At 55.4% G+C, this 69237-nt stretch overlaps 2 protein-coding genes across 3 annotated transcripts; one reads left to right on the top strand and one right to left on the bottom strand.

Annotated features, from left to right (window-relative positions):
- Positions 1-18977: 18977 nt before the first annotated feature.
- Positions 18978-49139, bottom strand: WNT4 (Wnt family member 4). Of its 2 annotated transcripts, none has more exons than XM_036445809.2 (5): positions 48861-49139; positions 34455-34690; positions 22945-23076; positions 22718-22860; positions 18978-21881 (listed from the first exon to the last, which is right to left on the bottom strand). In XM_036445809.2, the coding sequence occupies exons 1-5, from the start codon at positions 48935-48937 to the stop codon at positions 21414-21416; spliced, it is 1056 nt and encodes a 351-aa protein (XP_036301702.1). In that variant the 5' UTR covers positions 48938-49139; the 3' UTR covers positions 18978-21413. The 2 variants fall into 2 exon arrangements, with proteins under 2 accessions (XP_036301702.1, XP_036301703.1); XM_036445810.2 differs by having other exon boundaries at positions 22945-23034; positions 48861-49112.
- Positions 49140-49147: 8 nt separating this feature from the next.
- Positions 49148-52021, top strand: LOC123652753 (translation initiation factor IF-2-like). The gene is made up of 2 exons (XM_045585043.1): positions 49148-50201; positions 50705-52021. Exon 1 carries the CDS (start codon positions 49148-49150, stop codon positions 50060-50062), a length of 915 nt encoding a protein of 304 aa, XP_045440999.1. The 3' UTR covers positions 50063-50201; positions 50705-52021.
- Positions 52022-69237: the final 17216 nt, after the last annotated feature.

Here is a 69237-nt window from a genome sequence, read left to right as displayed (position 1 = left end):
TCAACCACTGAACCACACCAGCCAGGCTCCCCATGTAGTATTTAGATGAGCTCTGCTTGAGGATTAGTGCACCCCTTAGTGATTCGTAACCTTGGCTGTGTGAATATCACCTTTGGAGCTCATTTTAAAGAGAGGTAAATACTGCCTGGGGCCATTTCAATCAATCACTGGAGACAGAGCCTGGTTTTTCAAATTATTATTTTATTTAAACACATTTTATTGATTTTTTTTTTTTTTACAGAGAGGAAGGAGAGGGATAGAGAGCCAGAAACATCGATGAGAGAGAAACATCAATCAGCTGCCTCCTGCACACCCCCTACTGGGGATGTGCCTGCAACCAACGTACATGTCCTTGATCATAATCGAACCTGGGACCTTTCAGTCCACAGGCTGACACTCTATCCACTGAGCCAAACTGGTTTCGGCCTCAAATTATTTTTTTGAGTGGCATCACTTCTTTAAAGCTCACCAGATTATTGTAATACTAGTGGCCCAGTGCATGAAATTCCATCATTGGTGGTGGTGGGGTGTTCCTTAGCCGGCTTGCGCCTTTTCCAATCTGCGACCCCTCGGGAGATGTCCAACTGCCGGTTTAGGCCTGATCCTCCTAACTGCTAACCTGCGGGCCTGCCTGCTTGCTCCCAACTGCCCTCCTCTCCTGGCCTGATCGCCCCTAACCACCTCTGCCTCGGCCCCACCACCATGGCTTTGTCCTGAAGGACGTCCAGAAGGCCTCCTGATCTATTAGCACATTACCCTTTTATTAGTACAGATAGAGGCCTGGTGCACGGTGGGGGCTGGCTGTCTGCCCTGAAGGGGGTCCTGTATCAGGGTGGGGGGTTCCCTTGGTGGGTGAGGCCAGCCTGGGCGAGAGGCCTGGGGTGGTTTGCAGGCCAGCACATCCCATTGGGATGGGTCTTCGCTGGGGGCGGGGTGGGCCTGGGCAAGGGGCTCAGGGCTTTTTGCAGGCTGGCCATGCCCCCATTGGGTGAGGGTCCCTGATGGGGTGCGTGGCAGGCCTGGGCAAGGAGCTCACGGCCTTTTGGGGGCGGTTTGCAGGCTGGCCAAGCCCCTGGTTTGTCCGGAAGGACATCCAGAAGGTCTCCTGGTCTAATTAGCATGTTACCCTTTCATTAGTAAAGATTATTAGTATAGATGCCAGCCAGATGTGAGAATCATGACATTAGATGATCTCTTAAGGTTTCATTTACACCTGACATGAGTTTTAGAGTAAGTTCAGGCTACATGTCTTTACAGCTTTATTTTTCTTTTAGGAAAGAGGTTTTCCAAACTTGTGGTCCCAAACTAACACTCAGTTCTTAACTCCTTATTTAGAAAGGTTTACTAAGTTCATATCATAATAATCTTACTGGTAGACTGGCACAGAGAAATTTTGAACAGATTCCTAAGAAATTAAGAGCGTGGTAAGTATTTAAGTTGTAGAGATCAACTAAGGTTTTCTAAGTCAAAGTTGGAATGTAGAGGAAGGCTGTATTTCCCTGATAACTTCAAGACAAATGTGCTCTACAAGTTTCACTGGATGGAGGTGGATATCTTTTTCACAGTAGCCAGCCTTCTCAGAAACAGGAACTGGGGAGGGGTACTTGTGTGGGTTTGTAAATATTTGTTTCTGAGTCTAAGCCTTGAAGTTCTTTTTAAAAAAATCTATTTTATTGATTATTTTTATTTTTTATTTTTTATTTTTTATTTATTTTTACAGATAGTAAGGGAGAGGGATAGAACTAGAAACATCAATGAGAGAGAAACATCGATCAGCTGCCTCCTGCACACTTTCTACTGGGTATGTGCCCGCAACCAAGGTACATGTTCTTGACCATAATCATACCTGGGACCCTTCTGTCCACAGGCCAACACTCTATCCACTGAGCCAAACCAGTTAGGGCAAGAAGTTCTTAACTCTGATCATGTGCTATTGGGATGAAGATGGGAAAGCTTGTGCCAGTACCAACATATCTCTTTCTTGTTTCCTTTAAACAATGTATTGAGCTACTTTAACTCTGGCTCCTCTGTTTTCTCGTTCCCAATGAGCTTGCTTGTTGGCTTCTTGGATTATTGAGATGAGCTCCACCTAGTGGTGAATTTGCTAAAATCCTGGTGGTTGAACTGAGGGTACCTAATTTCTGGACACCACTTCTAATGTGGTCTTGATAAATGTCTGAAGGGAGAAGAGAAGGAGATGATGAGGAAAGGAAATAAGGTTGAGTAAATGTACTGGTGGATTAGGGAGACTTAGGATTCTTTAGGAGAGGTGAAGAGTTAGTCTGAGAATTCATAGTCAATTAAAAAAAAATTCAAGGTGATGCCTGTTGTAGGGAAATAATTGGCCTTGAATTTCTTTTCTGGCCTTACTAGCTGTGTGACTTGGGACAAACAGTGACTGTCCCTGATCATCTTTTGCTTCATCTGTAAATTAGGAATAAAAATATCTACACCTTAGGGTTGAGTGTGAGGATTAAATGAGGTAATATATGTGACTATGTTCTGTAAACACAAAGTGCTATGCAAATATTAACAGCTACCAGATTTGCGTTGCAATGGAAAGAATTTAGATTATGTATGTGGAATTATCCTATATAATAAAAGTCTAATATGCTAAGTGTCCGGTCATCTGGTGGGCCGTTCAACCAATCAAAGTGTAATATGCTAAGGCTGCTCAACTGCTCGCTGCGATGAGCACTGACCACCAGAGGGCAGACAATTGACTGGTCAACCAATCACTATGACGTGCACTGTGCACTACCAGTGGGTAGACGCTCTAACTGGTACATTAGCTTGCTGCTGGGGTCCTGACTATTAGGAATGAGCGGGCTGGATATGCCCTGGAGCCCTCTTGCAGTCCCACCCTGGCTGCCCAATCTCCTGCATCCATTCCCAGCCCAGATCGTGCATCTGTGGGGTCCCTCAACCTGACCTGTACTCTCTCACAATTGGGGACTTCTTGGGGGATGTCGGAGAGTCGGTTTCAGCATGATGGTGGCATTATCCATCGCTATGACATACACTGACCACCTGCCCCCTGGTGGTCAGTGTATGTCATAGCGATGGATAATGGTCAGTGTTCCGTGTACGTTATAGGGGGAGTGCTTGCTGTTCAGCCACAACTGGGCTCATAGCTGGCCAGCACAGCGGCAGTGGCGGGAGCCTCTCCTTGCCTCCATGGCAGCACTAAGGATGTCCGACTGACGGCTTTGACCCGCTCTTGGACTACAGAGGGTGCAGGCCAGGCTGAGGGGTCCCCTACCGCCCGAGGGCACCAGGTCTCTAGTTTATTTGTGTATCATTTTCACATGCTACTGGGTGTATATTGGGGATTTTGTATTTTAGTAATTACAGGAGTACAGATTTAGTATAAAACTAGGATGTTTGAGCTCAAGCTCCATTACAGCTTTTTTCCTATTCTTACCTGAGGATATGTTTATTGATTTTGGAAAGATAGCGAGAAAGGGATGATGAAAGAGAGAGAGAGAGGAACATTGATATATTATACATTGATGTGAGAGAAACATTTGTCAGTTACTTCCTGACTAGGGCTTGAACTTGCAGCTTCGGTATGTGCCTTGACTAGGATTCAAACAAACTTTTTTTTTTTTTTTTAATATATATTTTATTCATTTTTTACAGAGAGGAAGAGAGAGGGATAGAGAGTTAGAAACATCGATGAGAGAGAATCATCGATCAGCTGTCTCTTGCACACCTCCCACTGAGGATGTGCCCGCAACCAAGGTACTTGCCCATGACCGGAATCGAACCGGGGACCTTTCAGTCTGCAAACCGACGCTCTATCCATTGAGCCAAACCGGTTTCGGCCAAAACAACCTTTTAAAAGTACAGGATGATGCTCCAACCACCTGAGCAATCCAGCTAGGGCTAGAGCTTTCTTTAAGAAGAAGCTAAGATCTAGAAATGGAGTTTTCTCCTAGCTTTTTACTTTTGTGGAAGTGTTTCATGTACACATTAAATTGTATCTAAAGAGCTCTAGATACTTTACCTCTGAAATGGCTTTGCTTTTAGGACCCCTCGAAGGCAGGAGACCAGTACCTCTGCAGATCAGGTTAGTTGTGCAGTTTCCCCAGTGTCCCACAGTTACCAGGACTGGTTGTCTTAGGTTGGCCAAACCTCTGAGGCTAGCCTGAGGATCTTGCTGGTCCAAGCTAGTTTACGAACATCAAGGGATAAGAAATGTTCAGATGTTATTATATTAAAAACTACAAATCTCTCCAAAGCTTTTGTTTTTGTAAAGTCAATTTAACAGATATTTATTTAGTACCGAGAGGCCCTCTATTAGATAGCATGGTGGATGAAGATGGTTCTAGTAAGAAGGAGAGTAAGGGAGGGTAACTTCATATACCAGGAAAGGAAGAGAAAGCACAGTTGTGTGTGTATTTTGTTGGGGGATGGTGGAGTGAGGGGTGGAAAGAAATCGGGAAAGGCTTCTTGAAAAAGGTGACATTTTGAATCTGCTTAAAAGATGGGTCTGACTTGGAAATGAGGAGCTATATGGGGTGAAGTTGGGGGAGGGGGCAGGTGGATGAGTATAGATTTCTAGAAGGAAGGAATGTGAACAAAGATGGGAGACACCTGGCATGTTTGGGAAGTAGTCACCTGCTTAGGGATAGGGGTAGTAGGTAGAAAGCTAGCTATCAAGGGCCCCCCAAAACCAACGAGTGAATTAAAGAGGGAACATTAATCATACTGGTAGAGTTTGTTGAGAAAGCTGGACCTTACTGATGACCAGGGCCGGGGCGCGATGGGAGTGCCGCTTCTGAGATCTTCACCAGTCCACGACGGCTTTAGAATAGCACCGTTGTTTCCACATATCTACTACAGCCTCAACAGGAAGAAGACCCTGTTATTAGGGAGGAGCTCATTAGCTAGACTCAAATAAAGGAAGATGATTGGGATTCTGGAGCTACATCTTCACAAAGCTCAGGAGTCCTCACACTGTTTTGAATTTAGGTAGTAAACTCAAACTTCAAATCATGTTTGTATTAGTGATTTCACTCACCTTCAATACAGCCCTGTAAGGGAGGCAGGATAGATGGCAAGACTGAGGTTAAACAATTTGGCATTATGATGGAAAGTGCATGCTTATGCCCTCCCTGCTGGCTTGGCTCAGTGGTTGAGCATCAGCCTATGAATCAGAAGGTCACAGTTCAATTCCTGGTCAGGGCAATCCCCAGTGGGTTGTGTAGGAGGCAACCAATCAATGATTCTCATCATTGATGTTTCTATCTCTCCCTCTCCCTCTCCCTTTCCCTTTCTGAAGTCAATAAAAATGTATTTTTTTTAAAAAGGAAAGAAACTGCATGCATAGGCTTTGGATTTGAGTTTGGGTCCTATCACTTGATCTTTGACTTAGCACAGGCTTGGCAAGTAGTCCCAGGCCATAGGGCCCTGTTGGCTCTGGGTCACAGGCTGCTGTACGAGTGCGGGTCCGCGGCCCCGTTGCCAGGAACCCGGAGAAGACTTTCAGGGAGCTTGAGATGTATCATGGCCTCCTGTGTCTCATTTATGACTCTGATAGGGATGGTATTTGGAGCCCCAGATGCCAGCACTCTGCTCCTTTGTAAAGCGCATAGCACACACTGCGGCTGTAACTTTCGCAATTTGAGGTGTGACAGCAAAAAACTAGCATGAATTTCTTTTTCCTTCACAATTTCACAGATAGTTTTTTTTTGTTTTGTTTTTTTTTACTGTGGATCTGAGAAACCTCAATATACACTTTTCTTCTTTCACCTTTTCACTTAAAGAAGCACTCTGTGGCTTCTCTTCGGCATCTCTGAATTGCCAGCAAAACTACACTTGCACTTGGGAACGATTAGTGAGTAAAATAAGGGTGACTTGAACATAAGCATTCAGCACCTCGGCAGTCGGTCTGATAACTGAGACAGCAGCTAAGTGACAAACTGGCAGGTAGCATATGCAGCACGGACATGCTTAACAAAGGGTGATTTATGTTCAGGTTGGGATAGAATGGGACAATGTGAGATTTTATCACTAAGAACGACATGCACTTTAAGACTTACGAATTGTTTATTTCTGGAATTTTCCACTTAATATTTTTTGAACCGCAATTGACCATGGTAACAGAGACTGCAGAAAGCAAAACCACAGATACGGAGGAGGAGGGATTTATCTGTGGTTTGTATAAAATTCCCCTGCTTTCAATGCCTCTTGATTCTAAAACCAGCCTTTCCTTAGCCCATAAGGGATCTTGAAACCTGGTAAATATAGTGAGACTAAACGGAGTCCTGTTTATTTATTTGTTTATTTTACATTATGGTGTTTGATGTTATCTCCTCATTACTCTCAGGGTGGTAAAAGCTCTGATTTTACCACCATTACTGGAAAAAGCTCTGGTTGAGAGTTGGATACCCAAGGTTCTAATTGGGGCACCAGAATTTCCTTGGAAAAGTAGCTATATCTCTTTGGGCCTCAGTTTTCCCATGTGTAGATAAAGCAGTTTTCTATTCTTTTTGGTTTGTGTCTTTTCAGCAGTAGACTTCTGTTTTCCCCAAATAAAATCTTACATGGAACCTTATTACAGAAACTGAAAGACGAAATGACTGCTGCGATTGAAACAAGCCCAGCAGTTTTGCTCCCCCAACTGCTTCCTTGTCCCAAACATGGGGGCACACTTTGTGCTGCCCTATGGGAGCTGTAAGGCTTTGCCGAGAGATTCGAACACCACTGGTGTAGGACAGCTCTACAACTCGAGGAATTTTTTTTTACTACTGACAGGTAATTAATAAAAACATATAAAACCTATGTATTAAATATACAAGTAGACTATTGAGTCTTCAAGAAGAATCAGGTTTTCATTGATGTATTTGAGGTGTCCTAAAGTTTGATTCAACTTATAGTGTTTTGTATAGTGCAGTGTCCAGTAAAGACTGATACGGTTTTTGCTTTTAGGATAAATATAGTTTAACAGTAAATATTAACTTGTAATGCTCCAAAGGAGCCACTAGATGGCAGAGAAACAGCAAGAAAAGTGGTTGGTTGTGGGACTTAGCAAGGTTTCTTGAGTTTCTGCCTTTCTCATTGCCCCTGACAAGAGTGCAAACTCTCAAATTGAGGGGAAAGAGCCCACTACCCACAGTGTCTTGTCACCCATATCTGTAGCCGGTACTTCCAATTCTGAGAACCATTACTACCTTCTAGAGCCAATGATCTTGCTTGCCATTTTTCAAATAACTGAATGTCTTAAAAAATGGTTTGTGTGTGTGTGTGTGTGTTTTATTTATTGATATGAGAGAGAGGGAGAGATGGATTTGTTATTCCACCTATCTAGACATTCATTGATTGATTCATTTTTTAATTTTGTACTTTGTTCATATTTCACTAGTTTTTCTTTCTTTTTTTTTTTTTTTTACTAAATATGTCCCCTTTCCCCCCATATGATCCCTCCTAGCCTGTCCCCCCACCCCCCTACCTTCCATCCTAGGCCTTCACCACCCTATTATCTGTGTCCATGGGTTGTGCATATATGCATACAGGTTCTTTGGTTGATCACTTCCCACCCACTCATCCTCTTCTGCCTTCTCTCTGAGATTCCACAGTCTATTCTATGCTTCTGTGCCTCTGGATCTATTTTGTTCATCAGTTAATTTTGTTCATTAGATTTCACATGAGTGAGGTCATGTGATACCTGTATTTCTCTTACTGGCTTATTTTGCTTAGCATAATACTTTCCAGCTCCTTCCATGCTGTCTCAGGGGGTAAGAGATACTTCTTTTTTACTGCTGCATAGCATTCCATGGTATAAATGTACCGCAGTTTTTTAATCCACTCACTACTAATGGGCACTTGGGCTGTTTCCAGATCTTAGCTATTGTAAATTGTGCTGCTGTGAACATACTGATTGGTACTTTGGGAATATATTCCTAGAAGTGGGATCACTGGGTCAAGTGTCAGTTCCATATTTAACTAAAAAATATATATCTTTATTGATTTCAGAGAGGAAGGGAGAGAGAGAGAAACACCAATGATGAGGGAAAATCATTGATTGGCTGACTCCTGCATGTTCCCTAATGAGGATCAAACCTGCAACCCAGGCATGTGCCCTTGACTGGAATCGAATCTGGGACCTTTCAGTCTGCAGGCTGACACTCCATCCACTGAGCCAAACCAGCCGGGGCCATATTTAATTTTTTAAAGAAACTCTATACTGTTTTCCATAATGGCTGCACCAGTCTGCATTCCCACAATCAGTGTACTAGGGTTCCCTTTTCTCCACATCCTCGCCAGCGCTTGTCATTTGTTGATGGCAGCCATTCTGGCAGGTGTGAGGTGATACCTCATTGTTATTTTAATTTGCATTTCTCCGTGACTTTGAGCATTTTTTCATACGTCTCAGCCTTCTGTATGTCCACTTTGGAGAAGTATCTAGGTCCATTGCCCATTTTTAAAATTGGATTGCTTGTCTTTCTTTTGTTTAGTTGTATTTTGTTTATCAGATTATTTTGTTCCTTACATATTTTGGATTTTAATCCTTTATCAGATGTATCATTGCCAGGTATGTTCTCACATACAGTGGGCTCCCTTTTCATTTTGTTGCTGGTTTCTTTTGCTGTGCAGAAGCCTTTTATTTTTATGTAGTCCTGCTTGTTTATTTTCTCCTTAGTTTCCTTTGCCCCAGGAGCTGTATCTGTAAATGTATTGCTACAAGACATGTCTGAGATTTTGCTGCCTATGATTTCTTCTAGGATTTTTTATGGTTTCATGACTTACATTTAAGTCTTTTATCCATTTTGAATTTATTCTTGTGTGTGGTGTAAATTGGTGGTCTAGTTTGGTTTTTTTGCATGCATCTGTCCAATTTCCCCAAAATCACTTATTAAAGAAAATGTCTTGACTCCATTGTATGTTCTTTCCTTCCTTGTCAAATAATAGAGCGTAATGGCTGTGTTGAGTCCTGGGATTTTTCTTCTGTTCTGTTGATCTATATGCCTGTTCTTATGCCAGTACCAGGCTATTTTGATTACAGTGGCTTTGTAGTATAGCTTGATATCTGGTATTGTGATACCTCTAACTTTGTTCTTTCTCAAGATTGCTGTGGCTATTTTTTTGTTTTTTGTTTTTTGTTTTGGTTACATATAAATTTTTGGAGTATTTGTTCAAGATCTGTGAAATATGCTGTTGGTATTTTAATAGGGATTGCTTTTAATCTGAAGATTGCCTTGGATAGTATGGATATTTTAATAATGTTAATTCTACGAATCCATGAACACGGTATATTCTTCCACTTGTTTATATCTCCTTTATCTTTTGTCAATGTCCTGTAGTTTTCTGAATACCAGTCTTTTACCCCCTTGGTTAGTTTATTCCTAAGTATCTTAATTTTTTTGTTGCAGTGGTAAATGGGATTGTTTGTCCAGTTTCTCTTTCTAATAATTCATTATTAGTGTATAAAAAGGCCATAGAGCCCTGGCAGGTTTGGCTCAGTGCATAGAATGTTGGCCTGCAGACCTAGAGGATCCCGGGTTTGATTTAGGTTAAGGGCATGTACTTTGGTTGCAGGTTCCTCCCCGTCCCAGGCCCGGGGCTGCATGCAGGAAGCAACCAATCGATGTGTTTCTCTCACATCGATATTTCTGTCTTTCCCTTTTTCTTCCACTCTCTCTAAGAATCAAAGGAAAAATATCCTCAAGTAAGGATTAAAAAACAAAAAGCCATAGATTTTTGGATGTTGATTTTGTATCCTGCTACATTGCCAAGTTCATTTATTAAAGCAAGTGTGTTTTTTTTTTTTTTAATATATTTTTATTGATTTGCTACAAAGAGGAAGGGAGAGAGATAGAGAGCTAGAAATGTCAATGAGAGAGAAACATCGACCAACTGCCTCCTGCACACTCCTACCGGGGATGTGCCCACAACCAATGTACATGCCCTTGACCGGAATCGAACCCAGGACCTTTCAGTCCTCAGACTGACGCTCCACAACTGAGCCAAACCGGTTTTGGCGCAAGTGGTTTTTTTTAGTGGAGTCTTTAATGTTTTCTATGTACAATATCATGTCATCTGCAAATAATGAGAGTTTTAATTCTTCCTTTTCAATTTGGATGCCTTTTATTGCTTCTTGTCTGATTGCTGTGACTAGGACTTCCAGTACTACCTATAATAATAATAGCATAATATGCTAATTAGACAGGACAGCCGAACGACCTTCTGGACATCATTCTGGATGTCCTTCTGGACAAAGCTCCTGTAGCGGGGGCTGAGGCAGAGGCAGTTAAGGGTAATCAGGTAGTCAGGTGAGCAATGAGGCAGGCAGGCAGAATGGTTAGGGGTGATTAGACAGGCAGGCAGAGTAGTTAGGGGTGATCAGACAGGCAAGGCAGTGTGGTTAGGGGCAATCAGGCAGGCAGGCGAGCAGTTAGGGGTAATCAGGCAGGCAGGTAGAGTGGTTAGGGGTAGTGAGGCAGGCAGGCGAGTTGTTAGGGGTGATCAGGCAGACAGGCAGGCAAGTGGTTAGGAGCCAGCGGTCCCAGATTTCGAGAGGGATGTCTGACTGCCGGTTTAGGCTCAATCCCACAGGGGGCCTGGATTGCAAGAGGGTGCAAGCACGAATTTTGTGCACCAGGTCTCTAGTATTGAATAGAGTGGTGAAAGTGGACATCCCTGTCTTATTCCTGTTCTTAAGGGAAATGGTTTTAGTTTTTGCTCATTGAGTATAATGTTTGATGTAGGATTGCCATGTATGACCTTTATAATGTTGAGATATGCTCCCTCTATTCCCACTTTGCTGAGAGTTTTTATAAAAAATGGGTGTTGGGGCCGAAACTGGTTTGGCTCAGTGGATAGAGCGATGGCCTCCGGACTGAAGGGTCCCAGGTTCGATTCTGGTCAAGGGCATGTGCTTTGGTTGCGGGCACATTCCCGGTGGGGAGTGTGCAGGAGGTGGCTGATGGATGATTTTCTCTCATTGATGTTTCTAACTCTCTATCCCTCTCTCTTCCTCTCTGTAAAAAAAAAAAAAAAAAAAAAAAAAAAAAAAAAAAAAAAATGGGTGCTGGGGCCTGGCAGGCATGATTCAGTGATTAAGCATCCACTTATGAACCAAGAGGTCATGGTTTGATTCCTTGTGTGTGCACATGATTGGGTTGCAGGCTTGATCCCCAATGTGGAGGCAGCTGATCACTGATTCTCTCTCATCATTGATATCTCTCTCTCTCTCTCTCTCTCCCACCCTCTCTGAAATAAATAAAAACTGTATATATTTTAAAAGAGAGATGGTAGAGTTTGTTAGAATTACTGTGGAAGTTGCAGGCTTTGGAGTAAAACATCTAGGTTTCAGACCATTCCTGCCATCGAGTATCTGTGACTTTGGACAAGTTCGTTAACTTCCCTCAGCTCCAGTTTAATTCCTAAAATGATAGTTCCCATGTTAGAGGGTTGGTGAGAATTAGAGAGGCGTGCCCAGAGGGGAGGGCATGTGCCCGAGTGAGTGCTCCACATCTGGTTGCTTGCAGTCTCTCCTGTATGCTGCCTGGGGATGGACCCCTGGCCGCCTCTGCTCTGGGGAGCCAGCGCAGGAATCCCAGGCCTGGTCTTGGGAAGCTCACCCCAGGGCCTATAGGATCTGACGCATTTGTACTTTCCCAGGAGAAGGGGGAGGATGTCTTTAAACTTCTTGCTGGCTGCTGGGCCCTGGGACAAAGGGGAGACGAGCCCCAGGGCTGAGACAATCATGTCTTTATTATCTCAGATGTCTCAGGCCTGTCCCCCGCCTGGAGATATATGGCCGGGAAGACTAGCTCCATGGCCTCGGCGGGATTCCAGGTCCTAGGAATGTCTGGCTGTTTTATAGCAAACAGAATCACGCACAACAGCCCAGCATCCAGGCATCTCCACCCCAGCAAGCTCTTTCTCTCTGCCAACTTGTAAAACAGTGGGACCTACAGCAGTGTGACACAGGCCCCATGCCTCTTGGGGTCTCAGCAGCTGGCATAGGGCAGCAATCCTGGGCAATGGCGAAGCCATCCAAGGCTCTGGGCACAGGGCCAGCAGCGCAGACCTGGCCACACCCAGGGACCATCTTTCAGACCAGGCTTTGCCTGGCTCAGTTCTCCAAGCCATGGGCTGCCCAGATTCTAGTCTGTTTCTCTCCCTTTGGCCCCTTGGGAACCACCGAGAAGGCTTGTTTACAGATGCACTTGGCACGGGGTGGGGAGACCAGCAGCGATGAGTCCTTGAGTTCCAACTTCCAGCTGCTCCCAGGTGCTGGGGAGCCTTCCGCTCTGGGCCCTGAAGAAATGAGGCCACACTGTTGTCTTTGGCTGAGCCTCCAGGAACTTGAGGATGAGACCGGGAGACAGTGGGTCAGATGGCTGTCCAGGGCATCATTTATAACAAAGCCGTGTGGGCTGGCCCTCCAGGGGCCCTGCACAGGGACCAGGGGTTGCAGACCAGGCTGAGGCTTTTCTCTGGGGCCCTAAGGGGGAACGGGGCCCTGCAATCCAGGATACTAGTGGGTGGAAGTCATTTTATCTCTTCCCCTGACTCCTTCATTCTGAAGGAGTTCAGAATGCCAGCCTGGTGCTGTAGCCTTTTAGAGCTTCCAGGGACGTGAGCCCATCCTGTGCTGCCCTCATCAGCCTGGCCGTCCACCTGGCCTCCAGTGCCAGCAGATGACTGCACTGCCTCCCTTTCTCGAGTGCATGCCTCAGTTCATTTGGCATTTGTTCACTGCTTCCTGACTCCCTCCCCTCATAAAGCAGGAGGTCCAGATCGCACCCTGAAAGAGCCCTCGGTTCGAGGGGGCGGGTGGAATGTGTAAAAAATAGTGTGTATGGCACAAGGGCTGTGAGAGGGCACCCGCCCATTTTTCTCTGAAGTGTCCTCTGCTCAGCTGAAGTCCCGGGAGCCCACACTGGAACGAATGGCTCAGTGAGTCTCAGGATCAGACTCAGGCGGCAGGCACATTCTCCAATGTGAACAGCAGTAGTAACAATAGCTGGTGGCTGAGCAGCGGCTGGGTGACAGGCAGTGTGCGAAGTGCTTTACCTTCTCTATCTTCGCAGTAGTTCTCTTTATAATTGAGGAAACTGGTTAAAGACTTACCGAAGGCACATAGCTAGGACTCAGTGGAGCTGGAGTTATTTGACTGCAGAGTGTTTAACTACTAGGCTTCTCTTGTTGAGGGGGGAGAATATTAGAATAGCCAGTTGACAAATGGTGTATGTAATTTGAAATGCATATTTTAATCACAAGATTTATTTTGAAATGTCAGAACTAACAGCAAGAGCTTTTGTCTCTCAGAGGCAGGGGCCATAGGTTAAAGGCTGAGAACTTCATTTAAAACAACAACAACACTTTATTGATTTTTTTTACAGAGAGGAAGAGAGAGGGATAGAGAGAAACATTGATGAGAGAGAAACATCGATCAGCTGCCTCCTGCACACTCCCCTGCTGGGGATGTGCCCGCAACCAAGGTACATGTCCTTGACTGGAATTGAACCAGGGACCTTTCAGTCTGCAGGCCGACGCTCTAGCCCCTAAGCTAGGGGTGTCGAACTCAATCAGAGAAGGGGCCAAAATCTAAAATCCAGCCTAAATCGCGGGCCGAATGGTTTACTGAACAGTCATAAACTGTCATTGTGATGGAAACGCAGCGGAGTGCAGTGATGACAGCGCGGTGCGGGCCACATTGCAAGGCCTGGCGGGACGGATTTGGCCTGCGGGCCTTGTGTTTGACACATGTGCTAAGCCAAACCGGTTAGGACGAGAACTTCATTTTTACTAATGAGCTGATGCCTCTGCTGGGTGAGCTGGACTGAGCTTTGAACCTTGAGGGCAAGTCTCTTTCTCACCATGTTGGGGTCTTCCTGTCAAACTGAAGCTTGCTGGCTTCTGGGCTGCCTGGCAACCAGGAATCATGCCATTTTTGAAAGTACCCTAGGTGCTGAGAGGAGACATTTGGGGTAGAGTGTATGCAGTGCCATCACCAAACATATGGCAGTGGCAACTAGCCAGGTGGGAAGGGGAGCGTGCGTGTCCTAGGCCAGAAGTGAGTGGCATGGCACAGGGGATTATTTATGGTCACCTATCTACATTATGGCTCAGTTCCTGCAGTAGCCTTTGAGATGATACAGATGGGGAAGCTGAGTCTCATAGGGGTTAACTTATCTGAGGTCACCCAGCGAGTGAGAGGCACAGAAGAGGTTCAATCCCAGATCTGTGCGATTTCAGCCCTCAGACTTCTTCCACCACACCGTGCCTGTTCTTTTGAGGAATGAGTCTCAAGTCCCCTCTCCTCATTCCTTTCTGATTTGAATGATTGAACTGCCCTCTCTCAGCCTCTTTCCCGACTGAAACAGTCTGAATTCATAGCAGCAGCCCTGCATCCTCTGGGTCAGTTCTCTGGATCCACTCCAGTTCTGTGATGAATCAGAGGGGCAGCAACTCGCCCTGTCCTGGCTCTGATAACCATCAGCCATTCCTGAAGCTTCACAGGTGGCTCCAGCCGCTGTCCAAGCAGGGGATGAGGAGGAGGCCCAGGCTGCAGGAGGTGCTGGGGAGGGAGAAGAAGGGGTGGGAAGATCCCAGGAGAAGAGAGACCCAGCACATTCAAGTGTCATCTCAACCTGATGGGACCAGAGGATCTCCACTTCTCCCACACACGCTTTCCCTCCCACTTAAAGGAAGAGCCAGGGTGCTGGCTGAGAACAACCATCAATATCCCTTACAGCCCTTCCCAGTCCACGAAGCACTTCCTGGTTCAGGGTTTCCCTCGGTCCTCCAACAGCCATAATGTCATGGGTGGGAGGCTTTCAAATTAGGACCGGATCTGGTCCTGGCTCTACCATTATCAGCATCTCTTTAACAGCTGAGCTTTAAGTTGACTGAGTTGCTTCAGATTTCACAGGCTGGCGGTCGTGGAGCCAGAATGTGCCCCTGTCTAAAGGAGGTAGGGAGATGCAGTGTCTGCAGGGTTCGGGTTAGGCACTGGTTAAAGGCCTGCCTAGGAATCTGCTTGTTTCTGTGTACTTAGGGTCTGTTTGTTTTTCTTCAGTTTCCTAGTAAAAGACTTTTTCGAAAAATACCTCCTTTTTTGGCTGCACTGAAGGGGAACAAGACTCACCTACTCATCTATACCTTGGTCCAGGCTAGATATTCTAGGGCCAGGTGTGGAGCAGCCCAACGAGGGTTCAGACTGGATTGTCAGCTCCTTCCTGCTTTGGGCAGGGACCTGACAGCCTGTCTGGCGGGCTTGGAAGTGGACTTGAAGTCTCCAGCCAGCAGGGGGTGGTGGGCAGAGCTGCCGTTTCCAGCTGTGGCGTTGTCAGCTCTAGCAGTGTGATTCCAGCCTTTCTCACCCTCTCCCCTACAGAAAGCTGCCTACAGTGTATAGGTCCCCAGCAGAGCAACAGAGTGGAGCTTAGCTCAGCCAGAGACAGTCAGTGATGTTTTGTGGGGAAAGGGTGGGCTCAAGGCACCGAGGCCTGTTGGCCCAGGAAGTACTGGGTCTAGGCCAGCATGGGGTGAGTGAAATGGAGAGAGGTGTGTGCGACTGGCGGAGGGGCCTAGTGACACACACACACACACACACACACACACACACACACACACACACACACTGGCCACCATAGGCAAGTCTCTGCCGTGAGCCTTGGTCTCCTTATCTGTAAAGTGAGGATAAACCGTACACCTGCCTCTCAGTTGGCTTATCCAACAGCATATATTCATGCCCCATTATTTGCTTGTGTCTCTGACATGGGATAAAGCTGGTGGTGGTATTCAGTGTGGGCCTGGCCCTCTGGTGATAGGTGCTCAGTAAACGGTAGCTATGCTGCATATCAACGATCAGCGCAGTTTCCCCGAGGGGCCTGGTCCTTTCAGGGAGGCCATATCCCTCTCCCCAGTAGAAGCTCCCAGGAGGCTGCAGTTTCTGATGCTGCAGCAAAGTCCAGGCACCTAAGTAGGTGAGGGTAGAGGGTTAACCTCAGAGGAGATGCTCCCTCGTCAAAAGCTGAGGAAAGTGGAATTAGGCTGGCATGAAGAAGTCGGGATGCAGGAGTAGGGCCTTGCCTGCTCTCCCAGTGGTTGCTGGGTTGTGTGAAGGAGTTACTGGTCCAGGACCAGTCTGTGCCAAAGTTGGTTCTGATCCCCTCCTGTCCTCTTGGCACCATCTCCCCATTTAGCTATCTCTGGGCCTCTGTTTCTTCTCCTGGACCCCTTTGCCTTCTCGGTTGTGGGGTCCCCACCTGGGGGGACAGGTAGTTGCTGATGGGAGTAGAGTCTGGCCCTGCTCCAGGGTTGTACATAGCCTGTTCCCTTGCTGGACCGTGAACCCGTGGAGGGCAGGGTCCAGGTCCGAATTGCCTCTGGGCTCCCGTGTCCAACATGGAGCCTGTAATCCTTGGGTTCTAACCAGAGGGCTCAGGCCCTTCTGGCCTCAATTACTGGGCTGGTCAAGGCAACACAAGCCTGAGTTGGCCCTTCTCCCTCACAGGTGGCATGGGTGGGGGTAGGGGTGGGTACTGAATTAGAGTATATGGCTCCTTGTGTCCAGCTTCCTCTTCCTGGCTGGCCCAAGGCTTGGGAACAGTGGCTGCCTTTCTGGGGCAGTCAGGGCGCCTGGCCAGAGTATGCCTGTCGGGCATGGTCAGCTCTTCAGCAAGCCTCGGTCCTCCTCTTAACCCAGAGAAGGCCCCGGGTTATTGGTGTTGTTCTTGGCGGACCACCGGGCCCCTCAGCAAACAGGCAGGCGAGTGTGCACCCGGCCTGGGCCTGTTTGTGTTGGCCTCGCCAGGCGGGGGATTAGCTCAGCTGGGCTGCTAATTGCCTCCGAAGTGCCGGCCGGGATGCTGACAAGGGCTGGGCCTCTAGGCCCCTCCTTCCCAGCAGGCACTATGCCAGGCTAGGGGGCCTGGCCCAGGAGGGCCCCTTTTCTCCCCTGTCAGCGCCTGCTTGGCCTAGACCCTTGAGATGCGGGCAGGGGGTCACTAGGGCTGGCGGCTCAGGAAGGAGTGGGGGGAGATGCTTATGAAGTCATCGCCTGGGCCAGGCCACACTCCCCCCCCAACCCCCCACATCCCTTAGACATCCCCTCATACCCCCCTTCTTGAGTCAGACGCCTTCTCCTGAAGCTCAGCACTTTCTCCTCTTACTAGGAAGCTGCTGGGCTCTTCTGCCCAGATGCCCTCCGGCTCCTCAGTGCCTTCCTCCCTTCTCATGCCTTTCTCTCCCTCTGTGCCTGTGTCTGTGCTCCCACCCTCTGCTGCTTCCTCACTCCATTTCTCAGCCTGTCTTACTTAGCTCCTCTCAGTTGCCTAGACCCTATACTTCCTTTTATACCTTGCTGCGATCTCTGGCCCTTCCTTGGCCCAAGATCTGCCTTGAACCTGGTCTTGGGTCTTCCTAGACTTCCCTTGGACCATTGGCTGCCAAGAAGGGGCTGAGAAGGAGGTCTGCTTTATCACCTAGGCCCCAGACCTCAGCCCCCAGACCCCAGCTGTCAAAGATGGATCTGCATGTAGTCTCTGAGCTGACCCACCCCACCTGGCAGTTCTGAAAGCCATCGTCTTTCCAGGCGGAGCCTGGCCCCACTGCATATGCTTCCTACAGCTCTGGCTCCCACTCCACTTCTGACTGGGCCCTCCTTGTCCCCTGATCCCTGTCCTAGCCCTGCTTCTTGCCCATTGGACCTCGGTCCAGCTTCTCTTCTTGGTGCCAGGGGCAGCTTTGCCATTGCCTTGCTTTCTGCTGCCTGGGTATCCCACCCTGGGATTCTCTGTCCCTGTTTCCAGCCTAGGATCTCTGCCCCGAGATATCTGTCTGCTTTTGATTTCTAGGATGAGGCCAAAGGAGGACCACAGCCTTGAGGTACCTGCCTTCAACTCTTACCCAATTCCCCATTGTCTCTGCCTTCCTCGTTCTGGCCCCTCCATCTTAGAGCTATTTTAACCGCCTCCTGCACTCCTGGAAAGAGGATAATAGTAATATGTCCAATAATAGTTGCCATTTGTTAAGCTTTATAAGTGTTATTTTATTTAACATCCCCAGTGAATAGGTTCTGTTATTATTTAGCCCCATTTGGAACTGGGGCAAAGGGGTAGCACTATATTATTAATGAAGAAAGTGAGTCCCAGTGAGAGACATGAGTTGTCCAAGGTTCCATATAGTGAAGGGATGGCAGCCCCTGTCCGTCTGATTGCAAGGCTTGGCTCCTTTTCACAGTTCTAAACAGTGGTTGGATGGACACCTTCATTTCCTCGCTCTGCCATCGTGGACTCAATTACCAGTCTCTCCTGCGTGCGCTCCCCCCCCTCCCGCCCAACCTGGACCCTGATTTGAGGAAAGAGTGTTCTTTTCTATCCATCTGTCGTCTAGATCCCATCCCTTCCCTCCGACATTATTCCCCAGCTTCCTGAAAGTACTTTGCATCAGCCCTCTACTATCTCACCAAACCGTTGGAAAGCCGATCAGTTCCTAGCCGGGGGTGAATTGGCTGCAGTGGGGTGGTGTGTGGGGCGACAGGCCTGCCCACCCTGGTGAGGATGGGGATTTCACTGGAGTGAGGTGTCCCCATCAGCCGTGACTTGAGTTATAGGGCATTTTCTATCCAGACGCCTCATTTTGGCTCGGCTCCAATCATGGCGTTTACTTCGAGCCACAGGCTTTGAACTTCTGTGTCCTTGACAGGAACTAAGTTCTTGTCCATTGGTCCCCTGTCTCCATTGGCACCCACTTCACTAGAACCTTCTCTGGCATTGTGTTAGTCCTTCTCCTCATCACGCTCAAGAAGCTGACCCTGGCTCAGAGAGATGCAGATATGGCTTCTGTGTTAAAAGCGACGTGCAGAGAGCCTGCCGGTGGGTGCCACCAACCCAGTTATTCAGGTGGAAAGAGGGCAAACCGGTGCCCATTTCTAGAGATTGCTACCCTTTGCTTTTCCCTTTCCTTTCCCAAGTCTCTCTTCTCCCTCTTCTACAAAAAAGTCACTACCACAATTGCAAGATAAAGAAATAATCGTTTTATCGTGCATCAGACTATTTCATGGGGATGTCACAACGGCAAGGAGCCTCGTATAAAAATCGGAGGATGGGACGGGGCAGCCGAGGGGCAGCAGCATCCAGAGCCAGGGCCTCTCCAGCCCGAGGCCGAGGAGGACATCCCCTTTGCCTGTGGCAAGATTAGTGGAGAAGGTTTTGGGCAGGACTTGGACCCTCTGGCCAGCTTCCAGAGTGGGTGGGCTGTCAGGCCTGTGCTGGCTCTTCCTCCCTCGGGGACAGTTTGGAGAAGGGTGTGTCCGAGGAAGCTCCATTTGCCTGTGGCTGAGGCTCCCTTTGGTGTCTGCGGGGCTGGTGGTGGTGGTGGTAGGCCTGGGAAGAGGTTACACCCTTCAGAACCCCAGCTTTGAGGAGCCCCTGGCAGGCAGGAAGGTGAAGCCAGTGAATAGGCACAGACCCTCTCCCTCCTTCCTGGGGGCAGTGCCTATCACCAGCATTCAGCCTGGACTTACTGTTCCCCTGGCACTGGAGAGAGGACTTGGGGGTGGGGGAGAGTGGCTCAGCCCTATGTGTGGAAGGGGAGGGGTCCCTGTGGCTCCCTTTGTCTGGGTCTGCCTCTGCCAGTGAGGGATGGTATTTTCCCTGGCGCTGAGCATCTGGCTGCCCAGAGCCCGCCCGAGGAGCAGCGAGCCCCGCTGGGCAGCTGTGGGCACAACACAGTCGGCTCAGCTTTCATCCACATCAGAGCCTGCCCGCCCCAAGATTATCCCCACATTCGAATGTGGCTCCAGCATCTCACTTGGTTTTGGCCTCCTCAGATGGACACTGAGCAGAGAGCTTGGCTGGAGGCCAGGAGTGTTGACTTCTTCGCGAGGGAGCCGACACCAGGAGGCACAAACCACAGGCCTGGAGAGCTTCTATAGGCCAGAGCCTGCATTCTGGATCTGGGACTTTGATTTAAGCGTTGAACCTTGGAGCCAAGAGCTTGGGTCTGAGGACCTCCAAAGGGGATCCCAGAGCTCAAGACCTCAGACCAGAAGCCTAGAGGGAAGCGGGGGAAGCCTGGAGCGTGGGCTGGCAGCGAGTCCCTTTGGTGGTTGGGAGCCCACCCCAGAGGCAGGTGGGTCAGGCCAGGTCTTGCTGTGTGCTTGTCTTGCTCACAGAAGTTTGGACTGGTCTCCTGATGGTGTGGCTGCTGGTGCTGTCCGGGGTCCCCAGGGGCAGGGTGCCTTCCCGCTGTCTGCCTTGTCCCTCAGAGCTCTGCCCTCAGGAACTGTGGGGGCTCTCGCTCAGCCCGTGGTCTGTGCCTTCAACTGCCTCACGGCCCCCTCTTCCTCCAGCAGAGCCCCCTTCCCAAGGCTCAGACCCAGGAAGACCTGCTGGTTCTGGGCCTTCAGGAGCCCTGAGGAGCCTTGGCTGGAGGGTTCTCGTGGCTCTGCCTCTGCATCTTGCTCGCTCTGGGACCCTCTGGGCATTGCCCCCTCTGCTACAAAGTGAGCATCCCTGTCTTCTCCATCATCCAGTGAGATGGCCCAGGATAGGGCCTAGCACGTAGTATTTACTCAGTAAATTTGGGTGCGTGAGTTGGTTGGGAGTGGGCTTTCTTACACGGCCCTTTCCTCTGTGTGTGTGAGCCATTTCCGTTCTTAGTCTCACAGAAGCAGCTCTGTGAGGAGGAGGCTCCCATGGGGCGTCACTGCAGAGGCCCCGCTGGGATCGCCGGTCCAGGCCGGCCGGCTGCACTCCTGCCTGGAAGGGACCAGGGAGGGGGGTTTCCCTCTCTGAGTGGGAGGCCAGGCAGGCTGGGCTCTGGGGTGGGACTGCCCTCACCTCACCTGCTCCTCCTGCCTGGAAGGTCCTACAGAGGTTGAACCTCCAGCTGCTCATGGAGGGCTGAAATGAACCCTCTGCTCCCGGCCTGGTATCTGCCCATTCCCTTTCCAGTGGCCTTGAGAGGACAAGGCCACCAGGATGATGCTGCCAGGGGTCCGCGTGCATGTGTGGGGGCGCAACTTCCAGCAAAATGGCACTGAATCCCCCCACCACAGGGCCACCCCTTTCCTTAGATGGCAGGGTTAGGAGGCACGTGGCTGCAACGCTCCTGCTACCCACTTGGAGTCTACAAGTAGAAAAACGGACGCAGATAACAGCCGAGCGGCCGGCAGCAGCCACGCGCGGACAGCCGGAAGTGCGAGCAAGGCCCCTTTGGTCAGTGGCAGCCACGGAGGCCCGGGCTTCAGGGAGACCCCGGTGGGTGCCCTTGGGGTCGCCTGCCTGGTTTCGGTAATAAATAACATGAGGACCCAAAAACCAAACCAAAACAAAAAATAGAACCAGTATCTTTTGGGGCGGGTGGTGGGGGACTGTTTAAATTACGGGCCTTCCCCGGGCCGCGCGGCGGTGCTGGGCGCGGGCGGGCGGGCGGGCGGGCGGCAGTCACCGGCACGTGTGCAGCTCCACCAGCCGCTGGCACTGCCGGCACTTGACGAAGCAGCACCAGTGGAACTTGCAGCTGCAGCGCTCGGCCAGCTCCACCTGTGCCGTGTGGAAGCCGCGGCCGCAGCACAGCAGCTCACAGCCGTCGATGGCCTTGGAGGTCTTGTTGCAGGTGCGGCCCCGCGTGCCCAGCACCCCGCTGCGCACGTCCTGCTCGCAGAAGTCCGGGCTGGGCTCCAGGTACACCAGGTCCTCGTCGGTGTGCGGCTTGAACTGCGCGTTGCGCGGCACCAGCGCCCGGGAGGAGCCCACGCGGCGCGGCTCCACCTCCGTGGCGCCGTCGAACTTCTCCTTCAGCGCGTGGCCCACCTGGCGGAAGGGCGGCACGGCGCGCCAGCAGGTCTTCACCTCGCAGGAGCCCGACACCCCGTGGCACTTGCATTCCACCCGCATGTGCGTCAGGATGGCCTGCGGGGGGCCAGCAGGGGAGAGAGCAGAGACAGATGTCAGGGGAGGCTGAGGAGGGGTCGGAGGAGGCAAGGCTGCAGAAGCGGAGAAAGACGCATTGCCGGGCTCCCTCTGTATTAAGCACCTACTGTGTGTGTGTGTGTGTGTGTGGTGGGCTGGTAAGCTGTGCTGGGGACAGTTAAATAATATACTGGCCCTGCTCTTGGGGCACTTACAGTTTCAGGGGAGAGACATTTTATTTTATTTTTTAAAATATGTTTTCATTGATTTTTAGGGAGAGAGCCCCCTACTGGGGATTGAGCCTCCTGCATGCCCCCTACTGGGGGTTGAGCCTGAAACCTGGGCATGTGCCCTGACCGTGCCCTGACTGGGAATCTTTATGGGTTGATGCTCACACCGGCCAGGCAAGGGAGAGACATTTTAAAGGCCAGTGTCATATGAAACAGCAAGTGGCAGGTGGCATGATGGGGAAGAACACACTTGCATTGAATCTGCACAGGAACCTTGAGTAGGTATTGGGAAGGCAAGGGTATCTGAGAGAAGCAATGACCTTTGCTATGACACAGGATTCAAATCCTAGCGTGCTATGTGTTAGGGGTGTGCGTGTGGCAGAGGGATGGGACACACTCCTGTGCACATCAATACATGGTGGGATGTGTGTGCTGTGCAGGGGGCCACTCTCTGCTCCTGCTCCTCTGCCTTCCCGGGAAGGCCTGGGCTGGTGAGAGCCTGAACAGATGTTTTCTGGGTGGCATGTGGGTGGGAGAGTGCTTCAGGGACCTTCCTGAGTTCGCCCCTGCCCCAGGGTGATGGGGGGCAGAAGAAGTGCCAGCTACCTTCCTGCCGGCCTCGTTGTTGTGGAGGTTCATGAGGGCCCGGCTGGACGAGGCCCCCTTGCTCCTCTCCCGCACGTCCACGAACGACTGTGAGAAGGCCACGCCGTAGGCGATGTTGTCTGAGCATCCCGACCACTGGAAGCCTGGGGCGTGGGGCAGATGGGGCCACGTGAGTGCCGGCCGGGCCCCTGCTCTCCCACTCACGCCTCCCCACCTCCCGCACTCACCCTGGGGGCTGACCCCGTGCACTGTCCGGTCACAGCCGCACTTTTCCAGCTCCCCGCTGCTGCACGCCCGCGTCACCGCGAAGGCCACACCTGCCGAAGAGATGGCGTACACGAAGGCCGCCTCCCGAGTCCCTGTGGGCGGCAGAGGGAGGGCAGGCTGGGTCCCGGGGCTCCTCCCCACACCCTCCTTTTCAGAGGGGGAGGGTATTTGGGACCTGAACGCCGGAGGCCCTGGAGAGATCCACCTTCCTTGGGCCAGGAGGGACACTGCTGGCCATCATTCTCACCCCGCGGATGCTGAGGACACTGGCGGCATCCAGCATCCTGACCGGTGCTGAGTATGTCGGCCTCACAGCGCCTGTGAGGTCAGCACTGCCACCGTCGCCATCCCGCAGAGAGATCAGTCAACTTGTCCCTGGTCACACGGTACCCGGCTGAGCAGGCAGACAGACCAGCGTCATCGCTGTTAGCGTCTGTGGGGTTACTGCCCTCACAACCCCTGCAGAAGGCTAGCAGTGTTCACATCGTCATCTTCGACAGAGGCTCAGAGAGGAGAACTGACTTACCCAGGCGACAGGGCTGTGACATGGCAGGCTCCCTCTAAGACCAGAGTTCTCCCAGTGCCTATTGCCCAGCTCTGAGGCGTCCCCTGTCGCAGGGTACTGCCCGAGCCCTTCCTGCTCAGGCTGCGCTCGTCCCTGACTTCCTCTTGCTTCCTTATCTCTAAGGGTAAATTGTAACCACAGTGGCCGCTACTCCACCTGGGGCCCAGCCCATGAGGACAGGCCCTCCTCCCACTGACCCTTTATCTGTGCCCATTTCACAGAGGGCACAGTGTAGGTTTGGGAGGGGAGAGATTTGGTCCTAGCACCAAATCTAGGGGGGAAGTGACAGGAGCAGGACTCAGACGCAGTCCGTCTGCCTCCGGGCCCGTCTTTCCCTTCCGCCCAGAATTTCTCAGAGTTCTATTTTGGTGCCTGCCCTCGCCCCCTGCCTGAATGGGTGTTTTTATCCTCCTAGGAACTGTGCCTCGGGGTGTAGCTTCTGTGGAGCCTCTTTCTGGGGTGTGGGTGGTGGGAGGGAGTGTGCCTGTGTGTGTAGTACAAGTGTGGTGCGTGTGTGCATGGCTGGCCGAGAGTGTGACCAGACAGGCCCAGCTCCTCTCCTGGGCCCTGTGAGGGCCTCTGTGTGCCCGTGACTGTCCTTCTGTCTCTCGCTGGAGCGTCTGTGTCCGCAGGAGTGGAGGGGGCAGGTTTTGGCCCCGTGGTTGGCAATTACCTCTGCGACACCCAGGCCTGCGCGCTCGGCTGCCCTGGGGAGCAGTCGCCGTGGTCAGACGGAAACAATCACCTCCTCTGTGCCCGTGTCTGTGGACGGGCAGCAGAAAAAGCTGAGCTGGGGTGGGGGCAGCTCAGGCCCTGGTGGCTCAGCCCCTGAACTGGGGATACGGCCCACCACCCGCTCTCCACTGCCCGCCCTCTGCCCTGCCCTGGCCAGTTTGGGCCGGCATCAGGGGCCTTGGCTGGGGCCACCGGGGCCTCGACAGCCCGAGATAGAATCCTCTCCAAGTTAATCGAGGTTAATAGCAGGATCATGTTGGTTGGTTTTGTGCTGTGGCCGCCCAAAGAGAGACGACTTTAGTTTCTGGTATTTCTGGTATTTCCAGGCCTGAACCAGCACAATTCTTTGCCCCACAGACGGGGGGGAGGAGGGAGAGCAGGAGATAGGGCCATGGGCCCCAGCTCTGGCCCCCTGTGGTCCTCTCTCTCCCTTGCTTCTCCGGGCTCTCAGGCAGCCTGGGCCCACCCAGCTCTGGCCTCACCGCTTCCCTTGAGCGCTGCTGGCCCTGGGGTGCAGGGCGCCCGGAAAGGCTGCTCCGGGAGACCTCTGCCTCATCCCCCAAACCAATACCCATCTGTCAGCCAGGACTCTGGGCCCCCTTGCTCTAGCTTCGGGACAAAGATGCTCTGGTTTTCTCGCTTGGGAGTGGGCCTGACGGAAGAGATTCCGGAAGGAAGATAGATTCTGGAATCCAAAGAGCTGAAGCTTAGAGGACGCGTACTCTGTGCTGGGCACTTAGCACTTGACATAATTTGTATACTCTTCACAACATCTCTATGAAGAAATCCCCAGTTTCCTCATTGTACAGCCGAGGAAACTGAGGCACTGAGCGGTGAAGCAACTTGTCCAACAAGACCCAGCTGGGACGTGGCGGAACCGAAGCCTGCAGTCAGGCAGGGCTCCAGCGCTTTCAACCTTGATGCTATCCTGCCTCTGGGCGGAGCCCCTGGGAATAAACACCAGCCGCTCTCGCCCGGCCTCGTGGCTCAGCGGCTCAGCATCAACCTGTGAACCAGGAAGTCATGGTTCGATTCCCGGTCAGGGCACATGCCCAGGTTGCCAGCTCCATCCCCAGTGGGGGCCCTGCAGGAGGGAGGCAGCCTCTCATCATTGATCTCTCTATCTCCCTCTCCCTTCTTCTCTGAACTCAATAAAAACATATTAAAAACAACAAGAACAAGAGAACACCAGCCACGTTCTTACCACCTCCCCGCTTCTCAGCACCGGAAGCCAAGAAGGACTTCCCTAGGTCTACCCTTCAGTCTCACGTGCTGTAGGACAAGCCCGGTTCCTTTCCTGGGTTCTTACTGGCGGTGGTGAGCCACTGGCCCCTGTGCTCAGCCCAGGAGGCCCCAGAGGCCTGGAGACCGTGGCCATGCCCCAGTGCCCCTAACGCCGGTGGCAGTGGCTCCTCCAGCTTTTTCTCCCAGCCCATTGCCTCTATTGCTGCGGCCCTCTCGGCTCTGTCTCTTTGTGGGCGCCAGGCTGGAGCCTTGCTGACTAGCGGGCACTTGGTAGCGACTGCTGAGAGAGGAAACGGATTGCAGGGCCTGCGAGTGCAGCAGCAGGGAGCTCCCAGCCACGTGGTAGATAACTGCTGCCTGGGAGGGCTGGCCTGTCCCAGCTGCGGGGAGAGACAGGCCTGGCTTTGTCCTCTGGGGACAGCAGCGCCGGCCCAGGGTAAGGCAGGACTCTCCCAGGTGCCAGCAGCCGCCCTGCAACCGCCTGCCTCTCCCATAGAGCCATCTGCCACCCCACACCCAACTCCTTTCTTCCTGCTTTTGCTCCTTCCCAGGGCACCTCCTCTGCCACTGCCACTGCCACTGGTCTAACTGCCGTGTGCCCTCCGGTCCCGCCTCAGCGCCATCTTCCCCAGGTGCTGGGTGCCTGGGGCTGGGAGTTCAGAGCTGCCTGGTGGATCCAGCAGTAGCTTCCCGATTCTGAGGGGCCTTTGCATAGGCTGTCTACGGCTCACAACCGCCTTAGCAACCAGCTCTGCTCTCCAGAGGAAAAAGGGAGGCCCAGTGGCCCGTCTGGGGTCCCCCAGCCAGTCCGTGGCCCAGAGGGAATTGGAACAAGACCCGTTTGACTCAAGGCCTGTGTTCTTCTGAGCACATCCCCTGCGATGCCTCTCCCAGGTGTTGGGAGGAAGTGCATGCTGGCGGGAAGGAGGGTCTGGAGGAGAAGCAGACGAGGCTGAGTTGGTCTGGAAAGGAAGCCTTGGGCATGGTGACCCCCCGGCACCAGGTGTCCTGGTGGAAGTGCCATTCCCAGCAGAGCTCACATGTGCCCAAAGCAGACTCAGTGGTGGTCCGAGGGAGTGGGCAGGACTGGCACTGGTCTCAGAAAGACAGTCCTAGCGTTCTCCACTCTCTCCTTGTCCCTGCTCCAGCCTGCCTTTCCAGTTCCCTGCTCTCTCTTTACTAAAAATAAATATAAATATTTTAAATTGATTTTATTTTATTTATTTTTTTTTTTTTTATTGATTTTGTACAGAGAAGAAGGGAGAGAGATAGAGAGTTAGAAACATCGATGAGAGAGAGTCATCAATCAGCTGCCTCTTGCACACCCCCTACTGGGGATATGCCCGCAACCAAGGTACATGCCCTTGACCGGAATTGAACCCGGGACCCTTCAGTCCCCAAGCCGACGCTCTATCCATTGAGCCAAACCGGTCTCGGCTTAAATTGATTTTAGAGAGGAAGGGAGAGGGAGAGAGATAGAAACATCAATGATGGGAGAGAATCAATTGATTGGCTGCCTTCCCCATACCCCCACCTGGGAAGTAAGGCTGTAGACCCAGGCATGTGCCCTGACCAGAAATCAAACTGTGACTTCCTGGTTTATAGGTCAACGTTCAACCACTGAACCACACTGGCCAGGGTCTTTTGCTTTCTTATCTGCAAAAACTCACTTTTTCTTGAAATCAACCTGTGTCTGAATCCTGACTCTATCACCTCCAGGAAGCCTCTTACAGGGGGAAGCGGAGAGGCCTCGGGGCTGGACAAGGCGTGTTGACACTCTTCCTATGGGGTGACCTTCCTCTCTGAGCCTCGTACCCCAATTGGAACTGGGAAATCCTGCTGCCCTCAGGCAGACCCTGCACGTCTCCCGCACTTCCCGCCCGCAGGCATTGCCCTCCCTGGCCTGCCTGTGCAATCAGGACTGGGTCACAGAATGTTTTATCTTCCACGTGTCCCGTGGGTTTGTCTGGCCTCTGCAGCCAGGCTAGGACCAGGCTGTTCCTCATACTTTTCCTCCAGCCCCCAGCCCCCCGCCCCCAGCACAGGCTGGGCACAGAGCAGGCCCCTCACAGACGGGGTGGGGTGGGAAAGTGGCGATCGCTCACCAGGCAGGCCTGAGATCGAGTCCTGGCACTGCCACTCCCTGACGTGAGCCGAGGCTCTCTGCCCATAGCACAGGGCTGCTGACAGCACTGACTCGGCAGCTGGCTCTGGAAATCCAGGCAGGTAAAGTGGGACTGTGCTCCGTCTAGTAGCTGGCTCAGAGTGAGCGCTCAGGACACAGTAGCTATTGCGAGGCTATTGGTGGGTGATTGGTGCTACTTTACTCCTTTGCCAACAGTGTCGGTGGGGCACCGGGAGGCCAGTCAGCTGACGTGCCTTTGCCTTCGGGCAGAGACCCTTCCTTCCTGCTGCCGCCTCACCCGCCGCCGTCACCGACCACCTGCTGTGAGCTGGGCCCGTGCCAGCCCTGGGGCCCCCGGAGGTGAGTTCAGCCTCCGGGAACTCCCAGGGGCAGGACGTCCCAGAGATTATCTGATGGCACCGAAGGCTGGCCGGAGAGGCCACCAGGGGAAGGCACGTTCTCACCCTCCAGGGCCAACGTCATGCAAGTATTGAGGACAAATATGAGAATACGGGTTTCAGTGAGTCACCGCCCTGGACTGAAAAGCATTTACTTCCTTCTTTCTTTTTTTAAAAAAGCTTTTTTTTTTTTTTTTTTTGTAATATATTTTTATTGATTTCAGAGAGAAAGGAGAGGGAGACACAGAGAGAGAGACAGAGACAGAAACATCAAAAGTGAGAGAGAGGGAATCATAGATTGGCTGCCTCCTGCACACCCCCTACAGGGGATTGAGCCCACAACCTAGGGAATCGAACCCAGGACCCTTCAGTCCGCAGGCCGATGCTCTATCCACCGAGCCAAACTGGCTAGGGAAGCATTCACTTCCTAAATCCAGCCTGAGGCTACAGCCAGTAAGGTGTCTTAGATCAGTGGTCGGCAAAAGGCGGCTCGAGAGCCACATGTGGCTCTTTGGACCGTTGAGTGTTCTATCGCCTCTTTTTCAAAACAGACTCGCCCAGGCCAAAAACCGACTTCTGCGCACCGGCCACGAAGTTCCAATCTGCGGGCGAGCACGTGGTATTTTGTGGAAGAGCCACACTCAAGGGGCCAAAGCATGTGGCTTGCGAGCTGCGGCTTGCCGACCCCTGTCCTAGGATGCTAGACATGTGGGGATGGAGAGATGGTCCTGATTTTGAATCTTCTCTTTGCGAGGGCCGGGGCACCAAATCCCCTCCCAGCCACGGCAGCCGGAGCCTGAGGGACCGCAGGGCTTGCTGAGTCCCTTTTTCAGGACAGGAACGCGGTGATGGCCACAGAGAGAGAGATGCAGAGAGGCAGGGAGGCCGGGGCTGTCTGCCGGTGGAGGGGAGCCGGAGAAGGGCAGTCTGTGCGCCTTTCCTGCCCGCTCTGCCCTGCTCAGGGCAACCTCCAGCCCTCACAGACTCCCCCTCCCATTCAGTCAGCGAGTATCCTCAGTTCCCTGCGCTGCAGGCGCTGCTCTGGGCACCAGGACGAAGCAGTGACTAAAACACGGAGGCCATCCCGCACCTGGCCCTTAATGCCCGCTCAGCCAAGAACTGCCAATTCCTGCCCCATTCCTGGCTTCCCCAGACGCCAATTTTACCACATTTCCAGCCTAGAACCTACCGTTTGGCCCTAACTTACACACTGTCCTCACCAGGCATCATCATTCCACCATCTATCTGTCTTGTCCCAGGAGGATGGAAGCAGGGGGGCCGCTGCTGCTGGGGGTGGGAAGCCTCAGGCAGTAAGGAGCCCGGGAGCCCTCCAGGGGAGTCATCTCGCTGAGTCCGGGCGGGAGGCCCAGGAGGTTGGTTTGGGATTGTCCTGTCTTACATGGTGCAGGACCATGAGGCCTGGGGCCGGAACCCCTTTCTCAGCCATGAAACGGGAACGAGACTGCACGCTCAGTCAGTGCGATGCGATGCGGACAGCATGCAGGAGGCCCTCCGCCCTGGGGCTCCTGGCCCCGGGGGCCACCTGTCAGCGGTGGCCTCTCCTGGGCCTGAGGTCACGACCCCAGCCAGGCAGCTCATGAATGCGGTCCTGGCCGAGCCCCCCAGTCCCCAGAGCTGGGGCCGGCTGCCGCCGCCGCAGCCAAAAACGACAGCAGCTGGTGATGACGGACGGCTGCTCAGGGTGAGGGTCTCCGCTGAGTGCTGCCATGCATGACGTCATCGAATCTTCTCGACGACCCGTGAGGTCAGCACACCTGCCGGGCTCGCTGACAGGTGAGGATGCCGGGGCCGGAGGAGTGAGGTCACTGCCCGAGGTCATGCCTGCCATGCGCTCCCTCAGCTGCCTCACCCGCCCTCACCCTCTGTGAGCAGCACCGAGCCCTCGGAGGGACACGTCAGGAGGCTTTCCCAAGAGGAGGTTTACTCAGGAAGAAAATGAAAGGCACAAAGGTGAGGAGAGGGATGGAAGGCAGACAGACTCCCGCAGACACGGCGGCCCAGGGTGCTGGGCCTGGGGGGCGGGTCCCCTGCCTCAGCCTGGAGGGCACTGGACGCTTAACGGAGCCCCCCCAGCTGTAACCGGAGCAGGTTCCAGCCACGCCCGGCCGGCTCTCAGGGTCTTCCCAAACAGCTGAGCCCGGGCTGGGCCCCCTCCTCAGCTCCTGTCACAAGCACAGGAGGAGGAATGGGGTCCCTCCCGGCTGCAGGCCAGCACAGACCCATGCCCCTTCCAGTCCCTGCCCGGACCCGCTTCCTGTCATTGGAAGACCCCCAGGAACCGTCCCCTGCATCCAGGCTGGGCCATGTGCTGGGTACCGCCCTCGCCTTGGAAGAGCTGGAGGCTTGGGGACCAGGGCGTGGGGCGGGGAGACAGGACACGGTGCAGTCTAAATGGTGCCACAGAAGCCGTGTGAACACCGATGGTTTAAACAAAAGTGTGCATGTGTGTTGAGAGAGAGAGAGAGAGAAAGAGAGAGAGAGAGGGAGGGAGGAGAGAGAGAATCTGATAGAGGCAAATGGGTTAAACATTCTTTTTTTTTTTTTTTCCCGGGGCTTTGCAGGCTTCTTTTAAGCGGGCTTCTTCTTCTTCTTCTTCTTCTTTTTTTTTTTAAACAATAAACTTTTATTGTTCATATTATTACAAGTGTTCCTTTCCCCCCCCTTCCCACCCCACCCTCTGCCCTTTCCCCACTCCCCATTGTCCTCATCCATAGGTGCACAGTTTATGTTCAGTCTCTTCCCACATTCCCCTCTCCCCTTTTCCCCAAGAATCATTAGTTCACTCCCCTTCCATACCTCTGATTCTATTATATTCAACAGTTAATATTGTTCATCAGATTTTTTTTTTTAATTTCCTTGGTTTTTAGATTCACTTGTTGATAGTTGCATATTTGTTGTTCATAATTTTTATCTTTATTTACTTTCTCTTCTGAAAGAACCCCCTTCAGCAATTCATATAATTCTGGTTTGGTGGTGATGAACTCCTTTAGCTTTTTTTTATTAGTGAAGCTCTTTATCTGACCTTCGATTCTGAGTGATAGCTTTGCTGGGTAGAGTATTTTTGGCTGTAGGTTCTTGCTATTCATCACCTTGAATATTTCTTGCCATTCCCGTCTGGCCTGCATGGTTTCTGTTGAGAAATCAGCTGACAATCGTATAAGTGCTCCTTTATAGGTAACCACCTGGTTAGCTCTTGCTGCTTTTAATATTCTCTCTTTGTCCTTTGCTCTTGGAATCTTAATTATGATTTGTCTTGGTGTGGTCCTCTTTGGATTCCTCTTATTTGGAGTTCTGTGTGCTTCCTGGACTTGTAAGTCCAATTCTTTCCCCAGGTGGGGGAAGTTTTCTGTCACTATTTCTTTCAGTATGTTTTCGATATCTTGCTCTCTCTCATCTTCTGGGACCCCCATGATTCTGATGTTGGATCGTTTGAAGTTGTCCCAGAGGTTTCTTACATTATCTTCAATTTTCTGGATTCTCTTGCCTTCTAGCTTCTGCAGAGGAGTGTCTTCTGGCTCTTTATGTTCCAAATCTTTGACTTGATTCTTGCGATCTTCCATTCTGTTTTTAGGACTCTGTATAATATTTTTTATTTCAGACAATGTATTCTTTATTTCTTGTTGATCCCTTTTCATATCCTCATAGGTCTCATTTATTTTATCGGCCTTTTCTAGGAAACTCTTGAAAAACCTTATAAGTGTGGTTTTGAACTCTATATCCAGTTGCTTTTTGTCCTCCATTTCTTTCGTTTGTGATCTATTTGGTTTAGGCATTTTCGCAGGCAGCTTTTCTGATGGGGCAGAGTTTCAGGGTGGAGCCTACAGCCTTGGCTTCCGTCAGCCCCGCCCTATGCGACTCCTGAGACTCAGGGTCCTTCAGTACTTGTTGCGAGTGCCTCTGAGAGAAAGGTGCCCTCGATTTTCGCCTGCTGCCAAAGCTCTCCCGCAATGGGCCCGAAACTGGGCCCAGTTGGAAGTGGAGTTGGAGATGGCGTTCAGAGCAGTCTGGAGCCCCAGTCTCCTTCCCGCCAGGGCAGTCCTACGGCACAGCCGGCCGGCCCTTCTCTGCGCGCAGTGTGCGCGCCTCTGGGACCCCCTTTCGCCTCTTCCCCGGGTTCCGCCTTACAGCCCGGCTCCCTCTGGATGAGCCTGGGTCCCCAGGGTCTGGCCTAGAACAGGGGTTCAGAGCAGTTGGGGGCCCAGCACAGTCGGAGTTTTTCTCTCCTTCCCGATTGGGAACGCCAGCCAGGCACTCGGCCGCCCTCCTCTCCGGCTCCGTCCTCTCCGCGTGTCTCCGTACCTTGGGCTTTTACAGCTCCTCCACGCTTCCTTCTGGTTTTCTCCTTGCTTCTCGTTGTAGAATTTCCAGTCAGTTGACTTTCCTGTAGTTCTGGGTAATGTCCATTTTATATTTTAGTTGTATTTTATTGAAATTGTTGCGTGCGGCTGCAGCTAGGTGCCTACCCGAGCAGCCATCTTGGATTCTCTCTCTCTTTTTTTTTTTAATATAGTATTTTATTGATTTTCCACAGAGAGGAAGGAAGAGGGATAGAGAGACAGAAATGTCGATGAGAGAGAAACATCGACCAGCTGCCTCCTGCACATCCCCTGCCGGGGATGTGCCCGCAACCAATGTACATGCCCTTGACCTGGGACCCTTCAATCCGCAGGCCAACGCTCTATCCACTGAGCCAAACCGGTTTCGGCTAGATTAAACATTCTAAAAATTCTTTGTACTATTTCTGCAACTTTTCTGTGAGTTCGACATTATTTCAAAACAAAACATTATGTATAAAAATAAAGGGAAAACCCGAGCACGAACCAAGAGTTTCCAAGAGGAAAAGCAACCACCTGCTTGCAGAGCTGGGAAGACTGGGGGAGGGACCCCCCCGAGCCGGTGGAGAAAAGGGGTGTGTGCTGGGGTAGAGGACACGGCGTGTGCCAAGGCCTGGGGTCTGGAGGGGCCTGGCACCTGACTTCCCTGCTAGACCACCCCGAACAGCAGCCCCTCTGGGCCCGAGGGGCTTCCCACACTCAGGGTCTGTTATCTGAGCCTCGTCTCTGGGCCTCGCCCCACGGGCAGCCCCGCCCTCAGCAGCGCCCCATCGTCCCGGGAAACCCTCCGCAGCCGGCGTCTTCTCCGGGCGGCAGAGTCCAGCCATGCCAAGCATGACCGTGCCCGCCTGGCCTCTGCCAGCTCCCGGGAGAATGGCTTCCAAATTTCTATCGCAGTTGGTTTCCAACAACATCCACACGGTTTGCCACAAGCCCAGCAGCCCTCGCTGCCCAGGACCACAGGTGCCAAGACAAAGGTTGGCCCAGGCGACGCCTCCCCGCTGCCCGAGCCCGTCACGGGGCCCCGGGGGCCGCCGGTGGCTCCGGAGTGTCAGGTTCACGCTCAGGAAGTGGAGGGAGAGGCAGCTGCTTCACAGCACTTCCTCGAGGGCAGCGCTGACCCGCTGGCTCGCAGGGCGCCTTCCAGCTAGCTGCAGGCACGCTCCCTCTGCCCGGGCCCCCGTCCTCTGGCTCAGTGCCCGCTCCCATGCCTGGGCCCAGCGGAGGGCTGACCTTCTGGGGGATGCTTCCTCTGAGCCCAGCCCTGGTCAGAGGAGGGGGCCACCCTGTGCCCCCACTCCCATGTCCCCTGCAACCCAGCGTTTTCTCACGAGCGTCAGAGTGACACCCGGGAGCAGGATTGGGGGCGCCTGTGTCCCGGCTCTGCCACTGCCCAGGTCTGTGACTCGGGGCGAGTCACGTGCCTCTGCGTGCCTCCATGTCTTCTGCAACAAGGAGGCCTGTTTTGTCACCCAGGGCCGTGCGAGTGAAAACACTTCCCACAGGGCCTGGTCCCCCTGAGCGCTCTCAGTGTGCATGCCACCGCCCTACTGGGCTGCGGCGGACTTGACCGAGAGCTGAGGAGGCAGGAGCTGGTGCCGTCTCTCCCTGGTCTCAGGGCCGCACGGCGGGGCTCTCGGATGGGTGGTCAGAGGTCTGGGTGAAGGAGATGGGCTTGCCTACAAGAGGCTGAGTGCCAAGGGGCTGCGGGTCAGGGGGTCAGGTCTGAATTCTGATTCTGCTGGTCACCCTCCGAGCCTCGATTTCTTCCTTTGTCACACGCGAAGGCAGCTCCAGGGCTGTGGGCGAGGAGTGATGCCCACCCAGCACGAAGGACAGCCACCTCCTCTGACATCCCCCCTCCCTGCCCCCATCCCGCCTGGATCACGCACCCTATGCTCTCGCTGGAGCAGGGTGCTGTTTGCGGCCACTAGCGAGTGGGTCATTCCCCACCCAAGGAAATGGCGATCTCTCCTGGGGTCCCCCGCGGAGGGCCCGCCCCCCGCTGCCCCCAGCACCCCAGCACCCCTGCGAGCCGCGCCCTCACCTTGCGTCACCACCTTGCCGAAGACGGGCAGGGAGTCGAGCGTGGAGCAGTTCCAGCGCCGGTTCCGGAACTGGTACTGGCACTCCTCGATGGCGAGCTGGGCGCCGCGGCGCACCGAGTCCATCACCTCCAGGTTCCGCTTGCACATCTGCACCTGCCTCTGGATCAGGCCCTTGAGCTTCTCGCACGTCTCCTCCTCCGAGATGCTCCCCACCGAGGACAGCTTGGCCAGGTACCTGGGGGGAGGGCGGCGGGGGTGGGATGCGATGCAGAGGCCCCCTCCCCTGCCCCCAGCCCAGGCCCCTGGGAACCCACGTGTCCCAGCCCGGGGGCCCGGCTGCCAGCTTCTGTCTGGATCCAGCGACAGGTGCTCTGGCCCAGCGCTTGGGGCCGGAGGTGGGAAGTGCGGTCTCTTACGACAAGGCCTTCGCCTCACGTTGGGCAAAGCAGGCAGAGCCCCGTGGGACGGGGGTGGTCCCAGCCCTGGGCTCCCCCGCCTTCCTGCCGAGATGCCCACTCGCTGGGAGTCACTGTCTGCTCTGGTGTCTCTCTTTCCCGTCCCCATGGAGCCCACCTTCTGGCTGCAAACCCAAGACTCTCACTGCCAGCCACATCCCAGGGCCACCAGCTGGAGACCAGCATCAGTGCTGCAGCGCTTGGGGATGGGACAGCGAGGGCAGGCAGGAGCTAAGATGCAAAGAGTGGCCAGAACACAGGCCGCAGTGGGGTGGGGCTGGGGGAGGGGGGTGGATGTGTCCCAGGTGACAGAGCAAGTGGCAGAGCCCAACTCCTTCAGCCTCCAGGCCTTCCTCTTGCCAGTCCTCCCCAGGGGCCTGGGAAGGCTCTCTCATCTCATGACAGACACTTTACGGTGTTGACCAGGAAGCTGGGGGGCCGGGAGTAAGACACAAACATGCTCAGGAGGATGGGAAAAGGCCCCGTGAGAAGAAGCGATCCCTCTCTCAAGGGAAGGAGGAGTGAGGGCATTAACTGAGCCCCTACGAAGTGTCAGCTATGGCTCAGACAGGCAGAGTGACTGGCTCAAGGTTACCGGCTTGTAGGGAGGGACCTCACTGGAGACCAGGGGTGGATGTCCGCATGACTTGTGCTATAACTGCTGCCCTTCAGCCTAACCCCCGCGCCAGGGTCCCTGCCACACAGGAGGTGTACAAGTGGCAGTCTGATGATGGGAGCAGAGCTGATGGTGACTCTGGAAAGCCCCCTCTCCTCTCCCTGCCTCCCTTCCCCACCTGCTCAGTGAGAGACCCAGCTTCTCACCTCCCAGGCAGGGCGGCTGGGGGTGCTGTTGGGTTCTGGGGGAGCAGCAGAGCAGGGAGAACCACAGGCTTAAGGAACATGCCCAGACAGGGGGTCTGGTGCAGACCCCGCATTTTATAGGGGAGCACAGAGAGCCTCCCCATGGCCTCCCCGGAGGAAGCTCAGATCCTGCCTGCATCCTCCGCCTCAGCCACACAGACCTGGGCTCAGAGCAATCAGCCAGCGTCCCTCCGCCACCGCCTCCCTCGGTGGACCCTCGGCCAGCAAGCCGGTGGAGGGAGCTTGCTGGGATGGGGGTGAAGACGCTGTTGCATCCTACCAGGGAAGCTGCAAACTTCTCGTCCAAAGAAGGTTTAAGAGGGGAAGGTGACCATTTGGGGGATTCCCTTTCCCCAGCTGTAACGTGGGGAAGGTTCCACGGATCCTGGCGAAGCCAAGAACTGTGGTCAGAGGCAAAGGGATCTTGTCTGTGGAAGGTGGTCGGACGTGAGCCTGAGGCAACAGCGCAGGATCTCAACAACCCTTCGCTGAACGAAGGAGTGAACTGTTGAACGGTGACCACGCAGAGAAGTACACAGAAAGCCCTGTTAGAATACGGGACATTTTTATGAGGATGATAATAAAAAGAGTGGGTTTTTTTTGTTGTGTTAATCCTCACCTGAGGATGTTTTTCCCATTGATTTTTAGAGAGAATGGAAGGGGAGATGAGGGGGAGGGAAGGAGAGAGAGGAGAGAGAGAGAGAGAGAGAGAGAGAGAGAGAGAGAGAGAGAGAGAGAGAAAGAACACAACATTGATGTTACAGAGATACATCCATCGGTTGCCTCCATTGGTTGCAAGTCAGGTATGTGTCCTTGACTGGGCATCGAACCCGAGACCCTTTGGTGTGTGGGCCGACGCTCTAACCACTGTGCATGCCGGCCAGGGCAAAAAAAAAATAATAGTGAACTTTTGTGGCACTTAGTGAGGGGGCTAAGTACTTCGCTTATGTTACTGCATTTAGCCTCTCAGCAAGACAACAAACTCTCATTTTATAGAGGAGGACACCGGGGCACCGACAGGTCAAGCAGTGCGCCTTGTGTGCAAAAACCACAGGTCGTGAGAGGCGGAGCCAGGATTCGAACCTGGTTTTGCCCGATTTCAAAGCCGTTGTTGGAGACATTGTGGCTCAGGGACTGGGACTGACAGCAGCGGGCAGAAGCTGCTGGGAGCTGGGCTCGCGCACCCTGAGGATGACGGCCAAGGGGCAGTGGGTGCTGCCCGTCGCCGTGCGCCCTGTCTGGAGGTGTGTGAGCAGCAGCTGGTTCTGTTTGTCAGGCCTGTGGGCTGGACCAGGGCGATGGCTCGCCACCCTGGCTTATTGACCCACATTGAAACGTTTGTGGGTTTGCTGAAAGCGCAGGTGCCCAGGCCCCCCTCCGGGTGGGCATCGGGGCTTCTAACACGTTCCCAGGAGCAGCTGGGAGGCCGGGCTGGCATGGGCCTGCACAGCACTTTAGGGAAGCTCTGGGGTAACCACTGGGGGTGCTTCCTTCGCAGCCGGAGGGAGAGGTGGTGCTGGGACCCACTTTCCTCCTCTGCAGCCTCAGCCCTGCTGTGGGGCCTGACGGCGTCTGTCTTTCTTTTGTTTGCTTTTAACCTAGAAGTGGAGATAACGGTTCCTGCCCAGAGGGCCGCTGGGAGAAATTAATGTGATTTGGCGTGGCTGCTGCATCTGGTTCTGAGCTGGGCGCCTTGTGGGTGCACAGTGACCGCGAGGATCTCTCCCTCCCCTGGCAGCACGGGCGGGAGGGAGGCGGGTGGTCTCGGCTGAGGCAGTTCAACCTCCCCTCCCTCCCCGGGCCGCCCCGTCCTCTCTACCAGGTCCTGCCTCACGGAGGCACAGACTGGCAGTGTCTGAGGACACAGGGAGGGAAGACGGCTGAGGGGCAGGGAGAAGATGCGTCTGGGAGGCGAGGGGACCACTTGGCTCCCCAGTGGGGCCTGCGTGCCCCCCTTGCCTCTGCCAGCTGAGGGAAGGGGTCCCCTAGGCAGTTAGTCCACCTGGCACTCTTGGCCTGCAGGGGGCGCCAAGAGTCCGGCTACTGGCTGTGGGCCAGGGGTGAGGGGTGAGGGGGACAAGAAGTTGGGCCTCCAGTTGGATCCTTTCCTGCTCAGACCCCGGGCTGGCCTCTTGGAGAAGGGCGGGGGCCCCTAGGTCCTCTGTGACAAGGGGGGCCAGAGTTGGCCTCTCCCCATCTCAGCCTGTGCTCCCCCTGCGTGGAGCCAGGGGCCAGGTTGGACTGCTGGGTCCTGGCTTCCGGTGAAGGGAGGGTCAAGGCCAGGGACTGTCTGGGCGGGGGCCGAAGGCGAGGGAGGCCTGGCTGAGCCACCAACCCCCTGTGTGACCTCGGAGGCTGTCTCCTCGTGGGGTCAATAAGCCGGTGGGTCTGTGTGGCCAATTCCCACGGTCAGAGTCGGCAGCTCTCCTTCTGCGGACTGGGATGGGGGGTTCCAAGCCTCGAAAGCCTCCTGAGAGGTGGCGGTTCTGCCATCGAATGAGACGTGAGATGGGCCGGAGAGGCCTCCTCCCCCCGCCCCTAGGCCCAGGGCCCCAGGAGGGGAGAGGGGCTGAAATAACAGGAGTGGGGATTTAGGGGTGAGCTGCTGGGCTGCCAGGGCCGTGAGTCACCGGGACCGCTTCCAGGAAGAAGCTGAGAAACCTCTTCCGTTGCGGAGTGTCCCTGCCCCGTGGCTGGCACCGATGCCCACCACCCCTGCCTCTATCTGGCCTGGCAGCTGTCCCCTTCCATGCCACAGGAGGCCCCGCCCCGCCCCCACCCCCACCCCCACCCGGGCTCGCCCAGAGCCCAGGGTCTTGCCGGGGAAGCGCTGGGTGCGGGAGCTGGGAATGGAGTCGGAAACGGGGTGGAGAGAGTTAGGGCCCTGTACGTCTTGCTTGTTCCGGCATCCTTAGGGCGTCTGGCTTCATTTTCCAGATGAGCAAACTGAGGCCCGAAGCGGTGAAGTGACTCACTCAGAGGCGCACGGCTAGTGAATGGCACAGAGTGGAATACACACCCAGCTCTGTTCCCCGTCCCCTGGTTGTGGGTCTGCCCCGCTGACAGCTGCAGGGGGCTGATGCCACCCTCAGTGTCACCTCCGGCCCGGGGTCTCCTCAGCGCCTCACACAGGGGCAGCACACAGAAGGCTTTAAATAAAAACATGCAGCTAGCCGAAACCGGTTTGGCTCAGTGGATAGAGCGTCGGCCTGCGGACTGAGGGGTCCCAGGTTCGATTCCGCTCAAGGGCATGTACATTGGTTGCGGGCACATCCCCAGTAGGGGGTGTGCAAGAGGCAGCTGGTTGATGATTCTCTCTCATCGATGTTTCCAACTCTCTATCCCTCTCTCTTCCTCTCTGTAAAAAAAATCATATGTGTGTGTGTGTGTGTGTGTGTGTGTGTGTGTGTGCAGCTGCACAGAGGGCTCTGTCCTGATCGGAGGACTTGAGGGAGGTGAGAATGGAGTGTGGGGGGCTGAGGGGCCGCCATGGAGACAGCTTCTGCCTTCCAGTTTGCCGAGCGCTTGGAGGCCCTTCGGGGCCCACCTGGTCCTGGGGACCTCGGAAACCCCTCGGTGCACCGTAAGGCGGCTCAACCTTTCCCCCAGAGACACCCACGCCACTTGCTGACCCTGGAGCTCGGCTGGGCTCAAATGTCGGCTGCACAAGCCATTTCTCGGGGAGACAGAGAGCCTGGGCATGGCCAGTCTTGGCTGCCGCTGGGCTGGGCCGGCCTGCGAGGGCCCTGACCACCCCTGCTTCCTCTCCGGTCCTAGCTGCACTGCCCCAGTTTAGGCTTTCCTGCCTCTGCTGAGCACAGGCTTAGCGATCTGCCACCTGCTGCCCGGCCACCCAGGATCTCGCCACCGCCGTGCCATCGATCAGGTTACCCACCACCCCGGGCTGCCCCGGCGGCTGCTGCCAGCCAGCTCGTGCCCCGTCTTCTCAACCAGGGGCTGCAGGTCCTTCAGGCTCCTCCCAGGAGGCCCTCCCCGCGCCCGGGCCCGTGCCTGCAGCCTGCAAGGCTGGAGGGCCCTGGCCCTGCCAGGGAGATCAGATCCTCTCGGCCACCTGCTGTTTTCATTAGAAACTAAAATTAGCTGGGCTTGTCCCAAGCTTTCCCAGGTTTGCTTGCTTTTTAAAGAAAATATACAAATTCCTGGAGGAAAACCCGCACCTCTCGGACTCCTCCCCGGCCCTTGCCCTGCGCGTCCGGAGGAGAGGAGACGGGAAATAGCTGGGGCGTTTGGGAGGCCAAGCGGATCGGTGTCATGGGTCCTGGCCCTGCGGGTGTCCAGGTGGGGGCTGGGACGCTGGCCCAGGCCTCTCCGCCCCCTCCCTCTGGCCTCCCCGCCTGCTCGGGCCACATTTAGAGCCTCCTCAGGAGCCGTCCTGCCCGCAGCACCAGCACCAGCACCAGCGAGGAGCAGGGCCGAGAGGGAGGGAGGAGGAGCCCGAGGGAAGCAGCGTGCTTGCTGAACAGCGGGCCGCCTCTGGAGATGTGGACCGATGACAGCAGCAGTGACACGGAGCCTGTCCAGAACTGTGATCCCCACCGCACCCCCAGTTCTGTACCCAGGGTCTGAGCATCCTACTGGCCTCTCCCCCCAGGGTGCCCCTGTCCCCGCCACCCTCCTCCCTCAGCGTGGGAGGCAGTGTGGCGCACAGTGCAAGGGAGCTGGCCAGGCCGGGTCAGACGCCCATCTCCATGATACTCCAGGCAAGCTCCGGCACACCGCCGAGCCTCCGCGTCTCCACCTACGCAGTGCTTCCCCAACTTTTGACATATGCGTGCCCCTTCTGTAATTTTCGTAACGCTGAGTACCCATGAGAACGTAGAATTAGGCGCAGCTAAGCACGGTGCAGTGCATATCCCCACCAAACTCTTCCCGTCCCCCTGGGGGTACGCGGACCACACTTTGGGAAACACTGAGTCCTACAGGATGGGCAGAACACTAGTTCGTATCTCAGGAGGCTCGAGGGAATCACGTGTCCACGTGGCAGGCACCCTCCCCCTGTTGGCAGCAGGATCATGTTACCGTCATTATTAGAACGCTTACTATCACCGTGATCCTCAGCCCCACCGTCTCAAAGCCTCCTCATCGCGGGACCCCCTGTTGGACCCTCAGACCAGTTCTGTTCGTTGGCAGTCTTTGCTGGGCTCCTGACACTTTTTTTTTTTTTTTCCGGCTGGACATACTTAGGGGAAGACACACTCCCATGGGGAACAGTGGGTCCCTTCAGCCTCCATCCCAACTGCCAGGCGGAGTGTGTAGAGCGGGGAACCTGTTTTCCCCGTGTTTCCGGGCCATCAGATGGGTCTTGCAGGGCCCGGGAGGACGAGCGATGGGGTGGGGGGCAATGGTGCTGTGAGGAGCTGGGGACACTGGGGTGAGGCGGGCAGGGCCAGGGGGTGTCCAGGACGAGCTCGGGTGTGCCGGGCATTTGGAAACGGGTGGGAGGACTAGATGGCGGGAAGAGAGGCACCTTGGGTCTCTGCCACTGTGCTCTTCAAATAGTCACGTGCTTTCACATATCATATTGCATCCCCGTAGGGCTGCCCAGGTGGGTATTAGCGCCCCCCCCCCCCCCCCCCATTTTACAGATTAGGAAGCTGAGGCTCAGAGACAGGTGTTCATGCAGCCAGCCAGGGGTGGTCAGGACTTGAAAGTAGGTCACTCCGGCTCCTAAGCCTGGGCCAGCCGATCAGGGTCCAGAGGTGGCCCAGGCACAAAGGCATGATGGTTTGGCACCAGTGACCGGAGGACGTGGCTCCATCTCCCACTGATGGGCCTTCCAGAGCCCATGTCTGTTCTGCACCACAGCGGAGGCGCGGGGCTGCTCAGGGGTGAGGGTCCTGAGGAGGGAGCTGTCTCAGGGGGTACGTGGCTGCCTGGACAGCATCTGGGACTGTGGTCTCTGCAGCTTGGGGCTCACGAAAGAAGTTGCTGCCCCTGGCCTGAAACCCCTGGCCACTCTCCCTGGCAACCCTGTGAGGAGGGCGGGCCTTGGAGATACTCCCGGTGGCCATGGGGTAGTGGGTGCTGCCCATCGTAGCATAGCCAGAGTCCTCAGTGCCCAGGCCCATTCTCTTGGCTCTGGGCGCATGTCCTCAGTTTTGGGGAGACGATGGCCTCCTCTGGAGCACAAGGCCCCACTCCTGGACCTCAGGGCCCTGCCCCCCTCTTCCTGTCTCCTGGGATTCCTAGCTCCCCTTTCTCCTGTCCCCAGGAGATTCAGCACCCCCATTTCCTGTCTCTTGGCTTCCCCGTTTCCATTGCTCCCCTTAACCTGCTGTCCCAGCTCCTCACATTCCATTCCGGAGGGCTCTGAGGCCCCCCACTTCCTGCGTGAGAGATGACTCCACTCCCCCATTTCCCTCTCACAGTATTTTTCCCCCCCAGGGGAGCTGGTGGCTGACTCAGGGCGGGGAAGTGGCCACTAAGACTTGAGCCTGAACGACCCCGGGCTGTGCCAGAAGGTACAGATTTTCCTTCTCTCCCCAAGGCGGGTGTTTGTGGGGGTGGGTGGGTGTCACACGGAGGGCACTTGCTGACCCTGCCTTGTCTCCTCATTTCCCAGCAGAGAGCTTCTCCCTCACAGAGACCTGCCCAGCCTTTGTCGGAGTGCCTTCCTGGCCCTGGGAGCCACTCAACCGGTGATCTGTCCTCCCTGGTTCCACCGAGGGAGCCCGGGGGCGGGGATGGGGACGGGTGAAACCCCGGCTGAGCTGTCCAGCACCGGCCTCCTGGAGTGGGGCGCGCACCCCGGTGGCTCCAGGTTCCTAGTGAGTTCCTGGGCCTTGATGGCTCCCTTCTGAAGGCCCAGTGGGAGACTGTGGGTAAGCCGTACCCACCCAATGGGCAGGTGGGAAAACCTTGGTTCCTTTCTTGCTCCAGTTGCTCACCGCCTGCTCCCCCGGGACCACTGTGAGTGGAGGAGGTGACTGGCAGGGGTGGGGGCTGCGGGGAAGGGCCTGGAAAGACAGGAGGCCTGGCATGGAGTTCCAGTGCCAGTGCCACGCCCAGAGCCTGATGGGTGGATGGAGTGGGTCTTTTTTTTGTTTTTGTTTTGGGAGTGGGTCTTGACAAATTAGTGCTTGCCGTGACGGAATGGGGCACAGCAGGCTCTCCCCTGCACAGAGGCTCAGTGTCCGGGGAAGGGGCTGAGAGGACCATCCCCGAGAGCCCCTCTCACCCTGATGGCTGCCATTCTGTCCCTCTGCCTGGGGTGCCAGCACAGCGGGGCACCCTTGATCAGGAGGAATGCCCAGCGTGGTCCCCAGCTCTCTGGGCAGAGTTCCTGGGACCCAGTCCCGTGTGATGGGACTTGTGAGCAGAGGGAGAAACAGAGGCTGAAAGAACCATTCAGAACCACAGCAGAAAAGAGGCCCCTCTGGTCTCAGCAGCAGTTTCCTGCTGCTCCTAATGGGCCTCTGCAACGCTCCCTCCTGAGCCGTGAGCTGTCAGGAGACTCACCCCCCCCCCCCCCCCCAGACCAGGTCCCTCCACTGCGGGGGTTCTGACTTGGCCAGGGAACTCTTAAAGATCCATTCCAAGTTTTCCAGGAGATGGGGGGGAGGGGAGAGGGGGTTCGGATGGGGAAGGGGAGCTCGTGGGGTCATGGCAGGGAGCGAGCCTTCTCCTGGGCTTGGCTGAAGCACAGAAGAAGCAGTTCAGGACTCAGAGATAAAAACCTGGCAACTCCTGCGGAAATCTGGACAGCAACCACGGGGTCGCTGTGTGGCCTTCCAGCGGAGCCTGCGAGCAAAGCAGCAGCGGAGGCTCTCGCAAGCGTGTTTGGAGCGGGGGTGACTGGGGGGGGGGGGGGGGGGGGGCGCGGCGGTGTGCAGCTGTCACCTTCCTTGGTGGCTCCCTGGCCAACGCTGTGCCAGGCTGGCTCAGGCCAAGCCTTTCTCCCCAGAGGGAGGAACAAGGAGAGGAGGCTTGGTGCAAACGCTCAGCTTTCCAAACGCACCCACAGGGCCCGAGTTGGGCGAGTTTCAACAGGTTTGGGGAGCACTGTCTTGTCAGATGCTTGCTGAGTTGCTCAATTGCTAATCCAGGGTTGAGGGAAGAAAGTCAAGCCACAGCAGCAGACAGCTGGGCTGTGACTGCTGCCTGAGCAAACCCCAGGGGCCGAGCCTGGTCCCCGGGGGGCCTGCAGTGGAGGGCGAGGGAGGTTCAGGCGCTAGTCTGGCGCGGAGGGGTGCGCCCTAGCGGGGGAGCCGAGGCCAGAGCAGCAGATGTGCGGGGTGACGGCCACACTCCCTGACACCCACTTTGGCACATCTTAGCATCCCTGGCAAGTGAAGCGGAACCTCCCTCCTCCTCGAAGTCTCTGAAGACAAGGCACCATTTGACCACAACCGAAAACGCTCTGCAGGGAACAGCCCTTCCCGCCTTTCCCCATCAGATGCCGACTGAGCCCCGACGGCACGTCAGACGCGTGTCAGGTGCCCGGAGGTGTTCACAGCCTGGCAGAAGCAGCAGCCACACTGCTGGACGGCAGCTGCAGATGATACAGAACAGCAGAGGGGCTAGAGGCAGGGGGTTACAGACACGGAGGTCTGAACGTGTGAGAGTCAGTCAAGTTGAAGTCCTGCTTCTGACTTTCAGGATGTCCTTGGGGAAGTCCCTGCACCTCTGGCCTCCGAAGAGGGACGGAAAAGAATACACTCTCCTTCCTCTGACAAGGCAGGGGATGAGGTGATGGGACCCCAGGAGGGTGATGGGTGTGAAAGTGCTTTGTAAACCCCTGATTCTCAACCAGGGCGACCTTGCCCTGCTGGGGACAGTGGGCAGTGTCTGGAGACATTTCTGGTTGTCGTCTGGGGGGTTCCTACTGGCTTCTTAGTGGGCAGAGGCCGAGGATGTTGCTGAGTATCCTACAATGCACAAGGCAGGCCCTAACTATCAATGGGGTGACCTGAGAAATCCTAGGGTCAGCTGCAAAGGGTTGTGGGCATGTTAGTGATGGCGACTCAGTGCCCCGAACCCTTAGGAGGAGCTCCCAGTGGACGGGCTTTTACTATTTAGAAGGGAGAGAGGCATCCTTTCCTGCAGGAGACTCGGGGAGGCAGGCCACACCTTTACCTGTGGGGCTGGCACTGACATCTGGGCTGGTTCTGTGCAACCCTGGCCCAGGGAGCTGTACCCGGAATGCCAGGCCTCCCTCTGCCCATGGCCAAGGGAATCACATAGCCCGCCGGGCAAGCAGATGCGCGGAGCTTGGCTGGGAGGTGCGCACCTGTGGAGAGTCAGATCCAGCTGAGCCACGTGACGCCTCCCCCGGCTGCACCCAACGGCTGTCCCAGCCACAGCTCCTCGGGCCAGCAGGACCTGCCTGTGAGCCAGGCTGGGCCGCCCTCACTCTCCTAGGCTCTTGCAGGGGCCCTGGTCGGAGAACAGGCAGGTGGCAGCCTAAAATCCCCCCTTGCGTGTCCCGTGTAACATCCCAGGACTCGGACAGAACAGTCTGCAGTAAAGAGGGTTTGGGAGCAGTAGCCTGAAGGCCTGTAAACAGGGACGTGACTCCCATCTCACCGGCAGCAGCCCTCAGCTTCCAGCAGCCACCACGCCATTGCCTTTGCCGCGCCTGGCGCTGTGCTGAGGTGCTGCCTGCGTGGCCTCTCTCTTGCCTCACAACCCCACAAGAGTGAGTGCCGTTTTGCGGATGAGGAACCTGAGGCTCAGAGAGGTGCAGTAAGCTGTCCAAGGTCACTCAGCTGGTCGATGGCAGAACCAGGATGGAACTGCGCGCTACCTGCGGTCCCAGAGACCCGGTTTGAGCCGCTCTGCTGGACTGACTTTGAGGGCAGCACAGGCTCCCTGCCCTGGCCTGCAGGTCTCTGCGAGGACCCCGGCTCAGCACACCACTGCTTTCCTCCAGTAAATTCCCAACAGTGAGGCCTCAGCGCGTCTCTCTGACTCTTCCCACGACTTCCACGTGGGGCTGAGGGCTCTGCTGAGGACTGCAGCCCAGAGGGTGGAAGAGACCCCTCCAAGACCCCCAATATGCGGGGTGGAGCTGGGACTGGAACCCCAGTCTCCCAACTCCCAGCACCGCCCTGCTGCGTGGGGGGAACATGCAGAGACATTTCTGAGCCCAAGTTCGTGGCAGAGTCCAAGCCATCCACCGATGGACTGTTTTTAAAAATATATATTTTTTATTGATTTTTTTACAGCGAGGAAGGGAGAGGGATAGAGAGCTAGAAACATCGATGAGAGAGAAACACCTATTGGGGATGTGCCTGCAACCAAAGTACATGCCCTGGACCGGAATCGAACCTGGGACCTTTCAGTCCGCAGGCCGGCACTCTATCCACTGAACCAAACTGGCTAGGGCTGATGGGCTGTTTTCATCTTTCCACCCATCCCTCCCTTGGCGGTGGGAGCTGCCACAAGCTGTCAGCTCACGCCGGGTGCCAGACACAAGTCTAATCAACAGCTTCCAGCTTCTCCGGGCTTGCCCAGGCCGCGGGCTGTGGAGCCTCCCGTTCCAGGCTGCCTCCTGCCCAGCAGCTGCATGCAGCGGGACACCTGGCTTCCCTGCCAGGCCTCCGGAGACAACACACAGCACCGGCTCCTGCACCGGCTGGCCGGCCAGCGGCCCCGGGACTCACGCCCAACGCCAGGTACCAGGAGGGGCGTGGACAGCCAGGCCCTGCCCCTCTGAGAGCCACTCGAAGGACAGTGCCAGCCACCATGCCTGCCTGCCCGGAGCTTTTCCTTCTAGAAGCAGCTTTTGTATCAGCCCCTTCAGCTGCTGACCAGCTAGGTGACTTTGGGCAATTACCTCCGGGATCCCCGATTTTCTCATCTGTGAAACGGGATTCAGAGGTTTCAGGGTTGAGAGAGTACAGGGGGCGCTATTACAATTACGATTCTTGTTGTCACGACTCCAGGCCCATTGCCCCACTTTGTGACGGCTCTGGCTCACGCTTGACCCTTTCCTCTGCCAGCAACAGCTGTACCTGCCCCGCCCACTCAAGATGAAGCCTGTATCTTGTCTTTTTCCCTAGACCCCAAGCTCCTAGAAGTCCGGCGATGGAGGCTGATACCTTCAAGGCAGAGGACCCCGTCTCTCCTCTCTCACAGCCTCTCTGGTTGGTTTGGGGCCTGGGGAGCCCCCGCTCCTTCTGCCTTGGGCTGAGCAGAGACCCTTGGCTTGAGGCCCAGCACCCAGGGTGGCGCAGGCGTGAGCGGGGTCATCCAGAGACCGCTCCGTGGCAACCCGAACCATCACCGTGCAGAGAACAGGTTTGCCAACCTAGCTTCTCCCTCTAGGCCGCCCTCCCCACCCCACCCCCCAGCACCAGCACTGAGCTGTTGGAATTCCCCACAGTCTGCGTGACCCAAAGCTGGGGCCGGGATTCGGGGCTTCGATGCCCAGGTGTGACCCCACCTGGGACACCCTGGTTGGACCCTGGAATGGCTTCAGCGAAGGGGGAATGTCACTGCCTGGGAGCCAAAGCACCTGGGTTCAGCTCCTAGCTCCTGGGGCCTCAGTTTTCTCATCTGTAAACTGAGCCCAAACACTAGATGCTCTTCAAGGACTTTCCTCGGTGGAAGTTATTCTCCCCCCCCCCCCCCCCCAAGGCCTGGGTCAGACCCTGGAATCAGCACTTCTCTCTCTGTCCTTTCGTGACTGTGCTGGGCGGTCAGACCCCGTCCTCACTGTGGAGACCCAGCTCTGAACCAACGCTTCCAAGAGTCAGCTCCAGGGGACCCCAGGCTCCCCCAAGTCCAAGCCAGATCCCGCCTCGGCTCTGTGACTCATACCCACGCAAGGGGCTGGTCTGCAGGGGGCAGTGGGAGGACGCGCGGATGCCCTGGTTTCCGTACGCTGTGCCACTGCCCCTGAAGTGTTAATCAAATTAAAGCTCCAAGAAAAACAAAAGCTCCGCAGCCACTTCAGGCGGCCTCGGCGGCGTCCTCGCTCCCAACAGCTGGGAGAATTCCACATCACCTCCGTCCCCCAGGCCCCGGGGGGCTCGGACCCCAGCGAACACTCTCTTCCCGCCCGCAGGGCCCGGGCTGGACGCAGTGACCTCATAGCAACAGCCACTGCACACGGGGGGCAATTTCACGGGAGATATTTGTTCTTTGGTCTTGATGCAGAGAGGATTTTTTTCCTCTCCCGCGGTCTCCATGGAAACCCCAGCGACACTGTTGGCCAACCCCCTTCCCACCTCATGCTTTTCAGATCAATATTGGAGGCCGGCTCCCCACTGGCTGCCCACAGCAGATGCGGGCAGCGCTCGGGGCGGGTCCGGCGAAGCCAGGAGCTGGGGAGTAGTCGCTGAGGGGGATGGAGGAGTCGGGGTCCTCTTGCTTCCCTGGGGACTCTCACTGGGCCAGGCTCATCCCTTTAGACACCCCGCACCTCCCAGTCCACCTCTGTGCCTTCACAGGGAGTCCCCGGGTCAGGCCTCCGAAAGAGAGCCAGAGAACCAGCAGTCACCAGCCCTCCCTCCCAGGAGAGACACGGAGAAGGGGGAGGGGGGGCTGTGGTCGTTCCCAAGAGCTCCCCGTTGTTTCTTGCTGCCCCAGGGAGAGCCCAGGCCTGAGGCCCCGGGTCCCGGTCCCTCTCCCGGCTCCCGCCCCCCAGCAAACAGGTCTCTGCACGCCTCCCGCCAGCCCGCAGCGCGGCGCGGAGCTCTATCCTGGACGGGCGTCTCGGGATTAACCTGCTGCCGGGACCGGGTCCCTCCCGGCGGTGGGCTTCCCCGGGACCTGTCAGCGCGGCCCGGGCTGCACCCCGCGCCCCAGAATGCCACCCCGGGGTCCGCCCCGCGCCCGCACCCCTCGCGCTCCCCGGCGCCCCACGCGCCCATGGGTGCGGACGCCACTGCCGTGGCCACCCCTGCCGCCTGTGGGCTGGGAGCTGAGCGGGCAGCAGGGGTGCCCGGAGGGGTGCCCAGAGGGGTGCCCGAGGGCGGCCGGGACCGACCGGGGAGAGCGCGAGCGAGCCCTGCGCCCCGCGGCCGAGACACCTGCCGGCGCCCCCGCGCCGCCGCCCGCCCCGCCCCGCCCCGCGGCCCCCGCGGCCCCCGCCGCCCGCCGCCCGGTCCCGGCCGGACTCACAGCCAGTTGCTCGCGGCGGCCGAGAAGACGGCGAAGACGAGGAGGCGCAGCGAGCGCAGGCAGGAGCGCGGACTCATGGTGCCGCCGCGGGCGCCCGGCCCCGGGCAGCGGCTGCGGCCGCGGGGGCCTCCCGTCGGGGCGGCAGGTGGGCAGCCACGGGGGCCGGGGTGCGGCGCCGGGCGCGGCCGGGGCGCGGCGGGGCTCTGCTCCGTGCTGCCCGCAGCCCTGCCCGCTGCTCGCCCGCCGCCCGGCGCGGACCAGACTGTCAGCGCCGCCCCGGAGCCGGGATGCGGCGGCGGCGGCGGCGGAGGCGGGCGGGCGGCCGGGGGGGCGGGCCGGGGGCGGGCCGAGGATGGGGTTACCTGGGCGGGCCCAGCGGCCCGGGACACCCCCCGGGGGCGGGCCGCAGCGGCGGCAGCAGCGGCCGCCCTGGCCCGCGGGACCGGGCTTCTCCGGAGTCCTCCCCGGGAGAACGGGGGTCCGAGCCCGCTCCGGGCACCCTGGCCGCGCGCCGCCTCGCCCGCCCGGTTAGAGGCGCGGCGACCCGGCGGCCGTCCCCGCCCGGGCCTCGGGGACAGCGGGCACAGCTCCCCCAGCCCGCCGCGGCGGGCACTGCAGGCCGCCCTCGCCGCCCCGCCGAGGCCCCCCCAGCCCGCTCCCCTCCCCGGTGGCGCCTCGGAGCCCGACCCCGGCCCGGCCGGAGCGGACGGAGCGGAGCGCTGCTGCCATTCGCACGCACCCAGCTGCGTGCGCTCCGGCCGCACCCCCCGAGGTCCGGGTGCCCGGCCCCCGCCCGCCAGGCCCTCCTGCCTCCGGCCAGCGCGTCCTCTGGCCCGGCCCCGCCCCGCCCCGCCGCTCGCTCACCTCCCTCAGCCTTCCCGGACTGGCCGGGCCTCCCCGGCTCCGGGCAGCAGCTCGGGACAGGGGCCCGGGACCGCGGGAACCTGAGACCTGGACTCGGGCTTAGCCTGAGATCAGGGCGCTCCCGGAGCCACGGGGTCTGGAGCAGGTCGCTTCGCTCCCTGGGCCTCGGTTTTCTCATCCGAGAGCTAAACACAAGCCCCAGGGGTGGTGAGGGTGGAAGGAGCAGAAGGAAGGTCTTGTTAAAGTTTATTATTATGACTTTTAGCACTCATCAAGTCGTGCTTTGCCTTTTTTTTTTTTTTTCCTTTAGGCACGCTTGTTGTATTTACCCTTCCTAGTCTCACAGATTCTGCAGGCGCTCAGCGCCTGGCACACAGTAGGTGGCCGCAGTGTCTGTGGAATGAATGGTTGAGATGGAATGGGCTGCAGCGTGTGCCTTGATAGTGTGGAGTGATCAAGTCCACACCATAATAATCGGTGAGTGTTATTTGCCCATCCTCAGGTGACCAGTGGCCAGGTCCCTGATCTGATTTTGGATGCTCCTCACCTTGTCTCTGACTGAATCCTACAGCTGCTCGGACCGGGAGGGACCTCTTGTCCAGATGGAGAAACTGAGGCCCAGAGAGGGGCATGGAGGTGCCCCACTTCCCTAGGGCTTGGGGACAGAGCGTTAAGCCGGGCCTGCGCCCTCCCCCCTCGCCAGGCTCCTCACTGCTTTAGGAGCAGCGGGTTGATCCCACGTGGACGGTTATGTTGGGTGCTGGGAAGGTGCTCTCCCCTCCGGCAGTCCCTGGGCTCAGCACAGAGGAAGGGCTCCGTAAACACTGGTGTCGAGAGTGGGCAGAAGGTGGCAGGGATTTGTGGGGCCGAGCAAGAGTACAGATGGAGGCTCACATACCATATGTCTAAATATTTGCAAGTTATAAATCAAGCTAACAAAATGTGAAATAAAATATGTTCTCTTCTCCTCCCTTGACAAGCACACTTTCATAACAACCTGGAAGACCAGCTCTGAGTGTGGCGTTCCCAGACTCCTCGGACCCTGCACTGGAGTGGGGAGAAGAACCGCCCCCACTCCCAGCCCGCCTTCGGCCTGCTCTGCAGGGGCCTGTGCATGCACAAGTGGACAACTCAGCCTGCACACGCCAGCTCTGTCTACGCCGCACCTGCCCCCGAGAGCTGCCGGGGCTGAGCGTCCTGGGGGTGCAGTCTGCCCTCCAGGTCTCTGTGGAAAAGACCCATCCAGGTCCTGGCCATCTGGGCAGCCAATCCCAGGGCCCTGGGTACCCAGAGTGTGGTCTGCAGGAGGGGGCATAGGCTTCAGGTGGGCACGTCCCTTCGGCCCCATGGGCTTTTCCTGTGATGAGAGCTTAGCTGGGGCGGGGGTGGGGGTGGGGAGCAGAGTGTGGGGTCCCAGGGCAGGGCCCACTCTCACGTAAGGGTGGTACTAAATTACTGAACTGTTTTTGAGCCAATGAATTTGCTTCCTGGCACCTCTCTGTGGTCTGGTGGATAATAATAATAATAATAATAATAATTATACTGATAATAACTTAAATGGCACAGGCAGCTATTTTAGGGTGGCCATGTAATTTTCTCCCAAACAGGACATTTCTAAGCGCGATGGGGACTCTACCGGGAGATGTGCTGGGCTGCCAGGCACGAGGGGGGACTGTGCCTGGCAAACGGGGACGCCAGGCGGTGTTCTAAGAGCTTTTCGTGCTGCTGCTCACCCTGGAAGCGGGTACGGCCATTCCCCCCATGGACGGACGAGACCGACTTGTCCAGGGAAAGCGGTGGACCCCAGACCCAGAGCCATGGCTGCCCTGTGCCTGGGGCTCAGTTGTTTGGGCTCTCGCCTCTCTCCCACAGCGTGTGCCCCCTGACCATTGGGGAGCTGCCGGACATCCGGTGTCTGTATCCATCCGCTGAGGACGACGTTACCTGCCTCACCTTCTGCAGGGGCGGCTGGGAGACACACATGACGCCGTGGGTGGGAGCCCTGGGAGCTGGAGTGAGCGGAGCCAGCGAGGGAGGGCGGGAACGGGGCGCAGGGCCAGCGAGGCCCACCCTGCTGGCGATAAGGAGGGGGAGGAGCCCTGCGGTCTGAGTCAGTGGAAAGTCTTAATGGGAAAGTCTCTATGAGGAAATGTCCTCCTAGCTTTCCGGGACAGTTTAATTGTGAAGATTCAAATGCCAATTCATTAAAAAGTTCAATTGTCAACAACTCCTTCCTGTGTCATCGCGTGGCGTAATGACAAACGACATGTGCTGCCCCGTGCCAGCCACGGCGCCGGGTGCTCTGCTTCTATGAACTCACTCAATCCTGGCCACAGCCCTGGGAGGTAGATTCTGCCGACATTTAAGGGTGCTGAAGCCCAGGCTGCCCTAAAGTGCTTGAAGACCTATCAACAACCCTACACACAGCACAGGCACTGCTATCAGAGTCTCCATTTTCCTTGCGGAGAGACTGAGGCACAGGGAGGTATAACGGATTGCCCACAGTCACACAGCTCGTCAGCGGCACAGCCAGGGCTGGGAGGGGGAGGTCTGGGTGGTGATGCATCCCCCAGGCTACTGCTCAGTGGACAAGATATCTGGGTCCAAAGGGGAAGGTTCTGGGGTGTCTCTAGGCTCCCCCCAGAAGTGACTGGAAATCCCCGAGGCCTGAGGTGGGCACTGTCTTCTCTGTACCCCTCTCTGTCGCCGGAGCGCTGAGTGCCCATCTGAACACATCCTGCTCATTCCTCGTCCTTGGCTGAAGGAAACAATTTCTTAATTTTCTGAGTGGGCTCCCTTTTAAAGTGAGACCTTTCTGCCGAGACCGGTTTGGCTCAGTGGTAGAGTGCCAGTCTGCGGACTGAAAGGTCCCAGGTTCGATTCTGGTTAAGGGCATGTACATTGGTTGCAGGCACATCCCCGGTAGGGGGTGTGCAAGAGGCAGCTGGTCGATGTTTCTCTCTCATTGACATTTCTAGCTCTCTATCTCTCTCCCTTCCTCTCTGTAAAAAGTCAATAAAATATATTAAAAAAAATAAAGTGAGACCTTTCTTATTCGTAATACTGAAAATCCATCAAGGCAGGGAAACCTGGCCACATTTGGGAAAAAATTTAAAAAAAAAATTATTTCAGAGAGGGAGGGAGAGGGAGAGAGATAGAAACATCAATGATGAGAGAATCATTGATCAGCTGTCTCCTGCATGTCCCACATTGGGGATCGAGCCTGCAACTGGAGCATGTGCCCTTCCCAGGAATCAACGGTGTGGGATCTCCTGATTCATAGGTCGACGTCCAACCACTGAGCCACACCATTTTCAATCAGAAAGAATCACAGGCAGGGAGTCTAAATGATCGCTAGCTCTCGGCGAGTAGGTCTAGAGCAGTGGTCGGCAAACTGCGGCTCTCGAGCCACATGTGGCTTGCAAGTCTCGGTTTGCTGCTCTGCTGACTAATGAGTTTGCCAACCACTGGCCTAGACTAAATGTTACTGTGTAGTTGGAAGTTGTGAGGATTAGGCAATTGTGGCATATTGTGTGCAAAGAGGTAAAGGGTAGAATATGACAGTGGTCGGCAAACTCATTAGTCATCAGAGAGGCAAATCACAGCTCAAGAGCTGCAGTTTGCCGACCACCGGTCTAGAGCCGTGTGTGGATGTGTCTCCAGCCCAGTCTCCGAAGCGCCCAGGAATGGACTGTCTGGGCAGCTGGTGACTGGGATTTCCAGTCCAACTTCCATAACTTTCGAGGTGGAGAAGTGAGGGGTTGGGGTCTAGGACATTCTTAAGCCTGTATACGCATTGTTCAAGAAACTAAAAAGTAGAAGGTTCCTCCCGCCCTCATGGCCCCACACACCATCTCGGCTTAACTGGATGGGTCTGTCCACCTTGGGGCCCCGGACAAGAAGCAGACAGGACCCCGATCAATCTCAGCCAGCCGTGCCTGTGTGTGCAGCCCTGGGCACTTCCTGCTCTCTCTGGGCCGGGCACCTGCTCCCTAGAGACCCTTCTAGGAATTTAGAGCGGGGATACAGTGGAACATCACATTCTCAGGAAGACCTCTGCTCCCAGCGCTGCCAGATCCCTTCGCTTCTCTGAGCCTCAGTTTGCTCATCTGTGCAATGGGGATTGTCAGAGATATTGCGAGGAACCGAAGCTGTAACGTGTGTAAAGGCTTCTAAGCACGGGCCCAGCTTCATGGATGTCAGCGCGTCCTCTTGGTTAAGGGTTTACACCAGACGTTCAAACCGCGCTCCGGTAGTCTGCAGGTGTGTTTTGCTTGGCGCGCCCAGTGTTTTTAGAAATATGAATTTGTTGACAACATTTCGAGACTGGGAGATTCACATAAGAAGACGGATCCCTGGCTCCTCTTAAAAAAATGGGGAGATTTGGCAACAGAGCACCCACATTCTTGGGGGAAGAGGAGCGACCTCTGTACATCTTTAACGGCTCACTATGGCCCTGCACCCCCAGCAGGAGCCAACATTCCCTGAGCATCCTGTGTGCCAGGGACCGAGTCAGCCACGCAGACCCACCGGCTTATTGACGCCTATTGACGAGGAGACAGCTGCTATGCCCACATATCGAATTTTACCGTCACCATAAATTATTAATACCTTATTTTGACAACGAGGAAGTAGAGGCTCAGAGGTTTGTGATGAGTTGTCCGTAAGCTCACAATGCTAGCAGATGGTGCAGCCAGCACTTCTAGTCAAGACCCTGCCTCTTGTCACCTTTGGGACTCTTTCCACCCTAAGCCTAGCCCCGGGTCCATGGAGAAACCCTGGTTACGACCTGCTGATGGGTTGACAGATGGGTTTAGGCAGGTGATGTCAATGCCTGTGGTCCCCATCCTTTATGTTCAGCCCCCCAGGGGCTTGTGGAGTTAGGGTAGGGGTCCAGAATCCATGTGTACACCTGGAATTGTTGAAATAAAGCTCTCCCACTACATTCAGATAAATTGATCATAGCTTTAAAATTTTATTATCAAAATGTTCAGCCAAAACCGGTTTGGCTCAGTGGATAGAGTGTCGGCCTTTGGACTCAGGGGTCCTGGGTTTGATTCCGGTCAAGGGCATGTACCTTGGTTGCCAGCACATCCCCAGTGGGGGGTATGCAGAAGGCAGCTGAATGATGTTTCTCTCTCATCGATGTTTCTAACTCTCTATTTCTCTCCCTTCCTGTCTGTAAAAAAATCAATAAAATATATTTAAAAAAAACCAAAAAAAAAAATGTTCAAATATATACAACAGAATAAAGTAGTGGTATAATAAGCCCCCCCTCCCCCTACACATAACCCAGACTCCACAATTATCAATATTCTGTCCCATTTGCTTCACCTACGCTTTTTCTGTTTCTCTTTTTAAATGTACTTTTAATAATTTCAGATTGGAAGGGAAAGGAAAAGAGAGATAGAAACATCAATAATGAGAGAGAATCATTGGTTGACTGCCTCCTGCACGCCCCCCTAATGGGGATTAAGCCAGCAACTCAGGCAATGCCCTTGACTGGAATTGAACCCAGGACCCTTCAGTCCCCAGGCTGATGCTCTGTCCACTGAGCCAAACCAGCTGGGGCAGTTTCTCTTTTTCTTTATTGATTTATTTCAAAACACATTCCCGGTATCTCATGTCACCCCTATATACTTCAGTGCAGGTCTCTGAATCCAGGGGTGTGCGGGAGCCTGCTGGTTCCGGCTGCTAAGAGCGGACCATGCTCACTTCTTTTTAATTCTGAGGCTAGTGACGTCATGTTGGTAGCTTGAAACAGGTCACGGTGGGAGCATTTACACCATGGAAATCAGCAAACGCGACAAACCAAATCCCATCCCAGAGAACAAGTTGTTAAACCTTTCCACCACTGTCTGAAAGACAGACATTTTCCTACATAATCATCATGCTGTTACCTTATCTAATGAAATTAATGCTAACATTCTGATCAAATGTCCCCAACGGTTTTAAAAAAAAGTGTGTTTACAGGTTGTTTGTCTCACCAGGACTCAAACAAGGTCCACCTGTGGCTTGGGTTGTTATATGTCTGTTAATATCTCTTACCGTAGGGCCGTGGTCAGCAAACCACGGCTCGAGAGCCACATGCGGCTCTTTGTCCCCTTGAGTGTGGCTTTCCCACAAATACCACGTGCAGGAGCACACGTACAATGTGATTGAAACTTCGTGTCCCATGTGCAGAAGTCAGTTTTCGGCTCTCAAAAGAAACTCCAATCATCGTCCTGTTGATATTTGGCTCTGTTGACTAATAAGTTTGCCGACCACCGCCCTAGGGCATGCCCTCTATTCCTCACCTGCGGCTTTCTTACGCCCTTGACCGTTGCAGACACCAGGGGGATTGATCAGTGGAGGATCCCTGGGCTGCATTGGCTGTTTGTGTTCCTCTGTTTCTGTATTTCCTGTCTTTAAAGTCTGAATCGATTTGGGTTCAATTTTTATTTTGTTGTTTCTTGGGAGGGGCCAGAAGGCTTCTGAGACAGGGCTGGGTTGGACCGTTCACTTCCCGTGCGTAGAAGATGACCTGTGATGAATGAAATGCAGACTTATTGAAAAGCACTCTTAGATTTACGGCCGTTCTGGTTACTTTATCATCAACATGTGCCACAAGCACAGCCACTAGAGAATCTTCTGCTGGGAAGGAGGGGTTTCGGAGTCTGGAAGGCTCGGTCCTCCTGATTGGGCCTCACCCGTCTGGGCAGGTTTGTCTACATTCCGGTCTCAGGGTTGAAGAATTGCCTTCGGGAGTTCATTCCAGGGTACTCTCACTTGGATGGTCAGGCAGTTCCACCTCATGTCTAACTTCAGGCTTCCCTGCTTTAGGTGGCAGCCCGGTTTTCTCTACCCAGAACCCTGGAATCTCTCACCTTCCCTCCTCTCAAGTTTCTCCTAGTGCCGAGGAGAAAAGCAATCACGAATGTTTTGTGATTCTAGGATGGTAAAGCCTGTCCTTGAAGTGGTAATCTCTCACCCAGAACTGGTTCTAACCTCAGGCCCCAGCCCCAGAAGGAGTTGTGCAAACCTTCTCCACGCACCTGAAGGATGGGGGTCCTCAGGGCCAGGGAGAGGACATTCACCTTTGCCCACTGTCCGGTACCCCCTGGGGCACCCTGGCTGGCAGGTCTGTGGTCTGTCCCCCCCACCCAACATCATGTCTTGGTTCTGGTTCCCCCACAGGACCCCTGTCCTTTCCCGCTTTTCCCCTCTGGATCAAACCCTGGAAGCTGATTCCTCTGCACCTTTCTCCTCTTGTCTGCTCCTCTGAGGCCCGACCCCAACTCCCTGACTCCGTGGGGAGCTTGCTCTCTCCTTCCAGAAACAGGGAGCTGTGGTGAAAACACTTCTTGTGGGGAGCGTTCTGCCTGAACCTCGAAATTGGCTTGATCTAGAAGAGATGCTGGTTCCTCCGGGAAGCCAAGAGGCGCCTAGGGACTGTGACTGCCTCCTTAGCGCTATGCCTGGCGCCAGAAGTTTGAATCTGAGCCTGCTACGAAGTTGCTCTTAGGTCTCAATCTGGGTAACCAGCTCTCCAGGTGGGGATGGGCCCCTGGCAGCACGCTACAGCAGCTCATGGGCCTGAAGGGAACTTGGGGATGGGCAGCGTGAACTTGACTTTTTCTCCAAGGTAATGCACATTACCCACAAGGCCTTGAACACTTGTAAATCCCGGAGTCTCAGAAAAAAAAGGTCTGACCTGTAAAGAAATATTCAAGATACATTAGAAGAGGCATTCTGTTAAGTTCATGGTGACAGGGAATTTAATGGACAGCTAAGGCTTACTGCATAGGCGCTAAATAGCCCTTGAATATGTATTTTCTTGACGTGTTTTTATTAGAACCTTTACAAAAATGGATTGCTAAGATATTTTAAAAGAGGAGTTGATTTTCTTGAACATTCCCAAGTAGATGGAGTGAGGTTAACCTGTCTGTATTGCTTATGTCTGAAAACCAGCTTCCTGGACACGAGGCAATAATAATGGAGGCAGCTACCGGAGCTGTTTTCGATCAGCAGTCACTGCCCTCCTATTGGAGAGGCATAGCAAAGGCCCTGAGGCCACCTAGGCTGAAATCTGACCCCGCATGCCCTTCACGGGCTGTATGGCTTTCAGAAAACCATCCGCTGTGTCCCCCCCTCTCCCTTCCATCTCCCTTTCCACCTCCCCTTTTCTTCCTCTATCTGTTTTCCTTCTCTCTTCCATCTCCCCTCCAGGCCTTTGCAGGTGCTGTTTATGGGCCAGGGATGCCCCTCAACCCACCCTTCACGGGGCAAATTCTCCTCAGATGCAACTTCCCTGCCACGCCCCAGAAGGCTTCCCTGGGCTTCAGTTCCATATCCTCTCTCAGCCCTTGGACTTCTCCCTCGAAGCACTGTCAGCTGCATCAATGTGTGTATTAAGTAGTTATTGGCAAAATTATCTGTAATGTGCTTCTTCCCCCGGGTTATGATCTCCAGGAGTGGGGGGCGGGGAGGAGGCGGGGAAGAAGGAGAGGAAATTATTCCCGTCTTGTTCACAGCATGGTGCTACCGTGTGCCTGACACATACTGGGTGCTGGGTGAATACATGGTGTACAGTTCTCCAAGCCTCAGTTTCTTCATCCAAAAAATGGGCCTGCGAGCCCCTTTCTTTTAACTGGGAGCATATATGCTTGACAAACATTAGTTTCTTTTCTATTCTCACTTCTTGCAAAAAACTCAAAAGAAATCAATGGTCTTTTGAGCAGTGAGACTGGAAAACCCACAGCTCCAGGAAGCAAGCACAGAGTTGGGATTGTGAGCCCAGCATGGCCGGGATGTCCCTGGTTTCTGCCACAGGGAGGTGAATAGACGGCTCTCTCAGATCCCGGGGTGAAGGCGTGCTTTCCTGGCGGGAGGAGGGAGCTGGTTTGCTGTGTGTGCGGGGCCCAGGGCTGGGCTGCGGAATCCACGGGGAATTGTGGGGACTCCATTCTGCCCTGGGAGTGGCCTTGGAGGTGGAAAATGATGGCAAGGCTTCCTGGCGAGTCAGGGGAGACTTCCTGGCAGAAGTGATAGCGCAGTTCAGGCCTGCAGGGTTGGTCAGGTTAGCTTGGCGAATGAGAGACGATGTGGGTATTCCAGGCCTGGAGGCGAGATGGCACGGCCTGAGGAAGGAAGTTCAGAGTGTCAGGCGGGGGTAGAGGTGGGGAGGGGGGTCCTCTGATGAAGGTGGAAGGAGGCAGCAGGGACCAGGGTAAGAGAAGGAGGAGGAGGCCACTTAACATGTCAGGAATGCCCTGAAGGAGACGAAGCTTGTGGGATGCTGTGTGTGTGTGTGTGTGTCTGCATATGTGTACATGTATGTGTGAGGGAGCAGTTGGGGGGGCAGCCCTCTCGGCCTCCAGCCGGGAACCATGCACACACATGCCCCGCCGGCATCCCCACAGATACAGACATCCCGGCACTGGAGTGTGAGGAGCCTGCCGGGGCAGGAGCAGCTGCTTCTAAATCAAGGCCAAGGGCAGCCGAGGGGCGGGGTCGGGTTTGGTGGCTCTGCCCTCTGGGCTCACGTGGGGGCTGGGGCCGGGGCTGAAGGGGGCTCTCCGTGAAGGATCCTGGGCCAGAAGGAGCCCGGCTGGTTTGGAGAAGTTTATTTTGGAAGCTGGAATGATGCAAAATTAAGTGGGGAGGAAAAAATAGATGAGGCGGCGGTGAGGGTCTGTCTGTGGCTGGCGGGGCCGAGCGTGTCCAGCGAGAGGCGCGTTGTTGGGTAAACAGATGGGGGTGGCAGTTTTCTGCGTGTCCGCTATAAATACCCCTCGGCGCGGCCGCCCTGCTGGGGTTTCCTGGCATCGTGGGCGTGGAGATCAAGGTGCAGACACGGGGCACTTTCGGGAGCAGCCGAGGGTGGCCGGGGCACTGCTCAGATCCCAGCCTCCCTGGGGGTGGAGTGGGGACTGAGGTCTGAGGCTGAGGCCCTGGTCGGGGGGGCGGGAGGTGCTCCTTCACTCACTGGTTGGGGACCTCAGTCCAGTCTCGTGACCTCTGTGAAGCCTCAGCTCCTCACCTGTAAGGTGGGGAGGACAAGAGGCGAGGTTAGCGTCGCTCCTGGCACAGGGGACACTCAGGAAATACTCTCTCCCAGGTCAAATGTCTTAGGTTCTGGGGGAGCTGGGGAGTTCTCTCTTTTCTCTGAGTCTCGATGTCCTCACAGAAAACCTGGGCACAAGCCTGGATCCCCCAGGGACCTCTCAGAGCTTTCCCTCGTCTCTACAATATTAGAGCACTTAGCAACGATGATAACAGCCATGCCCGCTGCTGGCCAGTGACGACCCAGAGATTCTGCAAACAAGGTTATCCAAGTTCATTGTTAGCTCAGTTTATTTACCCAACCTCCCCATTTTACAGGTAGACAAACTGAGGCTCAGTGAGAAGGAGCTGCCTGAAGGAACAGATCTGGGATCCAGAAGATCCTTCCTTCAGTCAGTATGTAGTCAGTGGAGATGGGCCATGGGCCAGGTCCTGAGTTGCTGGAAATTTAGCGAGTGCCTACATCGAGGGAGCTCACAGCCTGGTGGGGGAAATGGGCTGTCAGTCAGTGCAGGAGGGACACACAGACGGACATCTCCTATCGAGTGTGGCTTGGGGCCTTCTGTTCTTCTGCACCTTTAGTGGACGTATTTGTGTTCCTCCCTGACTGAGGGATTTTGTCACCCACATACAGTGCTGGCCCCTGGTTGGCAGGTTCCTGCTGAAATGATTCAAAAATAAGGCAATCCAGTTCATCAAAACATCGCCTAAGCACTACCCTGGGCAGGACTTGTGCTGGCCTCTGGGGATCCAGGGCTGACTGGGATGGCTGGGGGAAAGGGGGTGAAAGCACCTCCTTGTACACATCTCTCTGCCAGGTCGTGATGGAAGAAACAGTCCCAGCGAACTACACAGGGTAGCTATCATTGCCCCCATTTCACAGGTTAGGGAACTGAGGTTCAGTGAGGTGAAGTGACTTGCCCAAGAACATTCACTGGGACCTATGTGGTGGGGCAAGGCCTGGAACCTGCCTGACTCAAATCCCAGTGCTACCCCTAAAGGCCTCAGCAACCCCTGAGGCCCATGGTGGTGTATCAAGCTTGGCAGTCAAGCGGTGGCCAGGGGAAAGAAAAGCAGTGTCCCATTATCCCCAGGTCTCATTCTGAAGGTGCCTGCCTGCAGTGTGAGGGCCACAGGGACTCACACAGACCCTTTGGAGACTCAGCTCTGCCTTTTACAGACACTGGGCCACGGGACTCGCTCCCTCTCTCTGAGCCTCAGAGTCTCTCTGTAAATGACAACCTCCAGGAAGCATTTCAGCGTGGACACCCCGCCCGAATTTCTCCTGAGGGTGGCCAGTCCTTGGGCCCCGGGGGGCACAGTTGGAAGCAAGGGCCTGTCTCCGACAGGACCAGGACAGGGAGACTTAGGCTCATGGTTGATCCTGAAGTCAACACCCACAGCACAGGGCCGGAGCTGGGATCCTGGGAGCTAAGGATCCTGGGTTAGGAGATGGGCCAGGGCCCTTATTCTCTGCTTTCCCTTCCCACACAATCCTGGTCTCACTGGCTCAGGGGACAGAGCTCCCAGGCAGCTGGAGTGGGGGCACGTGGCAGCATCAGGGCTGTTTACAATTGTCGAGGTTCTCCTCTTTCCAGATCTGTGGTAGGAGCGCCCTGCCCACTCCTTGAATTTAGGGTTGAGTGGCTTTGGCCAATGACATGTGACAGCAGCCAGTAACTAGCAAGATGGTGGTGGCCTGGAACCTGAGTGAGGACACTGTGGAGCAGAGCCCCCACAACTCACAAGCATGTGCTGTGAACAAGAACAAGAACTGAACCTTTACAAATACTTGATACCTTCATCAATAGAGAAATTTAAACAAACCAACAGAAAAAGAACTAACCCTTTGCTGCTGAGGACACCGAGGTGTGGGGTTGTCTGGTACTGTGACATAATCCCGGGTATCCCGACTGATAGGTTCGGGGATGGGGTGGTGGGGAAATGGGCCAGCACCAGACTGCAGCCTGAGGATTAACAAATAATTCTTCCTCCCTTCTTTTATCTCTTCATAGATTTATCCATACATCCACCCCTCCACCCATCCATCCATCCATCCATCCACCCATCCATCCACCCACCCATCCATCCATCCATCCATCCATCCATCCATCCATCCATCCACCCATCCATCCATCCATCCATCCACCCATCCATCCACCCACCCATCCATCCACCCATCCATCCACCCATCCACCCACCCATCCATCATCTATTCAAGGATTCAAACCCAGGTCACTTGACCATGAAGACCACCCTCCTCTGTGGTGCCAGAATGCCTCTTTGGAAAAGACACGCCCTTCTCTCTGCCTGCCTGAATCCTCTCTGTCCACAGGTCCTGCCCAGCCCTCCCTCCTCCAAGAAGCCTTCCCTGACCAGCTCCCAGCCCCACCAGGGTGTCCAGGGGGCCAGAGAGGCTCACAGAGCCCTGGTCACCACCGCTGGCCCAAAAATGTGTTGACGGAGTCGCAGTCAAAAGGCACAAAAGGCCCAGCTGGTGTGACTCAATGGTTGAGGGTTGACTTATGTACCAGGAGGTCACAGTTTGATTCCTGGTCAGGGCACATGCCCGGGTTGAGGACTTGATCCCCAATAGGGGGCGTGCAGGAGGCAGCCGATCAATGATGCTCTCTCATCATTGATGTTTCTATCTCTCTCTCCCTCTTCCTTCCTCTTTGAAATCAATTATATATATATATATATATATATATAATAAAGGCACAGTGCACTTTTCCAGAGAGCGCTGAAGTATCACGGAAACTTGCCAGTAGTGACCCCAAGACACTGACTTCTTCAAATGGCCCCACGTTCACATAACTGGGGACCCTTGTCCTGGAAGGCCGCATGAGTCCGCTTTGGGCTTGGCAAAAGTGATCACCCTAGAAATGTGCTTCCAGCATCCCAGCCCCGCTCTTGGCTCCTCCAGAGTTCGGAGCGGCTGTAGGGTCTACCTTGAAACCCGGTTCTTATTTTGAAAAAAAGGAGGAGGAGTCTTACTGTAGGGAACATTCCGTTTTAGTGAAATTGCTAAGTGTTGGTTGGTGAGGGGAGCCATTTGCTATTTCCTCTGGAGTCTCCCCAGCAGCTGTTGTTGAAGTACTGACAGAGCTGAGGCTCCCCTCAGTTTTGGGAGGCAAGGTAGCCTAGTGGTGAATCCTTTCCATCTCTGTGTGGTCCTTGGGCCTCAGTTTTACATCTGTAGAGTGGGAGTTTCCTCAGCTTTTGGGCTGGTGTGAGAATGTGATGGGATAGTGAACGTGTGTCAAGTACCATGCACGTAGTAGGTGTGCAATAAGCTGTAGTTACTACCAGCGGTGGTAGTACCATGCACTGGACAGTCCCTCACTCACAAAGGTGCAGAAATTTGGTGGCAGGAGTGAGGGTGATGCGGGTGATTGTAATCCTGAGCTAAGTGCAGTTTCTCTTGTGGAGGAAGCTTAGACTCTGAGTTCAATGCTGGGACTAGGATCAAAAGCACAACTCAGCGAACACTTATTAGGAGAAGGGAATCATTCTTTTCTAAAACTCCTACTGTGCGCCAGGCACTGAAGTGGGCAGAGTAGGTCCATGATTTCTTGGGAGTCTCACCTGGGCCCATCCCGCCCATCCTGCAGATGGTGCAAAGGAGGCTCAGGGGGCCTAGGTCACACAGTGCATGAGAGATGGAGATTCCACCCCAACTCCTGTGGTCGTTCTTGCTCAGACAGCGCCCAGGCCTCTGTGCCGCTTGCTTTCTCGGGCTGAGGTCCGCTGTGACGCCGAGCAGCCCTGGCGAAGTCTCCCCTCCATCCCACAGGAGACTAGCCTTGCCCTGGGGCATGGCTTAGCCTGACACCCTGTGGAGTGCGGGCTCAGGTCTGCCCTGGGGCAACTGGGTCAAGGTCCTGGGGGCCCAAGGGCCAAAGGAAGCAGCAGGAAGGTGGGCTAGGGGGCAGCAGGTGGTGGCAGCACCGGGGAGTCAGCAGGTCACTTCTCAAGACCTCATCCTTCCTCCCGCGGCCCTCCCCTCCCCTCCCAGCTCCTCACCAGCACTGCCACCACCACCTCCATGCTGGAGCCCACCTCTCTCCCTCTGGTCAGAGAAGAGAATTAGCCCGAGGGCCCCTGCCGTTGATGTAGGGCCGCAGCCTCCTCTACTAAGTGTCCCTTCCAGGGACAGGAAGAGAGATTTGCAGAGTGGCAGAGCCAGAACCAAGAACCGGGGCTCCAGACTCCCTGCCCGGGGCCACTTCCTCTGAATAACCACGAGGCCGAACCTCTTTCCCAACAAGACGCTCGCTGGTTCCGTGGGAAACGGGGACAGATGACCTGCAGTCAGGACTGTCCAGGAAATCCCGGGACAGAGTCAGCACAACCAAACCACAGAGTCCCTCCTCCCCACGCCCGGGCCAGGGCCCACACGAAGCGTTTCTCCCAGGAGTGAGACCCGGGGCCGTGCTCACCACACAGCCCCCATCTCCATAGTGGAGTTCCGGGCACCATGGCACCTGGGCAGGGTGGATACTGGGGAGCGAGGGGACGGTCCTGGCTCCCCCTCTTCCTCCTCCGTGACGGCCTTCGGGAGGGCTGCCCGGAGTCCCGGGCCCGGCCCTGGGAGGACTCTCGGTGCCTTCCTGTTGCGGTCTGGACTCGGGAGAAGTGCTCCGGCCTTGAACTCATCGAGGGCCGGCCCCAGGCGAAGCTCGGAGTTTGTTCAGCCGTTTTGGGCTCCCGGAGGCAGGGAGCTCGGCCCTAAGCAAAGTCCAAGCTGACCGCAGGTTTCCAGGGCGACCCCAGGGCGGCAGGCCTGTTTACATGTGGCGGGCCTTCCGTCCCCACTTCCCTCCAGGCTTGGTTTGCGAAGGTTTTGCTCCAGCGGGAGGAGGCCTGGCCTTCTCTCCACCATCGCGTTCGCTTTTCCTGGCCCCTCAGAGTCAGGAGACTGCGGTCGGTTGGGTATGGACGCAGACAGACCCGCCTTGGAATCCTTTAGACCTCAGCTCGGATGCCGCCTCCTCTGAGAGGCCCTCCCTGACCACCCCTTCCCTGTGTTAGTCTCCTAGCAGTGTTGACCACCGTCGGAGCTGTTTTGTCATGGATTTGTCTCACTGTCTCCCATGTCAGCTCTGAGGGGTTGTATCTGTTCACGGATGCATCCTCAGTGCCTGGAACGGTGTCAGGCTCACAGTAGGTGCTCAACAAAAGCTTGCTGAGTGAATGCCTGAGTGGGGTTTATCCCCTCCAACAGTGGGACTCAAACGTCCACGCTTGTTAACAGTGTTGACTTGGGGGCCCCAACCCGGGGATGGGATCTGATTTGGTGGGTTGGGGTGGGCAGGAATCTGAGCTGGTCAGGAACCACGGGGAAGCATCCAGGGGGCCCAGAGTGGGGCGGAACTGGTGTTCAGCCATGGGCGCGGCTCCCTGAACACCCTTCCTTGAAGTCCTGGGGAGGGGGCGGTGCAGCAGGAGGGCGTGTATGGGCTCAGTTGAGGGTACCGGAAGGTGAACCCCCAGCAGAAACCAGGCTGATCCCTGCTCAGGCATTTGTGCCACAGATCCTCCTTTCTTAGCATTCTTTGATTAAATTCTTCTGTTCTCTCTGTCCCCAGAGCAGGGATTCAGTCATTTCCTAACTGCCCTTAGACCTAGGCCCCGACCTTGACCCTGGATGCTGTCTGGTCCTCTTTTTGCCTGCACTCCGTCTCCCTGGGTGATGTGCCCACCCACACCCCCCCGGAGACCACCCTGCAGATGCTGGAACGCCCAGAGGCCCGAGCCCGCTTCCAGGGTCCCCGCGGGTTCTTCTCCGGCCATTCTGCACGCCAGGTGTGAGCACCGCGGGGCCGAGGTGGCTGTGGGCAGAGTTTGCACGAGTGGGCTGGGGTATCCAACACCGAGCCCAGGGGGAAAGGGCGGGGGACCGGCTTAAGCTGCAGCCGTCAGATGCACCCTGGCTGAGGGGCAACAAAACCCAGTCTTGTTCCCCGTCGTGCTCCTAGGGCCGCTCAGGTCTGTGCCTGGCTCACCCTCTCCCTGATTCTCCCTGGTTCCTCCGCCTCGAGCCTGCGCCCTCCTCAGAAAGCACGCGAGGGAAGGGGTGGGAAGAAGAATGTAAATGTGTCATTTCCTTGCCACGTATGTTCATCATTTATTTAGGGCCGGCTGGCCCGTCCAGAACTTCCTTAGTTTCTGTGTTTAATCCCCACACCGTGTCCAGGGGGTTAGGTCATGTTTTCCCCCGTCTGAGGGCACTCAGAGAGGTGAGGTGACTCGCCCAAGGCCAAACAGCCAGAGGAACTTCCTCCATCACCGACTTAGGAAACAGCGGGACTCCAGGACTGGGGTGGGTGTGGGTGCTGACGGGGGCCTGTGTCCGGAGTGGTGATGGGGTGATGGGGCTCCAGAGGGTCCGGAAGAGGTGGGGACAGGCCCCAGTCACACGGCAGGACGAGGGCCACCAGGGTGTCCGCAGTGCTGAGGGACAGCTTGGGAGCTCTTCAGACCCAGAGCTGCCATCGGACCTCCCAGAGCCTCACTACATAACCACCAGTCCCGTTAATCCCGGGTTTTGGTTACCTAAATGCAGATCAGCTCAGGCCCTGTGGCTCCCTTCCAGCCGGGCGACTAAGGGAAGGTGGCCCCCAAAGGCAGGAGTTACCACGGGGCGAGGCAGAGCTCTCCCAGGCCCGTGGCCCCCCCGGAAAGGCTGAGTCCTCTTGGGCCCTCAGGTAAGGAGCGAAGCCCCCAGGGTCCCCTCACCACGCCCGAGCCCCTGGCCAGGGCTCCTCAGCTGCTCAGTGCTGAGTCACGTGCCCAGGGCACCAGGCTGAGTTCATGGTCTTACAGCCCACGGGGTGGTTACCGTGACTATCTTCGTGTTGCACATGGGGAAACTGAGGCTCAGAGAGGCAAAGTGCTCTACGAGAGGTCACGGAGCTGCAAGTGGAGAGGGGGAGCTGGACCCAGGTCTCTCCGGCTCCAGAGCCCAAGGGTGGGCCTCCCCCATCGGCCTGGTACGTGCTGAAGCCGTGGGCAGTGGGTCGGAGGAGCAGAAGGAGGTGAGTGCTCCTTCCTCTCCCCTGGGCCCCCAGGCAGACCAGCGGCCAGAGTGTGGCATGCTGGGGCTGTGAGCAGCTGGGGTGGACGGGGAGCAGTGGAGGGGGGTGATGGCATGGAGGGGTAGGAAACCCAGCCTGGCCATGCCAACCCCTAGCAGGAAACACGCTTGCTTATTCGGCCAGGCTGTGGGCAGAGGACAGCTGTGTGGGGTGCCCACTGCCACACCGGAGGTGGTTTCTAAGGGCAGAGGGTAAACAGTTGCCTTGGCTGCTTGGGTATGCACCTGGGTGGTGGGTCAGCTCTGGAATATTCCAGAAAGTGAGGGAGGGGCCCCAGAGGAGCCTTCTGGCACAGAAATCAGCCCCTCTTGCCCAGGGTGGGGTCCTGGAGTTGGGGCATCAGGGAGGCTCTGCCCTGGCCAAGCTGGCAGCCCTCACGTGACGGGCGAGAAAGAGGACATGGGTTTCTGAAGAATCTCGACTCCTTTCTGATCCCATACTGGGCTGCCCACTTTCCATTCCATGTGCTCATCCAGCAGGAGGTCATGGAGCAGGCTCTGAGCTAGGCCTGGGCTGCAACACTGAAGAAGTCAAACTCAGAGTCACCTCCACGGAGTTGCAGATAAGAAGGGCTGTACTGGTCTCCTCTCTGTAGTTTGCAAGGTGAAACAGCTTAAACAAAGCAAAACAAAGTGAAACATGGTGGTGGGGGTGGGTATCGCCATTGGGAAGATGTTGAGACACCACTGACTCCAGGCAGGGGCATATGTTCAGACTCTGCTGCTCTCTCTCTGTCTTTTGGTTCTATGTTCTCTGCTCCATTCTCATCTCTGCATTCTCCATGGGGCACAGAGGGTGCCTGCCCCATCCCATGTCCTTGCAGCTCCCCCTCCTCCATTAGCATCTTCATCTGGACCCACCTCTGAGGCCATTAGAGGTGTGTGTGTGTGTGTGTGTGTGTGTGTGTGTGTGTGTGTAGTTGCAGGGAGGAAGGGGGGAGAACAGGCAAAAATAGTGTGTCCATGACTGAGAAGACAGATATCCAAGGACCGATTCAACCAATACGTAATTGTAACTGTGATTGGTGCAACGAAGGAGAAGTACAAGGTGAGATCAATAAGCGAAAGAATCTGATCTAGTCTGAGAGATCAAAAAAGGCTTCCCCAAAGCGGCCTTTGAAGAGAGACGTGAGGGAAAAGCAGGAGTTAACGGGCTTAGGATGGGGAAGAGTGATAACGGTGGAGGGAACAGAGTAGCCATGAATTTGAGTGCAGAGAGCTGGAGGCAGAGGGCCAGAGGTCAATAGGTAGGGTGACAGGGTCAGCTCCCATGGGCCTCTCTGTGGGTAACAGGAAGGAATTTTGGAGTCTCCTTGAGAGCAAAAGGAGGCCATTGGAGAGTTGTAAGTGGGGGTGGCGTCATTGAATATATATTCTATAACGATCTTTCTGGCGACACTATGGAGAATGATGGCAGAGGCCAGTAGGCATCGAGAGATCAGTTGGTTGGCTACAGTGGTGGGCAGGAGATGATAGTGGTTTGGATGAGGGAAGTGACATAGGTGAGAGAGAAAGAGAGAGAAGAGAGAGAGAGAGAGAGAGAGAGAGAGAGAGAGAGAGAGAGAGAGAGAGAGAGAGAGATATTGAGAGAGAGATGGATATATTTAAATATATTTTGGAGATAAAATGGATGAATTTGGTACCCGACTGGATGGGGAAGGGGTGGGAAGAGATAAACGCTCAGCAACCTACATAGTGGGGATTATTGGCTCTCAGTTAACAGCTTTGGAAACTGAGGCTCAGAGACAGGACTGGTCCAAGGCCACACAGCATGTGAGTGGCCGAGCCTGGATTCAAACTCGGGTCTACGCATCTTGGTAACCCAAGCCCTTTTCTGCTGCAGTTTTCTCTCTGCCTTTATCTCCTCCACGAAGACTTTGAGAAATGAGCGGCAGGTTGAGAGAGGCTTTGGGAACCCAGCTCCCCACTGAGGAGACACCCACAATGTGCGTGAGGGTCCTGGAAAGTCCCCCGCTCGGAGCCCTGGTCAGAGGGCTGGTTGGAGAGAAGCAGAGGGAGGGTGACACGAGAAGGACACCAGCCTTTTCTACCCCTAACGGCCAGGACGTGGAAAGCACTGGGGCTCAGAGTCTCAGGACGAGCACGGGCTCTGGAGTCAGGCCTGGAGGTTGAGGACTGGCCCTGTGACCTCTGAACTCTGTCTCTAAGCCTCCGTTTCCTTGCTTGTAAAACGTCTACAATTCCGAACTCGCAGGGTGACGAAGTGTTGGCACCGAGAAGGGGCAGAAATGGCCGCTATTAAAACTCTCTTAACGCTAACGGGCGGTTTTGAGTGATACCGAGAGCGTGGAGCAGGTTTCCCTGCTTGGGATTCTGCGATGGGAATTCTGAGAGGTGGGAATCCTGCAA

This window comes from Pipistrellus kuhlii, unplaced genomic scaffold, assembly GCF_014108245.1.
Source record: "Pipistrellus kuhlii isolate mPipKuh1 unplaced genomic scaffold, mPipKuh1.p scaffold_m20_p_2, whole genome shotgun sequence".
NCBI classification, from domain to species: Eukaryota; Metazoa; Chordata; class Mammalia; order Chiroptera; family Vespertilionidae; genus Pipistrellus; species Pipistrellus kuhlii.
This window is presented reverse-complemented; position numbering and strand designations above follow the sequence as displayed.

What these genes read in the sequence shown, in the direction of transcription:
- WNT4 (XM_036445809.2), bottom strand. Translation starts at nt 48,937, where the DNA reads ATGAGTCCGCGCTCCTGCCTGCGCTCGCTGCGCCTCCTCGTCTTCGCC. An exon ending in CGGCAAGGTGGTGACGCAAG is followed by an intron (nt 23,077 to 34,454) that starts GTGAGGGCGCGG and finishes TGCCGCCCACAG; the next exon opens with GGACTCGGGAGGCGGCCTTC. An exon ending in ACAACGAGGCCGGCAGGAAG is followed by an intron (nt 21,882 to 22,717) that starts GTAGCTGGCACT and finishes GGCCCCCCGCAG; the next exon opens with GCCATCCTGACGCACATGCG.
- LOC123652753 (XM_045585043.1), top strand. Translation starts at nt 49,148, where the DNA reads ATGCGGCGGCGGCGGCGGCGGAGGCGGGCGGGCGGCCGGGGGGGCGGG.